Genomic DNA, 72,089 nt, shown 5'->3' with positions numbered 1-72,089 from the left:
TAATGTGGTCTTGAGAAGACTTTTTCTGTCTTTAAATGAAATGATAGTTTGCTATTCATCACTTTGCACTCTCCAGGTTGCAAATAAATTTTGTTGTCATAAATGGTATTATAGTTACTCTTCCAACAAATAGCAAGTTACAGAAGCACAAGTTGTCTGCTCTAGCCCCACTTTATTCTTCTTTACACAAGGAGCTGGCCTGGATGATGGAACCAATGATTTTAAAGGGCTGAGCTGGCACTCTTGCCACCAGTTCCCTCACAAACACCGCCCTGGAGGACTCTCTTGATGGTCCATAATCTTTATTTTCCAAATAGGGAATGCAAAGATAGCCCTTAGATGATAAGAAAAAATTTTCCTTCTGAAGTATTTTTTCTCCTGACATTGTAAATTTACATCTCATTTGATCTTAGACATGAGATGGAAAGTCCTGGATTATGGTGTTAGTGGGAGAGAAACTTCTCACTTCTCAGGTTCTTAAACTTGTGGTTCCTTCCTCTCTTGCCATTCACTTCATTTTCTAGGGAAAGATTTGACCATCCTTTCCTTTTATCTAAACAGTAGTTAGTTCATATTTTGGTTGGGACAAAGTGGTGAAAAATCTTGCTGCATGTCACTTTTCTTCAGTTCCGATTCCTACTGGGCAAATTAGGTAACAGTTACGGTGGACCCAACATTGTTTTTATTATTTCCTGAGCTCCAATGAAGTCTTTCAACACTCTATAAATTTATGAGTGACAGGGACTATCTTATTAATTTTTACTCACTTAGCTCCTAGTTTAATGCAAATCATATTATCTGTATGCCATAAATATCTGTGAAATGAACCTGATTCTATAAAACTTTCCCTACAAGAATTGAGTGCTTAAGATTATTTTACATGGCCAAGGACTTTTATGTATAGTGTTAGATAAGGCTTAAAGGAAATGATTATCACCAAATTCAAGAGATCTGTTACCTGGAGAGGGAGAGCAAAAGTTCCCACTTTTAAAGGACACACAAATTTTTTAAAGTGTTAGTAAGATTTTATTTCTTGATTTGTACAGTAGGTATATAAATTCTCAGTTGCAAATTATTCCTTTACAGAACTTTTTTATATGATTCATAACTCTATTAAGTATATTATAAGTGTATAAAATACATGAAGAGAATAAAATTGTTTTCACAATTTAAGGAAAATTATAAATTTAACACTATGTTACCCCAAAACCTCTTGTATCATTATTAGGCTAAAAAGAATGACTTAAATTAAAAATTCCTAGCTAAAGTAATAACCTGATTTAAATTCCAATGACTATGCTCAAGATATTCTCTTATAAGGGCAGGAATTGAAGGGACTCTGGAAATATTGAGAAAACATATCAATAGGACCAGGAAAATAGTTCTTGGCCCATACATTTGGCAAATAGATGTTCTGTGCATGTGAGAGATGGAGAAACATGTCCTAATTTCTCTTCCTAAGGAAAAAAAGGATTAGTGAAAGTCATATTTGGGGAAACAAGTGTTGGACTGTGTCATGTTGATAAATCTGTTGAGGAATAGAGAAAAAAATACAGATCTCACAGTTTAAGATTACACTGCTGGAATAAGGCTATAGTATTACTTAAGTAAAGGGCCCATGAGGAGCTGAACCTTGGCAAGTGTTATGAAAGAATCCCTGATGTATTGAACATCTCAAAGGCTACTGTATTTATAAATCAAAAATAATATAATTCCATGGGTTGATAGGTTATCAATTGGCATTACAAAATAATATCAATTATCCATGGCAACTTGGCATTTAAACCTTTGTTCTGTTTCTGAAGTCCTGAGCTTTGGAATGAATCAGTGTAAACAACTATTCTGCAACAATAAAATGCCTAACCCTATTTTCCTAATGAATCCCCCATAGCAGCTGACTTTTCCAAATGAATAGTATTCCAATCGGAAAGTGAATAGTTAAGCACTTTCCACCAGCCGATCAAGAGTCATGATTGGGGATATTCTTATCCCTTATAAAGAATGTTTTGTTTTTCAGTTCTTTAAATTCAGAAGACCGATGGAATGGCAACATAGAATTAACCTGATTGCTGCAGAAATCATTCTGGAGTGAAAACCTCTCATTCTCCTGGTCCATCTTAATGGGGAATCAAATGTGATGTGTGTTGTGTGGAGATGATTACTGATGGGTAATTATTCTAAAATATCTCTTTTCAAATCTCATGCATGGCAATCAAGGAAGAATGTGAGAGGTTAGGCATCACATTACTTGGGTTATCAGCAGCATATAATTTCTTAATTATGCATAAAAACGAATAGAAAATACCTAGCAAAGGAGTTCCTGATTTTCTTAGTGAAATAACTCTGAAGTGCACATGGGTTTCTCAGGCTTAATAAAGAATATGTAGTTAAAAAGACATGGACAAAGATTTTTTTTCTTCTTTCTGATAGTTATGTAACTGAATCTTGGTTTTCTTATCTGTGAAATAGGAATAATGATACTCATGGTCTCACAATTGTCATATAGGTTAAACTATTAGGGCTGTCATTAGTGATATTTATATTAATAGCACCACTTTTATGATTACCTGGGGCCACACCTAAATCAGGATAGAAATAAGTTTAATTGAGATGAATGTTACTCAGACTTTTTATTTATGGGTAAACCATTGACACAGAAGTGGAAACTAACTGAGATCATTCATTAACGTAAGAATTTTAAAGACTGCTGAAGGAAAGAGGGTCAGTTCTTTCTAAAAGGATCTTTTCTTTGACCTGTGCTGAATTATTTTTCAGTTCTTTTTTGAATGGCATGCAGCAACCAGCTTAAAATGACATATTTACTTACACATTCCAACCTGCATTCTCTAATTTTGGAGATAAAAAATGTATGAAGGCTTGCCAAGAACAGATGAAGTGCTGTGAATTGTTACCATTCGTGTTAATTTCTTCTCCAAGTAAAAAGATTACTTTAGCATTCTGCATCTTTTAAAAATTGTTACCAAGTAGGGCTGTTTGTTGAAGGAGATTTTAAACTCTCAGCTTCTCGAGTGGCCAGTGGCATGGATCATCAGCTTTGGAGTCATATTTATGAGCAGTGATGAAACAACTGTAGGGCACAGTTAGTTGTAGGGCAATGTTTGGTTGGATACCGATGGCACAGGCTAGGATGCAAATTTTATCCAGAGCTATCAACCCCGTATACTTATGTGGAGCCAGGATGGCCAACTAGGCCTCCATCTGGATTTCTACCTTCTGAGATAAGAGTCGGGGTAAAACAGGCAGAGTTTTATTATTACAATGTTGCTATACAGGTAACACCATGTATGATTTGGAAAAGCACCCAAGCTGCCTCTTCTTCACTGGGAAGATGATTTCCTATTTCAGAATTGCCTGTGGCTATAAGAAAATGTGAAGAGAGTGAGCTGAGATTGGGATTTGGTAGTGTCATTTTTGGCAATTCTGATGATTGATTAAATTTTTCTTATGGAAATGTTGCACCCTAAAAGATTTATCTATATTATAAATTTTAGCAACTAAAATATCGTTATTCTTAAGTAACATAATTTCAGACTCTGTCACTCTGAAAATATATTGAATATTAATTTAATTAACATTAGATAGAAAAGAAATGAGCATTTATCAACATGTAAAAGTAAAAACATACTTAGAAAATTGACCTTCAATTAGTTTAAAAATGTATAGTAGTAAGGATATTTAAATAAATATAAATTAACAAATTATTACTAAGAAATGCTAAACTCAAGTAATGATTATTATGAAAATTAGCTCCCGAGAGATGACGGTATATTAGCACATTCATAGCTTCAGGTTGAAGAAAGAATTTACATTTTACCTTCAGCTCTTCTTCAATTCTGTATTTACGTTGCAATTACAGCCTAAATCAGAAAGTGATGCTTTCATGATTTCAAACCTATCAATGCCAAATAAGAAAACTTTGGAAACAAATGACTATTATATATATACAGCATCCCACATTTCTGCAGCTGTCTTATTTCCAAGAGAAAGAAAACACTTTTGGATTTAGATGCCTCATGCAACTTGGGACAAAGTAAAGGTCTTTGAGAAAGTTCTATAACATTTTTCAGTAGCACTGGGAAAGCCATTTGTGTTCATTTGTTCGAGATACAGGAATCCAATTCATTTTTTCTTTCAATTTTCTCCTGTTTCAATATTGTCTTGTGCGGGTCAAGGTCAAAATAAAGGGCAAAGTAATCCTCTGTATCTATTGCAACTCTTCAAATTGCAGGTACTGGGAAATACATTGTTTCTGATTGTTACAAGGACCTGTGTCATGGGTACCCACTCTCATATCCAAGAAGTGAGAAAGGTGCATATGTGAATCCTTGGTGCAAAATGAGTAGACACAATGACCTTGATACACACAGTTTAACATCTCTCTTTCACATCTAGGAGGAATCAAAAGGGGTTGCAAAATTCCATTTTATCTTTGGGCTAGGTCTTCAGTGCTGTGAGTAAACAAGAAGCCCAGCCACTTTCAAAGGCAGCTTGTTAAATTAGATTTGTCCAATAGGTTTTTCAGGAAGAAGTTCTTCCTGTGTGTTGCCATTCACCAGGCAGTCCTTAGCATAGACTGATTCACAATGACAGGCGCTGGCCTACAGGTTGATGTTCCACACACAACAGTACACACATATGGCCAGGATTCTTTAAAGTTTTGAAATAGTGTTTACAACTTTACATAGGACCTTGCAGTGGGTGTTTGTGGAATGGTACATTATGTGCCTCCTTTTGTTGGCAGACAGTCCCTGCTTTGCCATTAGGGCAGTACAGTGATTGCCTTTCATGTTTTCTGACATGGAAAACATATAGACTTGCCCAGGTGATTGACCATAGAAAGTCCTTTTCCACTTCTGGCCTACCACTATGTTTTCCATGTCCTTCTCCTTCCTTTCACTTTTTATTTCCTTTATTTAAGTACAATAGGTCCTATTAACTTGATTCAAGTTTCTCTCCATTAAGTGGGCCTATTATGAATTCAGGCTAGCAGCCTTGATGAGGGCAGTGAAGGAGAGGAGGAGGAAAGGAGGTTATGATGAGAAGCATAAGAGATTTTGGGGCACACAGATATGTGTCAAAATAGTCTCCATGTGTACTGCCTGAGTGACTGTGGGCAACTGGCTTGACCATCATGTGTCTTCATTCCCTTCCATAGGAATTGGAGAGTAATGATACCTTCCTCAACAAAGGAGGTAAGGACTAGGAAAACTCAAATCATTCAGTGTTTTATTTAGTAAGTTTACATAATAAATCTCCTCTCTGTTTTTTTCTTTCTTTCTTTCTTTCTTTCTTTCTCTTTCTCTCTTTCTCTTTCTCTCTCTTTCTTTCTCTCTCTCTCTCTTTCTTTCTTTCTTTCTTTCCTTTCTTTCTTTCTTTTTTCTCATTCCATGCTATTACTGCTGTCCTCAACTCCAGGACTGGATTCAAGAAACAGCACCATATTTCCTGCTTCAGCTCAGAAATATTGGCATCTGATGATTAATTACTCTCTTATATCTCCATGATAGTCCTTTTACTCACTGGGCCTTCAGGGAGAAATCAAAAAAGCAGAGGAGAGATCCATCATTCCTGTTTGTTTTACCACTGGGAAGAGGGAATGCTGTAACACATTGGAGATTGCCATTTGTTTCAATTACCACACAAGCAACTATGGCCATTGATAATACTATTATGACTGCCTACGACGCCATTACTATTTTTAGAATTTTATGAAGAATTTGTGCCAAACACTTTTCCCAGCACTTCATTTAGAAGCCAAGCTTAAATAACTCCTGGAACTGCCCAATGAGACAAATTGTTACAAACCTTCATCTCTAGCAGACCTTATTCCTTTTGAACATTATCATCTCCATCTTGGATACAAAGAAATTGAGGCTGAGCTCAGGAAGATAGGAAAACAGAAGAAACCCTTTGACACTTCTATTGACTCTTGAGATTATAGGAAGAGTGATAGCTCTGGTCACAGCAACAATAGTGGATACAGCTTGAGAGGTAGGTGAATTCAGGGGAGGAGAATCAGCAACCAGAAACCAGTCAGCTTGAGCAAAGTTCTAGGCAATGCTTGTTGGGAGCAGTTCTACATAATTTGGGGGAAAATCATTTCACAATTAAAATTATGATTAGGCCTAGTTTTCCTGCCTACAGGCCAGCTATAGCATGTCAAGACATAACTCCATTTTCGATCACAGCTAAAACTTCAATGGTTCTGTGATGCCATGATGCTGTGATGCTCCAGGGCAAGATTACACCAGCTGAAGACATCCTGGGGAGGAACACATAGTTCCCCATTGTCCTAGGATTATTGCAGCTGCTGCACTCTGAGTAACCTGTTCTATTTGTACTTCCAATGTACAGAACGTCCTGTCCTCTGAGTCACCTGTTTCCTTTGTTGTTCCCAATATACCAAATAAAAGTGCGGCAAGCTTGATATCTTTCATCTTTGCTGCCCAGAGCAGCATTGATCAGGCCCAAAGCTCAGCTCCTTCTCTAAGTCTCATTTTTCTATTTTTCCTATCTAATTAATTAATTTGCCTTGTGTTGTTGTGACTCGAAGGAGACTAAGACTTACTGCACAGATTTTAGCAAAGTTCCATTTCCTGTTCCCTACAAATGCTCAAGCCCTGAGGTTTCTCACCTGCTTTTAGATGCTCCTGCAACACTGTTCAGGACTTTTGGGACATCATCTGGCCATGTTTGGGGGATCCCTGGTCCTGGCATGTGGCTGAGGAACTCAGGATGAAACCTTGAATGATTTGGTCACAGAGAATGGGGGAGAGGGGAGTGTGTAGTTCAGCTCACAGAGGTGGCTAATAACCCCAGAGATATGATGTGTTAGCTAAAACTCTAGGGTTTAGGGAGTATTGTCAATATGAGGAAAATATGTGCAAATTTGCAAATAGTACCTACCAGTACTGTTTTGAATTATGACATTTCAGAACTGCTTGTGTGTTTTCTATGTGTTTATGTTTTGGAGATGCAAAATGTTTCTATTTTTAACTTGTATAATTTGACTCTGTGAAAGAGAAGTGAACATTGAAATCTCTAAGTCTTGCAACTTGAGGTTTTCACAAAGATGACTCACTGGGGAATCCAAGAGGTCAGCTTTGCTTGACTTACACTTCTGCCTTCTGCTGTTATATTGATATATTATTCTTATCTCTTATTTGCACCAACGTAGAGGCTACATGGTAGGAGGGATGATGCCTTTTCAGTGTTAGCCATAGACACTAGCAGTATATTTACAGTTTGATTAGTTACTGTTACATTGGATCAAGATTCTCAGCTTTAACACACATGGGAATGATCCAATGAGTGAGATAAAACAGATTTCTGGGTCCCACTCTAGTAATTGAATTGTGCTAGGTCTGGCAGGATAGAGCCTGCTAGACTCCAACTTTTAAGTGCCCTGTCCCCAGGGATGCTGTTGTTGATGATTTTTGAACTCCACTTTGAGAAACATTCTCTTAGAGTGCTTCTGCATTCCAGAATTTTCATGTACACTTTGTTCTAGAAGATTCTATTCTCAGTTATAGCCTATTATTGGGTCAGAGATATTGTTCTTCATACTTTTCACCCAATCACTTCAGGCCTCTTTAAGACTTTCTTATGGCCCTTAGGTGTCTGTCTTTCTTAGAGCCCTACACCAGCAGGACCTGGGATGTTTGCAACTCTGGACCTCCGGACAGGCTTCCTCTATAGCCTTGAGAGCAGGAGGGGAAAGAGGCATAGATTACCAAATCACAGAAATGGCTGGTTACAGTTTGTATAGGGTACAAAGGAATTCATTTCAGAGACTTGTTCTCATCTGCATAATTTCATCCTGGCTTATGAAGTTAGTCATGCACATCTTTAGAAGGAACATGAGACAAGGTCAAATTAAAGCTACATATAATCTGGAAATATCTCAGAACTGGCTTGAAATTCAGTACTACCCTTTTCTATTCACTCTCATTCTGAGCTTATCTCTGGTAGGTTGTGAAACACAGGAGCATTTATGGAACAAGGTTAGAACAGGGTGAAGTGGCTTGGGGGTTGAATCAGAGAAGTTTTGTAGACATGCTTTAGCTTCTCTGAGCCCCTGTTTCTTCATGGAGAAAATAGTAATGTCAATAGACAACTCACAGAATTCTTGTAAGGATCATGCAAACATGTATAGCAGTATTAGGATAAACTCAAGAATGTAATGATGCTGAATTAATGTTGCTTTTATATTATTCTTCTTAATGGGTCCTACCAATAATGGAAATATATATATATAAATTTATATATTATATATATAAATTGATATATTATATATTTATATATATATATAAATTGTCCAGTAGATGATCTCCTAATTGAATTAGATTTATTTTATTTTATTTTTTAATGGTTAGTTAGGACTGGCCTAGAAACCTAATGGCCACTGGTCAAAAAAACCTCTATGAAATGACTGTGTTTGCAAAATAAAAGAGACACATCTTGGATTCTAAAGAGAACAATGATGATATGGGAATGATATGGGTGGTAAATACTCACATAAAGTCTGTAGTGTTTGACAAGGAGCCGTTGTAGCTCCTAGAAGTCCATATTAAGTTGCAAAATATATATTTAATTTAATAGCTAGGGGTCTGACAGGATGAAAAATATCAAAAGAGAATGGGACTGCGGGATAGGATTTATTTCTATTTCTACCTCTAACCAGATTTGAGATCTTCTCTAAGTCACTAAATCTCCCCAATATTGTTATTATCTGTCTCTCTCTGTCTCTTTCCTTCTCTCTATCTCTCTCTCTGTCACATACACACACACACACACACACACACACACACACACATAAACACACACAAGGAGGACCAGCTAAAATGATTTTCAGCTCAGAAATAGACTTTGTTATGCTTCTTTTAAAGTCATCAATGCCATACTTTGAATACTAAATATCTACATTCAGAAATGCTCCTCAAAGAAAAAATTTAGGTAGAAATAAAGCTTTGTTATTAGGGTGCTGATCTTTAAAACCGTAGGCAGCAACATGAAAAGCAGAATTCTGTTGGAAATGTCCCTTTCTGTACTGATGCTCAGGTTACTCTGCTCACACAGGGCATTAGAAAGAGCGTGGACCATTTATTCTCCAAGAAGGTCAGATCCCCACTAAATTGGTGTCTTGAAACTGGGACCATATCTGTGTGCTCAGTGCCATATCTCACTTTTAGCACAGAACCTACAATGTAGTAAGAACTCAATAAATTTGTAGACTGAATGAGGAAGTAGATGAATGGTACACAATTCAGGTAATCCGGCCCCAGGAAGGTTATCGCAGAGAGTCCATACAAATCAAATTGTGAAAATTTCTATCTTGCCTGATTCTTCATAGACACAGCCTCAATATCTGCAAGGATCTGAAGGATAATTACAATAATCATTCATTTCTCCATGTGGAAATAAGGTGTAACATTCATACTTTCCCCAGGTGTATTATCACACAGACTTCATTTTGGAAAGATTGATATGGAAAATTAGCACCTCCACTACAATTCTAATGAGGCTAACGGGAAATTACAAGTAAAGTTGAAGAAATGGAAAGTAAGACATTTTGCAACAGGATTCAGCAAAACATCTATGGTAAAGACCACATACAGAAACATGCTCTTTGCTAAGCTATCATATCATGCTTGAATCAAAAGAATTTATCCCCTTCCTTCCCTTATTAATCTAGTTACTTTGCCTTTTAAAAATAGACTTAGAATATAAACTATGTGCATGACATTATGATAGGTGGTATGGATGACAGATATAACACATAAGGCAGTTTCTACCTATCTTTTGAGGACAGACATGCGCACACAGATCTGTATCCGGAGTGTGTGGTGTCCATACTAAGCAGGGAGAAGCCTAATAACTGAGGACTGTGATGTGTTCAGGTGCGGAGTGGAGATCCAGGACAGTGGGTGGGAGGAGAGTGGAGAGAAGCACCACATGTTATACACATAGTTCAAGTGGAGGTAGAACCTACAGGGGTATCTATGGAGTCATAGGAATCTCGAGGCAGGCAAAGTCATAGATTGTGTATAGATGTGTGGCATTTGGAACCACTTGCAGCAATGATGTCTGTCCAGCAGAATACAAAGAACACTGGTTTTGGAGCCTGATAATGTGCACTGGAACACTAGCAGCTCCACCATTTCCCACACACCTAAATTTGAGCCAGGTCTGGTTCTTGATCCTTAGTTTATCATTCTTTAAATCATTTTTAGGTAACTATCTTAGAAGGATCTCAGAGGAACCATCATGGTAACATATAAAACAAAAAAACATGTTATAGTATATAAGGCATAGAATAGGTTTTATCATGCTCTAATGAATCAATAAAGCTTTAAAAATGAAACCACCATCTGAATCATGAAGAGTCTGACCTGTTGATGCACCAGTTTCAACAAGGCTGAGTCAATGAGGTCATCCCTCTCTGAGACTGCTGTTTGAAAGATAACCAGAAATCCAAATAATCCTCACACCTAGTATTGCACCATTCCAGCTGTATTATCAACACAATATGTTTGGCTGACATTTGAATGGTTAACTTGCCCACTGTGGAAAACTAAATCAGATAATTCAACCCTTGCTATCTTTATTTTTGAATCAATTCAACTTGGCTGGAGACATTGAAAAAAGTAAGCAAACAACTGCCAAATTTCCACTTATCTTGCTGGAAATATATACCCAAAAATTAACTGTGAATGAGAGTACAGCTGGGAGGAAGGGTATTGTTAAAGGATGATAGGGTTTCTGGGGGACAAGACACGGAGTCTCTCAAGTTGTCCTATTCTTGGAGACTTTTCATCACACACAATCAGAAAAAATGTATGGATTGGTCTAAGCTTCTTATTTAAGTCTATTACTATTATCTCCAACTCCCTGGATTCAGTTCTGCTTCTGCCTCCCAATTGACTTCTGAACTTGGCTCACACCCTTCCTTACTATCTAGTAATAATGATCACACATCTACCAACACGGGCATTTTATTTTGCAATTTACAAAATATTTTCAGTTAATTATTCATTTCAGTACCCTAAGAATCATAAGAGGTTGGTATTGCTGTATTCACTTTGCAAATGAGAACAGAAATTTAGAAGGGATGGGAAAAATTAAATAAATCAAGGGTGGGAAGAGGCATACAGGCTCCTAGGAGTGAAGAAGACTGTGGGAGGTGAGATTGTCCAGCAGAGGGTGGTATCTCAATGACTACCAATTGTTGATAGGTTCTAAGATTAGGGTTTCCTTCTTCTTCCTTGTAATCCCACAATACAGCTCAGAATCTTCCTACAAGCTTAACTTGGTTAGTAAGTGGCCAAGTCTTAGGTTTTACAGGATAAATTTTTCCCTGCCCCACCATGCCTGGGACATTAACCCTGTTCCCTTAAAGCGAGATACATCTTTGCCAAATCATGTCTTTGGATATGTGAGCAACAAGGATACATGGTGGTGCATGACAGAAAAAATCCTAATTGTGGAATAAAATGCGTGACGAAGAACAAAAACAAGGTCTAGGAATAGTGCCATGATTAGAAAGAATAACATACCAGATACTGGGAAGATGATAATCTATTTCTGCCTCAATGTATATCCCATGAACAAATACACACATTGTGATACATAATCCAGCTTGACAACTTCATATTCAGCCATGTGTACTCTTTTCTTGCTTTCTTTTCTTCTGACATCTTCAAAATGTTTAAGAAAGTAATTATCCTTCTATAAACACTAAGGACAGATGGGTTCCAGGAAAGTGCTGACTGAGCAGGAGAGTGAGATAAATATGTGAAAGTAACCTGAAGCTGCCACTCTTTCTTTTTCTTTGTATTAGCATTCCAGGCATGTACTTATCTTTTAGCCTGTGTTTTTCTCACAGAATATTAAACACAGATGAATATCTTATCCCTTTGAAGCCTCACTTCATCTTTGCCCCTTCCCACCCCTAGTTACGAGACGCAGCTTGGAACAAAGAAGTCTGTCCTGCAGATCTTTATGGCTGGGTTGTTTGTGTCATCATGTGCAAAGACCAAAGCCCGACCCATGGTCACACTTTCCTGATTATTCCATCTCAAAGCACTGAACACTGAAGCTTACTGCATTTCTCCCCTTTCCCTTTCCATCTTCAGCTTTTTGCTGGATTCTGTTTCCTTTTCCAAGGTCTCTGCCACATCTTTTCAATCTCGAGTAGCTCAGAGATGATTGTTAGCTTATGGCAACCTAGGGATCCACCCTGATGTGAGGTGGGGAAGACTTGGTCACCAGAAGAGGAAGCACATGAGCTCCAAACTCTGTGAGCTTGGATGCTAATTTTCATTTTTATTCATTGAAGGCATGATGAGGTCATTGTATGTACGCAGAGATTTTGTAGAAAATGGATTTAGATCCTATGAGAAGGGAAAGAATGAAAGTGCTAGATGATAATGGGGTGTTGAGTGATGAAGAACATTTTCTTCTTGGCCTGAAGTCTGGAAGCTAGACTGTCACTAGGTGCTCGATATACCATGTGATTCCCTTAATGAATCTTTATGAAAGCCAGATGAACAAAAATATTTGCACCATAGGAAAGAAGAGGAGTTGCAGAATGCCAAGGGCAGCCAGCAGTTCAATCAAGAGAACTGTACAACATGTAAACAGCAAGTATTGGCCATTGCTATTGTTTTCTTTTATTAACACTTCCTTTGTTTTGAGTTCAGATAGGGTCTTTAAAGATCAGCAGTTTCTGATGGGTGGTCCTCTGATTTCTAGCTCCTAGTACCATTAGACAAGTGAAAGTGAAAAAATTACATGGTAGAAATTGGAGGTTCTCCTATGGCAATAAGAATTACTGACCTCAGAATCTCCCTCTCTCTATCTAACTGTTGCAATAAAGGAAAATGTTGCCTTTAGAAAACAAATGGAGAGAATTGGGAGATGAGAACTCCAGAAGCATCTGCTTTTTATATACTCATGTATTCTTCTTCCAGTTCTGTTACACTAAATGATCAGAATGCTTTGGCTTTTTTTTTTTTTTGGCATCCTTCTTAAAATATCTGTGTTTATTATTTAACATCTTTTCTAAAATGCATGACTCTATTTTGGGCAAATAATTAAATCCTTGATTATTTATGTACTCATGGAGGCCCAGAAGCAATCCTTTTAAATGCCAATTCTGGTATATTACTGTGACAATAAATAAGAGAAATGTAGGATTTAGGCTGGAAGTATATGCCTAGCCAGGCATAGAGTTTTCTTTTGTTTTTCCTTTTTGTACAAAATCCTCTTCCTGAGTCATATTTAGCATTCATTTTCCTAAAATAGAGAAAAACAAATTTTAGTGGTGAGTTCTGAATTGCTGAATTTTAACTAAGGAGTTGTTGATTACATCACATCTATTTGTTATACCTTCATAAAAATTATTTATAATTATTATTTTAATTGTACCAACTTATGGCACATGGCATAATAACTCATTATATGTATAGAGTGTGTGATAATCATGTGTCACTCATGTTCCCATCCTTGGGAAAAAACACCTGCAATTTAAAGGAGGAGAGGTTTATTTTGGTTCATAATTTTAGAGGGATTAGTCCATGGTTGACTGGCTCCAAGGCAGAAATGGCACAGTGGAAGGGTGTGATGGAGGACAGCTGTTCACCTTATGGCAGCCAGAAAGCAGAGAGAAAAAGAAGGAACTGAAGGCAAGAATACACCTTTCTAGGTCATGCTTCAGTTGCCTGCCTCCTCTGAAGAGGTCCTGCCTCCAAACATAGGAGACTTACAGGGGACATTTTAGATCTAAACCCTAATAGATCAATCAGGTTACTTAATATTTCCATTTCATTTTAAAAATATACATTCTCTTCTCCACCAAGTCTTCCTGATCACTTCCTGCAGAATCCTTTGTAGATTTTATCCTACCCCTCTGGCTACTTTTTTACTCTGTTACCTCTTCTCATTAAACTAATACAAGGAGTTTTCCAGGACACAGTCCTAGGACAATTTTTCCATTAATAATCCTTATTTGATCTCATTTTTGCTTTTTGATGTCTTACAAATTTACATCCTTGATCCCAAATTCCTGGGAAGGTTATTAAGGTTATTCCTAACTGCTTATGCAGTGTCTCCACTCTGAGAGCTAAAAAGGCATCTCAAACCAAACATCCAAAATGAAGGTTCTATTTTCTTCCCAATGTTTTTCTCCTATACTCTTCCAAATCAGTAAGTGGAAAGTCCATTCTTCCACTTGTTTAGATTCCAGCTCCTACAGTGAACCTTGGGTTTCTTTCATTCCTCATGTTCAAGCCATGACAAAACCCTGCTGCCTTAGCTGCCATTCTCTGCAATGACCCATGTCTGTCTTCAGCTGTTGGCCATGTGAGGAATAGATCTGCAGCTCTCTTTCCTTTCTCTTTGACAATCTGTATGCAAAAGCCAGATTGACTCCTTACAATGAATGTCATATCATATCCTGCTCTTTCCCAACCCCTCTACTTATTTCATGACTCACTTGAAACAAAATCTTATATTCTAGGAAGCTAAGTTTCAGAAAGTAGCTCCTACTTCTCTCTCCAGTCCCTTATTGGAGTTCAGTCAAGCTGGTCTCCTCTGTGCGTCTTTAACGTGCTCCTGCCTCAGGGTCTTTTCATATACTGTGTGCTCCCTGAAATGTCTTCCCACAGGAATAATGACTTATTCATTCAGATCTCAAGAGCCTTTATTAAAAACCCAACTTACCAGAGACTTTGTACTTGACTATGCCCCTGTCTTGTACCTCTCAATTCTTTCTGTACATTATTGTCACCGGCATCCCTATCTATTTACTAGCAATTACACTTCCCCCTCTAGGATGTCAGACCCTGATAGCAGGGATAGATTCCCCACTTCCCAGAGCAGTGCTCATAGTAGTTAATCAAGAAATAAACAAATCAGCTCATTTTACATTTTCATTCATCAGTTAGAAAGCTCTCATTGATACAAAAAAAAAAAAAGAAGTCCATGCAGAGGGGCTCAGAGGGGAACTAGGAACCCAGATGTACGAATCAATTATCTTTGAGCCTTGCTCTTTGAATTGTGGCATCATCTCAGAGCTGAGTTTGTTAGAAATGTCGATGTTTAGGACCCAAATCTACTGCAAATACACTCTTCTATTAAATTAGCTCATTAAGCTAAAAAGTTCATTTTATTGTTTCTAGGCCTCCTTTATTGGGGTGTTGGGATGAATGGTCTGTAGCTATGTAGGCTCCTCTCTAGCTAGGAATAGTTCAGGACCTCAAAACTAAAGTGACTGATACTATTCATATATAGGAATTTTAATAATGTTTTTGGTTAAGTTTGTGTGGCAGTAAGAGGCAGTGCCCCATAGTTCCTAAATATCACCCTCCTTCTCTCATCAAGAAACCTCTTGTTTAAACATGACTGTTGCTTGCTTGGTATCTGACACTGAGTGATCTCGCCATGTTGTCTGCTTCCCAGAACTTATGACTTTATAAATGGTTGATAAATGAGAAAAGTGACTTTTATTCGGGAACTAATAAGACCAGGAGTCCTGCTGTCACTCAATTTTTGAAATGGGAAAGACGCTGTCCAGGAGACTGTGCCAGGGAAAAATCATTGCTCATAAGATCACAGTCCCCTGTCAAGAATTGTACAACCAATCTGAGCTTTGGTAAAAATCCATTGAGAGTCCCCCATGGGCACAGTATTCCTCCTGGGGTGATCTAAGGAAGTAGCTGCTTTGTGCAACAGAACTTGATGTTCAGATATGCAGAAAGGAGAAGGTATGGTTGCATATGCATTGCACTTTGTTCCTCTCTTGAGTGGTCTTGCAAAGAGCATTTCTTGTACTGGTATTTGCTGTAATTGTTGCATTATTATCTTGTCATTGTCCAAATTTGGTTTGCTAAATCATTCTGAACATCCTTGACAGGCTGCTGAGACAAGGTCAGAAAATAATTTCTTACTTATCTTAGGTTGGTTTCTCAAGAAGCAGAAGCTGAAATGTAAATTTGAATGCATGGAATTAATTGGGGTAGGGCTCTTAGGAGAGTGGGAGGGAGGAAAGTAGGAGAGGACAAGGAAGAAGCTGAGCAGCACTGCTGGTTCAGCTAGGTTGACTCAGCCTGCTCCCAACAGGCGCTCTGGAGCATGAAGAGAACCAGAGATGAGCACCCACCTTGAGGCAAAGAGCCTGGTCATGGTTCCCCTTTTATCAAGCAGCTTTAGATTGTCCCCACAAACTGAGTGTAACCACCCAGACAGCATTCAGTGAGGCAACTCCTATAGATCAGGGGCAAACTCCAGGATGAGAAGGGCAACAGCCATCTACAAGCAATCCACACTGGGGGACAGGTGTGCCACAGATGAAAGCTACCTTGCAATACTTACTAGTAATTATCTATTCACAGACTCTTTCTGAGAAGTCATTCCTCTATGTAGACTGGAAATCTGTGTCTGGATATGCAGGCAAAGAAGGAAGCCCTTTCAGTTTTCTGTAATAACATTTTATATTTTGTAATTGCTTGTAGGGATCCAGCTTCACATGAGTATAGCTATCTTGGTTATAGCCTCCATTTTGCCCACCAGGTGACCCTGGTATGTATTCCAAACCCTGTAGAATAAACAGAAACATTAAGATAGCCAAGTGTTTCATGCTGCCACTAATGCCCAAATTAGTTCTTAAGTAACATTTGACATATTAATAAATTTTTGAGAAAGCCCAGGTATGCTGCAGTTGGCCATGAGCCACTTTTGTCTAGCTTAGCCTGTAAACCCCTGCCTTGGGATCTGGAGAGTTTCCTGTCTTCCTGCCATCCAAGACACTCTTCTGACCATAAATCCCAAATAAACTGCAGTCTGTGTGGTCTTGGATTTACAACCTCTTTCTTTGGTCTATTGGCATCTTTTGCCTTTGTTGGCCATTTCTTCTACGCAGGGGGTTTTCAGAAGTTTAATATTCACTGCTTTTAGTCTGAAGTAATATCATTTAATTTATAACTCACCACAAACAAGTCTGTAAGTGATATAGCTATTTTTGTTCTATTGATTAAAAAAAAAAAAAAGGAGATACTAAAAGCCAAGAAAAAAAAAGAAGAAAAAGACAAAACTTGCCCAAGTTACACAACAGAGGTAGATTTGAGTCTACATTGTCTGGCTCTGTATTCCATATACTTAGCCACATGGCATCAATGGAGTGATCACCACTGTGAAGGTAGACATGACGCCATAAACCTCACATAATACTCACACTTTGAAGACATCCATTGTTTGATGCTAAACAAGCCAAAATGATCCAAATGAGCAAAGAAAAACAACACTGGATAAAACATGGATCCCTTAGATCTTGTATAGTGGATAATCAGAATACTCCATATATATATATATATATATCTATATATATACACTGTTTAAATAAAACACTTTATCACAGTAAAAACACTTTTGCATTAATCATTCTCAAAACATTTTAACTTACTTACTTTCAGCACACCTAGGCCATCATTCTTGCCACTAAGTGTCTTTACAAGGTGTGATAAAAATATGGGGGATGCTGCTGCCCAATGCCATCCAACAGAAAGGCAGGCTTCTACAACATTACAGTGTGTCCTATTCACTGTATTTGGCACCATGTAATTTCTGGCTCTTCCTCAAAGTCAAAATGACTGTGACAGGCAGATGTTTTGAATTGATTCAGGACATTGAGGCGGCCATGATAGCAACTCATGAAAGAGGACTCCCAGATCTGCTTCCAAAAGTGGCAAGAATGATGGGGTGTGTTCAAAGTCAGGGGAAGTGTTTTGAAGGTGATTAATGGCAATCTGTTTTGAACTGCAATAAATTTTTAAAATTTAAATGCTGACCACAGTTTCTCATCACCCCTTATATATTATACTTACAGCCTCCATTTTGTCTTCATGCTTAGCACTGTTTTGTGAAGGAATTTCCATATTACCACAAAGGGTTGTACTTAAATTTTAAAAATAGAATAGTAGTTCCTCTGAAGTCTAGGGGTACATTTACTAGTTAATTTATTTAATAATTTTTAAAATTTTTCTTATTCCCTTAGAGTTGATTATTTTTATTTTTTCTAGAATTCTTGTTCCTAGAGAACATGGTGGGGTATAAATTCTTTTGTATATTTCTTTGGATTTATTCATGAGAGAATATCTAGAAACATTCTAGAAGAAGAATTTATATTTCAAACATTACTTTTTAAAAATTTGAAAGATATTGCTGGGCTCAACTGGAGTGTGGGTGCTACAAGCTTTCCAGTTGTAGATGTGTGTAAAAAAATGTATGGGAGGAGGGGTCTTCCACATGTTCAGAGGTAGAATGTATTGTCAAATATCTAAATTTTTATCATTGTTCTGCCACTGCTGCCATCTTAAGAGGTGTGTGGTTATCTGATTATTTAATGTTCTCATTTTAAAAATAAACAAGGTTGAGTAAATTTTCATAAATGTTGGAACATTTTTCTTTAATTCCATGAAATCCCTGATCATATTCTTAATTTTTATTTCAATATTTCCTTGTTAATAATTCAAAAAAAGTGCAGGTCTTTATTATCATAAAGAAAATTAATGTTTTTGTTGGACAAATAATACCACTGTTTTTTCATCTACTTTAATGAGAGATATAATATGCATGTATGAAAACGCACAGATGTGAAGTATACAGATCAATCAATTTTGCCAAATACATGCGTCCTTGTAACCATCATCCAAAGAACGATGTAAAATATTTCTAGCAGTGCAGAAATTCCCTTGAATTTTCCAGTAAAGCATTCTCATAAAGCCATCACTACTAGGACTTCTAGGACTATGTATTCTTGTGTTGTGGCCTCTTTATTTTACACACACTCAATTTTCTTTTGTTTTAATTTTTATTTTTATTAATACATGTTTGTAGTACATAATGGTTATATTACAAGTGGAGAGTTGGTGCATGCACATAACATATCCTAACTCTTTTTTCGTCCTTTTCCTGCCTTCCCTTTCCCTTCCCTCTTTTTCTTGGTCCCCCTTCCCTTCGCAAAAGATTTATCTCCTTAATTTCTATTATTTATCTCTTATTTTGCTCTTTATTTATATTTTGGCTCTCTCATACAGGAGAAACCATAGGACAGTTAAGCTTATATGTCTGATTTATTTCCTTTAATATTATGGTCTATAGGCATATCCATTTTTCTACAAATGACTTAAATTGTGTATCAATACAGTAGCACTTCTTCTCCTCTTCATCCATCAACAGTGGTGTTTCATTTGTCAGTAATTTCTTCCTTCTTGTTTTGGAGTAGTATTTTATTGCAATGAACTAATTACTGTTTATCTGCTCACATTCTGATAGACAAGGAGTATGTTTTATATTTTATACAATTATAAATTAAGCTGCTATGAACATTCTTCTATAAGCCATTTTGTGAACATATTTCTTTCTTCTAGATATGTATCTCAGAGTCAAATAAGAAAGTCTCACTATATGTACACGTTTAACTTTATTAGAAGTCATCTATCTAAATTCTAAAGTAATTATACTTCTTTGTAGTCCCATTAGCAATGTGTGAGACTTTTCAGGTGCTCTGATTGCCAGTGCTGACTACTTTTAGACATTTGGGGAGTTTTTTTGGTGGTGCCAGGGATTGAACTCAGGACCTTGTGCTTGCAAGGCAGGTGTGGCACCACTGAGCTAAATCCCTGGTCCTAGACATTATAATTTTTAATGTGGGCATGTGGTGTATCTCCTTAATGATGTTGTTTTACACTTTTTGACCATTAATTACATTGATTATTTTTCTATGTGTTTTGGCCTTTCACCTATCTTTTATGAAGTGTGTGTTCAGTGTTTTGCCCTTTTGAAGTAGGTTCAGTTTATTTCAGTATTGATTTGCAGAAATTCTTCATTAAGATATCTTTTGTTATATTAAGCATTACACATATTTTCTCCTACTCTATGATTTTTTATTTTCATATTTGTTTTCTTGTTTGATTAGCAGATAGTTTTAATTTTGATCTTATTTGTAAATATGTTTTTGTTATAGTTAGTGCTTTTTATTTCTTTCTAATAAATCTCGGTTTATTTTAGTCTATGATCTATTATAAATGCATGTCTGTATGTAGTGTAAAATAATGGTTATACATTGCTATAAAATAGCTTTGTTTTAAATGATATTATCAGTTGAAGATGTTCTTTTCTATTCTTAATTTACTAAAAGGTTTACTTATGCATAGGTGTAAACATTTATCCAATGATTTTTTTAATATTGGAATATCTAGTAACAAAACAATCATAAACTTTACTGAAAAAGATATCAAGTTAATATAAAAATAAAACTAAGTTTAATATTTAGGAATAAGAAGGCAGATGATGGGAAAAGAAGGGTAATATGGACTGAATCCATTGCATTTTAAATTAAATTCAAATAATGACCATTATATTAGTCATAAATCTTTTAAGCAAAATAAGCATAATAAACAAACTCAAATCTATGTATATATCCATTTGTATACATATTAAAATTATTTAAATAAAAAATTCTAACATCTTAAGGTATCTCTAATTTATTAACTGCTCATTATTTTCCTTTTCATTAATATCAGGTGATGAAGAAATGTTTATCTAAATTTCAATATTCCTTAATTTCAATATTCCTTAATTTCACCAGAGTTTTGGCCCCTTTGGTCAAAATAATTAAATTTTAATTAGAAATAAATGTTACTAATTTTTAGATAAAATATTTGAAAATTCTTTTCTCATAATTTCTTTTCTTCCTATTTCAAATGATCAATTATTCATTTTAATCAGTATTTACACTTTCAGTTTCTCACACTAGAGAAACTATTCGATACACGTGTGTCCTATTTATTTCACTTAAGAGTATGGCCTCGATATGCATCCATTTAGCTATAAATGCCTCTAGTTTGTCATTCTTTATGGCTGAGCAGTACTCCTTTTTATAAAAAAAAAATACCACATCTTTATCCAGTTTCCAGTTGATGGACACTTGGGCTGTTTCCAAGCTTTAGCTATTACAAACTTTGCCACTATAAACATGGATGCACATATATCACTGTGGCATGATTCTTTTAATTCTTCTGAGAAGATACCCAGCAGGGGAATAGCTGGGTCAAATAGTCCTAGAGTCTATGTAAGTAGGGAAGCGTGGAGGGCATGAAGGGCGCATAGGTAATGGGGAAAAAATAAGAGCCAAGATACATCATGTACAGGTACAAGCACCCAATGATAAATGTAAATGTATTATATACCTAAAATATACCAATAAAAGAATTTAAGAAAAAAATATTTGAAAATTCTAGATTTTTATAATAAGGAAATAAATGGTAATATATTCATGTGAATTTTCATCCACTAGAATTTTCAAATTATATTTAATGGCTTGAAAATGCTTAAATATGTAATTATGTGGGAAAAGGATATAGAATGTTTATGACAGATCTCAATTCTATAAATATGCAGAATATATATATATATAAACCTATAGATATGAAACTGCAGGAGAAGATGAATGAAATGTCAGTATTAAGTCTGTGTATGATGCTTTCTTCTTTGTATCTCTCCTTAAAATTCTTTAATATGTACACCTATTATCATTATAAATGTGAAATACTTTTTCAAAAGATGATGTTATGATGATATGCTAGGAAATTCTGAAACAAGACCCACAGCCACAGGAGAAAAAAATCTTATTTTACAGTACAGGTGCTATTGCAATGCAGAGAAAAGACAACTGCTTGGTAATGGTTTGCTGACAGTTAAATGTTCATGTGAAAAACAATCTTGAGTCTTAACTCACACCATACACAAAATAATTAATTCCTGGTAAATTGCAGGCCTAGATAAAAAAGTTAAACTGATAAAAAGAACACTTTTCTCAATAAAAATATCACAACCCACATTTTAACAGCTTTATTTATATATAATTCATCTACCATATAATCCACCCAGTTAGAACACACAACTCAGTGGTTTTTATTATATGCACACAATTGTGAAGCTCTCACCACACCCAACTTTCAAACATTTTACTACTGACTCTGTCAAAAATCTGACATCATTAACAACCTTTTCGCATTGTCCCCAAATCTTTCACCTCTATCCAACTACTAGTATTTAAGCTCAGTACTTCTATTTTCTGTCTCTATAGATTCACCTATTATGGGCATCTCATATAAGTGAAATTATTGAAATGTGAAATTTTGTGACTTTGTCTTGTCTTAGTACGTTTCCAAGCTTCTTCCCTGTTGTAGCATAATCAATGCACCAATTCTCTTTAGGGGTAAATAATATTTCATTTTACAGCTATATCATATCATATTTTGTTTATTCCTTCATCTGTTAATGGACATTTGCATTGATTCTATGGAAATCATACCACTGTGAACATTCAAGCACTTGTTTTTGTGTGGACATATATTTGCATTTCTTCTTCTAGGTATACACTTAGTAATGGAAATGCTGGGTCATATGGAAACAGCTATATTTTATATTTAAGAAACCACCAAACTGTTTTCCAGTACAGATGGACCATTTCACTTTCCTATCAACTAGATATGAAGGTTCTGATTTCACTATATCCTAGCCAGCACATGTTATTTTCTGTCTTTTTTATTCTGGCCATCCTGGTATGTGCCAAGTTGAGTCAAATTGTGGTTTTGATTGCTTTTCCCTGATGGATAATGTTGATCATCTTTTCATGTGCTTATGGGGCACAGTAGGATGAATCATCATATAATGATATATCCACTGATGGAAAATTAAACAATGATGGAAAAGAGCTGACAGCAAATCCACATAGAAGCATGAATAGCATTCATATTCAGAAAAGCAAACTGGATATAAAAGTGTACTTATTGCATTATTCTACTCATATGAATTACAAGAAAGAAATGAATTTATGGTAATAGTGCTCAGGACAATGAGTGTTTTGTGGGCTGTAGAGTGGGGGGAGACATGCAGAAATAGTGCAAGCTGCTGTCAATATCCTACATTTTGATCTGTATGAAGATTCCACAAGGTAGGAATGAGTATAGTTTTATCAAAGATTTGTGCATCCTCCTGCATACACATTACACCTTCAATACAATTTTTGAAAATTTTAAAAGTATTAGGTGAGGCAGTGGAAGACTCCCTTAGGTCAAACAGCACAGGAATGATAGGAATAAAAATATAATGATGTAGGAGATAAGTCTTTTTAAGGAAATAAAGATTGCCTGGATTGGAGCATGAAACACTTTTCTATGCTGTTTTATCCATCATTTTTAGTCAATTTGGTTTGAATTTAAATTATCTTTATATTATGGCAGTTTTGATAGCTAAATTGCTCTCATGATTTGAAATCTCCAGATATACTTAAGGGCAGGAAGAAAATAATTGCTATAATGAGGAAGGGAGAACTTTTTCTGCCTCAAGCTTTCAAAGATAAGAGGGTATTTAATGGAGCTTTTCCTGTAACTTTAAAAGCACCCTGCATGGGGGAACCTTCTTTCCATATAGTTTAATGATCCAGCAATAATTTTCATGAATGGCAAAGTAGTGAGATGCATATATGTTCACGAAGAAAGCAGATAATGTAAGCAAGATGGCTTAAATTCTAAAACCAAGAGTATTTATCCTATGAGAGCTGGGCTAGAAAAAGACAAGGTAAAAGGCAAGAAATAAAGTTTAGATATGGCCCAAAAAGGGCAGTTAGCACTTAATATTGTGAACAATAGCTCTTTAAAGGCTCCACTGGATTTTATATATGACCAGATAGAGAAAGAAAACAATGAAGGAGGTCAGATTATTTACAGGATTTAGAAATGTATGTAGTCAGTTCTATGTTCGAGGAGCAATTATTTACCCCCTTGTAATTAGAACAGATTTCCTAGAAACATGGTTTGAAGCAGGGATTCCTTTGCACATAGTTTCCTAAAGAAATATACTCGGGGGAAATTGGTAAGGGCATGAGGAAATAGGCAAGGGCAGAGTGAAAAGTCAGGCACAAAGCAGGGAAGGCACAGCCTTAGCCCTTATACTAGCCTAAGCCAGCTTCCCCCAGACTGGTCCTACCTAAGAACAAGAGGAACCACGTTTTGAATTCTTATGTCAGTAAATCTTGTAAGCCTAGCAGAGGGCAGGGTGACAAGATTCTCTTTCAACCAAAAACTAGCCAGCATTCTCTGAACTTCTTTTCAAGTAGTCCCTGATTTGTGGAGTTGTGTTTGTCTGTTTGTGTGTTGACCAGTGTCAGCAAGAATGCTGCCATGCTAGCTTATTTGGAAGTCTCCCATGTTTGATATAAGATTACCCTCAATATTAGCCAGCTTTTCATCCTCCACCATCTGCTAGTTGATACCTAATCCTTCAACACTAATTCTGCTAAGGTAGTTCAGCCAGATTCTTTCCTTCACCCTGGTTTTCCCCTAAGTAATGTTCCATCCACAGATCCCAAGTTACTCCATTTCTGTTTCTCCTTACTATATTCAGAGTTGAGTCCCATTTCTTTCCCATGCCATGGACCCCTTTAAAGTGACTTCTACACCTTGGGTAATGTCTGTCTTCCTGCTCCTTAGTAGTGTCATGAATAATTTTTACTTTAGGGAGTCAAAGATATAAACACCAAGAAAGGACAGCAGCTAGCTGTTCAGTCTAAGCACTCAGAGGTTGGAAAATATAGAAACAAGGCAGATAAAGGGAATGCAGGAGAGGTACCAGTGGCATCTTGACAACTTCCAGAAGAATGGAGGTCAAATTCAATCTTATTCTTCCTTGTTACCCACAACAGGTATTTATGTGGCTTATGTGAAGGATTGTATTACTCAAATTTCAGCCATTTGCAAATTACATTCATATCATCTTGATATATACATCATTATTATAAAGTCATCCAATCAACATTTTTCTTTAAATTGATGTGTTTTTAAACTTATATATTTGATAAGCAATAACATCTGTAATATTTTTGTTTCAATTTTTGCATGCTTAAAATATAGTCAAAACTTGTATAACTACTTTTATTTAAATAGAATATATAGATAGGTTCTAAAAACCTCTCTCTGATGACCACTAGTACAGGTACATTCATTTGAGAAACATAAAGAGCATCAAAATGGCACACCTAATCTCAACATGTGGCCCTTATTCTAGAAAACTTATAATGGTGATTCAAGTTACTATCGTGAAAACTAAATTTTTGCATTAAGATATTTTCTTTAAAAGTTTGTACATATATAATTATGTACATATTGATACATAGCAAATAAACTGACAGGGAAAACCATTATCAGGTATTACTCCAGTTAAATTGAATGGAGAAGTAAATTTTAGCATTCAAGGTAAGCAGATCATGAATTCTATCAAGATTATATGCTGGTGTAGGATGTAAAAGAGAAGAGGATGTGCATGTTAGAATCAATACAGATAAGATAGTTTGGGAAGTGACCATTCAAAGTAAGTTTCAAAATGCAGTCTGGCTACATTAGAAATTTCAGTCATATGGCAAATTGTTATTAATGAAAACATAGGTATGTGGATCAATGAAACAGAATAGGGAGCACACTTACATAGTCAGTTGTTTTATGACAAATGAGGGGAATTGAATGGTCAAAGGAAAGCCTTTGTAACAAATGATGCTGAATCAATTGGATATTCATATGAAATGGAGAAATAAACATTGACCATTACTTGTTACTATACACAAAACATGAGTCAAAATAAATCATTAGCATAACTTTAAAACATAAAATTATAAAATTTCTAGAATAAAATAGAAAAAAATCTTTGTGACCTTTAGATAAGCAAAACTACTTAATTACTTACAACATAAAAGGATGAACCACAAAAGAAAAATCAAATAAATTGGACTGCACTAAAACAAAAAGTCTTTAAAAGACATTATTAAGGAAAATAAAAGAGAAAGTCACAGAGAAATTATTTGCAACACACACATATTAGATAAAAGACTTGTAACTGAAATGTAAAAAACAACTCTTACAAATCAGTAAGAAGGCACACAATCTAATAAAATATGGGAAGCATCTGAATATAAGCTTCACTAAAGAAGGTATGAAAATGAACAATAAGGTCATGAAAAGATGCTCAGTATCATTAGTCATCAGGGAAATGCAAACTAACATGACAAAGAGATACCAGTACACACTGCTGGACAAAGAGAAGTTCCTTTATCCTATTTAACATTTGGAAGGGTTTTTTTCCCACTATTTCAATAGCAAGCCTTTTCAATTTTCAAGGGCAAATGTAAGCAGACATCATTAACAACTCTACCCAAAGGGGAAGGGGGGGCATACATAATTTCATTAAGCCAATTTAAAAAAATGATAATTCTGAAGATGTTATTTTTCCTCTTTCATAATGAACTTGGAAGGCTCAGAATGCTCAGTTTTGAGTGTCATTTCAGACTGGGATAATAGGCTCCCCCGGGCCCTGCCTCAGTGATGCTGTCTTATTCCCAGGCAGGGAAACAAATGACACCAATTCACATTCTTGGCTGTCATACTCATGCCTGACGATGTCTTTATGCAGGTGATTCTGGAGAAGGGAGGATTGAAGTTCAGCTGATCAAATAATTGTCTCCAAGAAGTAGAATATTTAGATGTTGGACTGGGAGGCTAAGAGGAGAAAGAGGATGGAGAATATTACTAAATAACTGTTCAGCTTCTGCTGTTTGTATAGATACATCATCATCCCAGGTGTCACCAGTCACACTAAATGAGAGTGCGTTTGTCATGCTTCATTTAGCAGGCTTTCGGGACTGGCTGGTCTCGAGTCTGGCCAGGATTATAGACTGTTTAAAGTCTCTAAACCTGAGTTCATCATAAATCCCTCCACAAAGCCAGGGCCAGGAGTGAAGGGAGCCAGGTTATTGAGGGCTTTGTGAACAGGATAAAGGCAGAATCAATACTGCTGGAAGGAGCTGGGGAAAAGAAAGAAGAAAGGCAGACATTTTTTTGGAGATTAATCTGCATGGATTTTTCTGTTTCTGTGTGAGCCTCACTAGCTCCAGGCAAATCACTATCATCAGCCCTGTAATCATCATCAAATAAAACCACAAAACCTGGTGGAAACAGTGTAAGGGAGCTTTCACCAGGTGAGCTAGGTCAGGGAGGACAAGAGTCAATAATGAGTCTCCACATTGTGACAGCCCTTCTAGTCTTTAACTATAAGGCAGTCTCTAAATATAAGCAATTAAACTATGAGCCTTTAAAAATTTTGATAGTATAAAATCTATGTATTCAGTAGAAATTGTTCTTAAAATTTAGAATTCCCATCTTTTCTTAGGCTAACAATGTGCACACTATAGTTTTAGTTTAATAAGCAATCATGGGAGGAAACATCTCATACCTTCAGAGTACTGTAGTCTGTGTCATGAGATAGTTAACACTTTATTAGAAAATAGACTTTGTATTGCATGATTTTGCCCAACTGTAGGCAAATATAAATGTGCTGAGAATATTTAAGATAGGCAAGGCTAAGCTATGATTTTTGGAAGGTTAGTCATATTAAATGCATTTCTAATTTTCAATTCATGTTGTCACTTTCCTTATTGCTGAGACAAAATATCAGAAACCTACAATTTAAAAGAAGAGAGCGATATTTTGGCTCGAATTTTCAGTCCATGGTCTCAGACTTTAAGGCAGAAATGACATGGTAGAAGGACAAGGATAAAGGACAGCAGCTCATATTATGGTAGGCAAGAAGCAGAGAGAGAAGGGAGCACCAGAAAAGGAGATATATGATTTTCCAAGTCATGCCCCCAATGGCCACTTCCAACCAGGTGCTACCTCCTAAAAGGGAATCAGATATATTGTCCATATTATCCAATCACCTTCCAAAAGGCCATCTCTGAATGCATGAAGCTTTGGGGGGATGTTTTCAATCTAATCCATAACATGTTGCATGATTTTTGCCTAACTGAAGGCTAATGCAAGTGTTCTGAGAATTCTTGAGATAAGCAAGGCTAAGTTACAATGTTCACAAGTTTAGATTATATTAAATGTCTTTTTAACTTATATTGTTTTTAGTTCATGATGGACTTATCAGAACATAACCTCATTATAAGTGGAGGAGGAAGGTTATCTGTAGTCAACAGAAAGAAGCTGTGGCATTCAGGAAGTATAAGCCTTTCCTTAGACTCATAAGTATTTTTCACTTGAATGTGTAGGGAGGTACCTGATACAAAAGGAGCAAAACTATTTTTTTACCAAGCAGTCTCTCTCATCTTTAATGAATTTCTTAGCAATCTGAGTTAGGAGAAACTCTATCTCAACTTGTCATATCTCGTATGCCTTGTGATATTGATAACAAAACAGATAAAAATGGGCTGTCATAAATGGAGGGAGAAGGCTACCGGGTCAATGTGCCCCAGCTCCCAGTGCAGAGTCAGAGGCTTCCAGGACAACCTACCACTGCTCCCAGCACAGAGGAGGTGAGCAGAATGGGTGGCAGCAGCACCTCCCCCCCATCAAAATGAGAAGACATTTAAACAACCCTCAGAATCAGACTTCCAGATCACCTACAGCAAACCCAAAGGGAAACAAGATGGACCACTCTGATACTCAACCACCTGGACTCCCTGAACTAGCAACAAAAGAGGATCTGGAAGAAATGAAATCAGAAATAATTTCTCACATAACAGCAGAGATTTTGCCCGTAGGGCAAGACATGATTAATAAATCTAGAGAAGGCACAGATAAGAAAATAGAGGAGCTGAGGAACATGACAGAAGTCCAACATAGGAAACAAATGGAGTCCATAAAACAGATGCAAAGAGATTTTCAGGAGATTAAAAACTCCATTGAAAGTCTACACAGCAGAATGAGCCAATGTGAGGACAGAATTTCAGATATGGAACATAAGATTGTAATTAGTGACAAGGAAAAGAAAAATTTATTTAAAATAGTAAGAGACCATGAGAAATCAATCCAGCAGCTGCTACATGATGCAAAGAAAAATAACATAAGACTGATTGGACTCAATGAAGTAACAGGAGAGAGTGCAGATGACATAAAATAAAACTGTTCAGCAAAGTAATGGCAGGAAACTTCCCAAGCAGGGGAAAAGAACTTGACATAGAGATAAGTGAGGCATATAGGACTCCAACTAGCCTTGATCAAAAAAAATCCACACATAGGCATATAATTGTTAAGATTCCAGAAACCCAACAGAAGAACAAGTTCTACAAGCAGTTAGAGAAAAGAAACAACACAAAAGGAAAACCCTTCAGAATTATACAAGACTTCTCAATACAAACCCTCAGAACAAAAGGAGGTTGGAGTGAAGTATTGCCAGCACTAAAGTAAAACAGCCTCCAACCCAGATTGATGTAAGCTCCAAAACTATCTTCAAAATTGATGGAGAAATAAGATATTTTCATGACAAAGAGCACCTTAGGAACTTGATGAATACCAAACCAGCGTTTCCAAAAATTTTTTTTAAATTCTTGGAAGAGACAAGAAGCCCAGCAGAATGAATCCACTGGTCACGACAAGAAATTAAAAGCAAAGGTGGAAAATCCAACAAAAACAAAAAGTCATGACAATGATAAGTTAATACATATCAGTTATAACCATCAATGTTAATGTTCTCAACTTACCAATAAGAAATAGACTGGCAGAATGGGTGAAGAAACAAGACCCAACAATATGCTGCATACAAGAAACACACTTAATTCAAAAATAAACTCATAGACTGAAAGTTAAAGGGTGGAAAACAATACTCCATGCAACAGCAACCCGAAAAAAAGCAGTACTAGCTATCCTCTTTGCAGATCAAGTAGATTTCAATCCAACACTGATTAACAGAGTCAAAGAAAGACACTACATACCTGTAAAGGGAACAATCTAAGAGGAAGAGATGACAATCATAAATATCTATGCACCAAACACTAGTGTACCCAACTATATAAAACAAATCTAAATAGACATGAAAAATCATATAACCACTAATACAATAGTCGTGGGGTACCTCAATACTCCACTGTCAGAAATAGATTGATCAACTAGACAAAAAACAAGCAATGAAATACCAGAATGCAATCAACTTCTTGAACAAATGGACTTAACAGATGTTTACAGAGTGTTCCACCCCACAAAATCAGAATACACATTCTTTTCAGTTGCACATGACTCATTCTCCAAAATATACCACATTCTCACTCATAGAACATATTTAGGTAAGTGCAAAGGAACTGAAGATATCCCCTGTATATTATCAGACCATAGTGTGATGAAATTGGAGATCAATAGCAAAAGAAATCACAAAAATTTCATTAAAACATGGAAATTGAACAACACACTTCTGAATAACCAATGGGTCACAGAGGAAATTAAAGAAGTAATCAGACAGTTCCTTCAATTAAATGACAATAACAATACAACATATTGGAACTTATGGGATACAATGAAAGCAGTTTTATGAGGGAAATTCATAGCAGTGACAATCATATAAGGAAAGCAGAGGGAGCCCGATTAAACAACCTGATGCTGAACCTCAAGCTTCTGCAAAAAGAAGAGCAGAAAAAACCCAAATCTCATACAAGGGAGGAAATTTTAAAGATCAGAGCAGAAATCAATTCAATGGAGACTAAAAAAATGATACAAAAAATCAATGAAGCCAAGAGTTGATTCTTCAAAAGAATAAACAACCTTATCAGAAAAGAGAAAGAAACGGCTCAAATACATGCAATTAGAAATGAAAAGGATTAAATTTCAACAGAACCAGCAGAAATCCAGAGGATCATCAATAGCTACTTCAAGAACCTATACACCAATAAGATGGAAAACACAGAACAAATGGACAGATTCCTAGATAAGTGCGAATTACCAAAGTTGAACAAAGACCTAAAAATTCTAAACAACCCAATATCAATCAATGAAATTGAAAACATAATTAAAATCTTACCAACCAAGAAAAGCCCAGGTTCTGATGGCTTCACTGCTGAATTCTACAAAACATATTGAGAGGAACTACTGGCACTACTGTTTAAACTCTTCAATTAAATGGAAAGGGAAGCAATACTCCTGAATTCTTTCCTGGAAGCAAGCATCACCTTGATCCCCAAAGCAGAAAGAGATCCAACAGAAAAATGGAACTATTCCAATCTCACTAATGAACATAGATGCAAAAATCCTTAATAAAATACTGGCAAATAGAATGCAGAAGATCATCCAGAAGATCATACACCCTGATCAAGTGGGATTCATCCCAGGGTGCAGGGATGGATCAACATAAGCAAATCAATCAATGTAATACACTATATTAATAGAACCAAGGACAAGAACCATATGATCATCTCAATAGATGCAGAAAAAGCATTTGACAAAATCCAACATGCATTTATGATAAAAATCCTATAAAAAATTGGAATAGACAGTCTCTACCTCAATCTGATAAAAGCTATGTATGAAAAAACAACAGCCAATATCACACTAAATGGTCCAAAACCGAAATCCTTCACAGTAAAATCAGGAAGAAGACAAGGATGTCCAATATCACCACTCCTCTTCAATATAGTTTTGGAAATATTAGCCATGGCAATTAGACAAGAGAGAAGAATAAAAGGAATTAAAATAGGAAATGTAGAATTCAAATTGTCATTATTTGCAGACGAGATAATACTCTATATAGAAAACCAAAGAACTCCACCAAAACTCTTCTAGACTTAATAACCAAATTCAGTAGAATAGCTGGATACAAGATCAACACAAAAAAATCAATAGCTTTCCTCTACACAAATGACAGACTCACTGAAACAGAAATAGGGCAAATAATTCCTTTCACAATAGCATCCAAAAAACCGAAACACCTAGGAATCATCCTAACAAAAGAAATCAAAGAGCTCTTCTCTGAAAACTATGGCACTCTGAAAAGAGAGACTGAAGATGATATCAGAAAATGGACAGACATCCCCTGCTCCTGTGTAGGAAGGATTAATATAGTGAAAATGGCCATACTTCCAAAACTGCTATATAGATTTAATGCAATTCCAATTGAGATCCCAGCAGCATACTTCATGGACCTTGAGAAAACAATCCAAACATTCATTTGGAACAAGAAGAAACCCAGAATGGCAAAAGCAATTCTAGGTAACAGAGACATGGCAAGGGGTATCACAGTCCCCAATATGCAACTATACTGCAAAGCTACTGTGATAAAAACAGCATGGTACTGGCAAAGAAACAGACCTGAGGACCAGTGGAACAGGTTAGAAGATGCAGAAACAACTCAAGACACACTCAGCCATCTCATCTTCGATAAACACCCTCACTGGAGGAAAGATAGCCTCTTTAATAAATGGTGCTGGAAAAATTGGGCTTCAACTTGCCAAAGATTAAAACTAGACCTGTATCTCTCACCATTCACTAAACTAAAATCTATATGGCTGTACCAAGGTTACAAGTGTTGCAGAACATGCCAAATCAACCCTCTGCAGACAAGCAGGTCTGCAGTCGCCCTGCCAAGGTCACACGTCATGTGGAACATGCTGAATCAGCCCAGGCCCAGGCAGAAATCCACTGGACAGCCCCCCTCCACTCCTCTGGCCTTGTCTCTGTACAGACAATTGGTTCCACACTACAAAGACACAGAGGACACTGGGCCACCAGACCACTGTACTGGGTAAGTTGGAGTCATCTTCACCTCCCATCAGGACCAGGACTATCTTCAGGGGAAAGGCAGCTGGAACCTGCAATACAGTTCTGCTGAGTTCAACCCTACAGGAGAACAGGGAGCTCAACTTGGGACTTGCAGCCAGAAATCTGCCTGAATCTCATGGGTCTGTGACTAGCTTGATGAGACTCATTGACTTATATCTGCACACTGCTACCCATGCTGTCTATTGTGACAGCAGAGACATACCCTGAAAGAGGCCCTTCATCTTCATTGATATTTTTTATTCCCAAAATTAGTATTATTAGTTTGTTTTTTTCTCTTTTCTTTTGTTTTGCTCCTATCTTTAATTTTTTTCCTACTATTTGCAAATATTTGTTTTTCTCTCCTTTTTTCTTTTCTTTTCTTCTTTCTTTTCTCTTTCCTTTCTCTCTCTCTTACGCACACTCTTTTGCTCTCCCACATTGTTCATCTTCTCTTTTTGTCATTGTTTTGGTCCTCATTCAGAGTTTTTCTTTATTTTACTATTATTCTCTTTTTCCTTCTCAACTGTGTCCTCTGGCCACACTGCTAACATTTCCCTATCCTTCTTCCCATCTGTCCCTCCCTCCCCAACCCCTTCTAACTCCCCATCCCAAAGGGTAAAGTTGTTATATTGAAGAGTTTATTCACTATCTGTTGGGTTGGTCCTCGATCTTGATTTAATTCACACAGCTAAAGGTGATAGATTAATAACTACCACAAAATGTCATTTTTGAAGATATACTTGATGCAATGGTGTTGCTGATTGTATCACTTGGGCTAAGGTGTTGTTATTGATCTAGTCAATGAACCTTCCTAGTATAAGGAAAATGAGATAGCCTTAGAGTCATTAGAGACTGAAAACTTAAAGACCAGCTATATCTGGAGGACACCTCTGAGAAGCAATCATTCCATAAGGGTTCTAATTACAAGCAACAAAGATACCTACAATGAACAAATTCAAACTATCAACCCAGAAGTAAAACCAAGGACAGTACCAAAAACAAAAATGAGAAGACATTTAAGCAAGGCACAAACTCAGACTTCCACCCCACCAAGGGTAAATCCTAGGGGAAATGAGATGGAAAAGTCCCACAACTAAACACCTGAACTGATGGCACAAGAAGTATCAAAACAGATGAATGAGGCACTCGAAAAATTCAAAGCAGAAATAATCTCCCAGATATCTACAGAGATGGTGAGCAGAGTGAAAGACATGATTAATGGATCTAGAACAGAAACAGATAAAAAATAGATGAGCTCAGAAACATGCTGGAAGCCATGAATAACTAGCATAAGAAAGAAATGGAAACCATGATTGTCCAACATAAGAAAGAAATGAAATCCATGAAACAGATTCAAACAGATATTCAGGAGATCCAAAACTCAATTGAAAGTATTCACAGCAGATTAAGGGAATCTGAAGATAGAATATCAGCTATAGAAGACAGGATCACAATTAGAGACCATAAAAATAGAGATTTCTTAAAAATAGTAAGGGACCATGAGAAATCAATCCAAAAACTGTGACATGATGCAAAGAAGAATAACATAAGACTGATAGGAGTCCATGAAAAAAAACAGGAGAAAGCTCAGTTGACATAAAAAAAAAACTTTTCACAGAAGTAATAGTGGAAAACTTCCCAGACAGAGGTAGAGAATGGGAAATACAGATAAGTGAGGCATATAGAACTCCAACAAATCATGATAGAAAAAAAAATCTACATCTAGACATAAAATAGTCAAGATCCCAGAAACCCAACAGAAAAACAAAATCCTACGAGCAGTTAGAGAAAAGAAACAAATCACCTCCAAAGATTGCCCATCAGAATCACGGTAGACTTCTCAACAAAAACCCTCAAATCAAGGAGCACCTGGAGTGAAGTATTTCAAGCCCTAAAAGAAAATAACTTCCAACCTAGACTGTTGTATCTTGCAAAATTATCTTTCAAAATCGATGGGGAAATTAGATACTTCCACAACAAAGATCACCTGAGAAATTTCATGAACACCACACCAGCACTACCAACAATTCTAAATATCCTAGAACAAAGCAATGAAGGCCACAACCCCATGAGGCCCAACAGAGGGAAGCCACCAGACAAGGTAAGACACTAAAGGGAAAGTGGGAAAAATAAGAAATAAAAGAGCCAATAAAAGTAAAACATCATGACAAGGATAAATCAATATCTATCAATTATAACCCTCAATGTTTAATGGCCTCAATTCACCAATCAGAAGAAGTAGACTGACAGAATGGATCAAAAAGGAAAATGCAACAATATGCTGTATACAAGAAACACACATAACTCAAAAAGAAACTCATAGACTGAAAGTAAAAGTATGGAAAACAGTTCTCCACACCTCAAGCTCCTAGAAAAAGAAGAGCATAATGAATCCAAAGTTCATACAAGAGAGAAAATTATAAAGATCAGGGCAGAAATCAATGCAATGGAGACTAAGAGAACAATAAAAAAATCAATCAATCCAAGAGTTGGTTTTTGACAGAATAAAAAAAATTGATAAACCTTTAGCCAACCTTATCAAAAAAGGAAAGAAAAGGTACAAATACATGCAATTAAGAATGAAAAAGGTGAAGTCACCAAGATCCAGCAGAAATCCAGAGGATCATCAATACCTACTTTGAGAACCTGTACTCCGATAAAATGGAAAACACAGAAGAAATGGGCAGATTCCTAGATACATACGAATTGCCAAAGTTAAATGAAGAAGATATAGAAATTCTAAACACCCTAATTACAATGAGTGAAATTGAAAATATAATAAAATATTTACCAACAAAGAAAAGCCCAGTTCCGGATGGCTTCACTGCTGAATTTTACAAGACATTTAAAGAACTAATGCCATTACTCTTTAAACTCATCAAGGAAATTAAAAGGGAAGCAATACTTCCAAATTCATTCCTGGAATCAAGTGTTACTTTGATTCCAAAACCAGGGAAAGACCCAACCTAAAAACAGAACTACAGGCCAAACTCCCTAATGAACATAGATTCAAAAATCCTCAACAAGATACTGGCAAACAGAATACAGAGTGTCATCAAGAACATCATACACCCTGACCAAGTCAGATTTATCCCAGGGATGCAAGGATGGTTCAACATTCGTAAATCAATAAATGTAATACACCATATTAATAGAGTCAAGGACAAAAACCATATGATCATCTCAATAGATGCAGAAAAAGCATTCGACAAAATCCAGCACCCATTCATGATAAAAACCCTACAGAAAATCAGAATAGAAGGTCTTTATCTTAACCTGATTAAGGATATCTATGAAAAACCAACAGACAACATCATACTAAATGGTCAAAACCTGAAAACTTTCACACTAAAATCACGAACAAGACAAGGATGTCCACTATCACCACTCTTGTTCAATATAGTTCTGGAAACATTATCCACATCAATCAGAAAAGAGAAAGAAATAAAAGGAATAAAGATAGGAAAAGAAGAAGTTAAACTGTCATTATTTGCTGAGGATATGATACTTTTCATAGAAGACCCAAAAAATTCTGCCAAAAGACTTCTAGACATAATTGACAGATTCAGTAGAGTAGCTGGATACAAGGCAAACACTCAAAAAACAATAGCCTTCTTGTATACAAATAACAGACTCACTGAGAGAGAAATTAGGGAAACAATTTCTTTTACAATAACATCCAAAACAATGAAATACCTAGGAATCAATTTAACAAAGGAAGCAAAAGCCCTCTCCACTGAAAAATACAGCATTCTGAAAAGAGATCAAAGAGGATACAAGAAAATGGAAAGACATCCCTTGCTACTGGGTAGGAAGAACCAATATAGTGAAAATGCCCATACTTCCAATACTACTATATAGATTCAATGCAATGCCAATTGAAATTCCAACAATATACTTCACAGAACTAGAGAAAACAATCCAAAAATTCATTTGGAACCAGAAGAGACCTAGAATAGCTAAAGCAATTCTAAGCAACAGAGACATGGCTGGGGGTATCACAATTCCCAACTTGCATCTATACTACAAAGCTACTGTGATAAAATCAGCATGGTACTGGCAAAGGAACAGAACTGAGGATCAGTGGAATAGATTAGAAGATGCAGAAACAACTCCAGATGTGCTCAGCCACCTCATCTTTGAAAAAGGAGCCAATCACCCTCATTGAAGGAAAGATAGCCTAGCCTATTTAATAAATGGTGTTGGAAAAACTGGATTTCAACCTGCTAAAGATTAAAACTAGACCCATACCTATCACCATGCACTAAATTAAAATCAAAGTGGATTAAAGATCTAAATATTAAGACAGAAACAGTAAACTTGCTGGAAGATAAGTTAGCTAGAACTCTTGAAGACATTGGCAGAGGAAAAGACTTCATGAACAAAACCTCAGCAGCATGGAAACTAGCAGAAAGAATCAACAACTGAGATCTCATCTTATTAAAAAGCTTCTGCACTGCAAAAGAAACCACCAACAGAGCTAACAGACAACCTACAATATGGGAAAAAATTTTTAGCAGCTGTACCTCAAACAAAGGATTACTATCTAGAATATATAAAGAATTAAAAAAAATCGGACCCCCCAAATTCAAAGACTCAATTCAAAAATGGGCATCTGAAATGAACAGACATTTCTCAGACAAAGAAGTAAAAGCAGCAAACAAATATATGAAAAAATGTTCAACGTCACTGGTCATTTGAGAGATGCATACGAGAACAACACTGAGATTCCACCTCACCCCAGAAAGAGTGGCTGCTACCAAGAAATCAACAAATAACAAATGCTCGTGGGGTTGTGGGGAGAAAGGAACCCTTTACCATTGTTGGTGGGAGTGCACACTGGTGCAACCACTGTGGAAGTCAGTATGGAGATACTTCAAAGAACTTGAGGTCCCATTTGACGCAGCTATTCCCCTGCTAGGTATCTTCCCAAAAAGAATTAAAAGAATCATACCACAGAGATATATGTCCACCCATGTTCATAGCGGCACAGTTTGTAATAGCTAAAGCTTGGAAGCAGCCCAGGTGCCCATCAACTGGAAACTGGATAAAAAAATGTGTTTTTTTTAATAAAATGGAGTACTACTCAGCCATAAAGAAGGAAAAACTAGAGTCATTTATAGCTAAATGGGTGCATATCAAGGCCATACTCTTAAGTGAAATAAATAGGACACACGTGTAAATACCAAATAGTTTCTCTAGAGTGAGAAACTGATAGTGTAAACAAGGGTTAAAATGATTACAATGAATAATTGATAATTTGAAATAGGAAAAAATGTCCAAAGATGAAGGAGTGAAGGGAGGGGAATGGGAAAGGAAAAGAAGGAAAGGAAAATCTATGAAAAAAGAAAAAACATGGAAAGGAAATCTATGTAAATAGGGAAGGGCAGAGTGGGTGAAGGGCGCACAGGTAATGGGGAATAAAATAAGAATCAAGTATATCATGTACAGGCACAAACACCCAGTGATAAATGTAAACAAATTGTATACCTAAAATGTACCAATAAAAGAACTAAAAAAAACCCTAAAAAACAAAAAAACCCCTAAAATCTAAATGGATTAAAGATCTAAATATTAAACCAGAAATACTAAACCGGTTTGAAGAGAGTTTAGGAAGAACTCTTGAAGACATTGGTGTAGGAAAAGATTTTATGAATAAAACTTTAGTTGCCCATGAACTAGCACAAACAATCAACAAGTGAGATCTCTTCTTACTAAAAAGCTTCTGCACAGCAAGAGAAACCACCAACAGTGTGAAGAGGCAACCCATAAAGTGGGAAAAAATTTTCACCAGCTGTTCCTCAGACAAAGGTCTATTATCTCAAATCTATAAAGATCTTAAAAAAATTAGACCTCTCAAATTTAAAGACCCAATCCAAAAAAGGGTATCTGAAATGAACAGACATTTCTCAGACAAAGAAGTAGAAATAGCAAATAAGCAAATGAAAAAATATTCAACATCACTGGTCATTCCAGAGATGCAAATGAAAACATTTCACCTCACCCCAGAATGAATGGCTGCTATCCAGAAATCAACCAATAACAAATGCTGGCAGGGCTGTGGGGAAAGATGAACACTGCTCCACTGCTGATGGGAATGTAGACTGGTGCAACCACTGTAGAAATCAGTAAGGAACCGGGGATTTAGCTCAGTGATTTTGCCACCTGCTGCGCAGGCGCAAGGATCTGAGTTCAATCCCTGGTACCAAAAAATAAAATAAAATATCTTCACCAAAGAATTAAAAGAATCATACCACTGTGATATATGCACACCCATGTTCATAGCACCATAGTTTATAATAGCTAAAACTTAGAAACAGCCCAAATGCTCATCAACTGGTGATTGGATAAAGAAAATATGGAGGTTTTTTATAAAATGGCATACTACTCAGCCATAAAAAACGAGAAATTAGAGACATTTATTACTAAATGGATGCACATTGAGGTGATACTCTCAAGTGAAATAAATAGGACACAGATGTGTAAATACCGAATAGTTTCTATACTGTGAGAAACTGAAAGTGTAAACAAGGACTAAAAGGTATAATAGATAATGTGAAATTGAAAAAAAGGGGCAAAGTGAAAGGGGAAGTGGGAGGGCTAGGGGAAAGGAAAGAAGGAAATGGAATTAATATGAGAAAATGAAAATTGGAAACAAAGTCTTTGTAGATAGGGAGGGATGGAGGGGTTGAAGGGAGGGCAGGGGAAGGGGCTAAAAATAAGAACCAAGAGAGATTATGTAAAGGTGCCAATTTCCCATGATGAATGTCATTATATTGTATACCTAAAATGTACCAATAAAATAAAATTTTAAAAAATAAATAAATAAATTACCCCTGATGCAGGGCCTCAGTGGCAATCCAGTCCCCCCTCCCCCCCCCCCCGTCTTTCAGGAGCTCTCTCTCTCAATAAATCTTACACAGGCCGAGGATTTAACTCTGGTTCTGCTGCCTGTCTCTCAAGCACAAGGTCCCAAGTTTGATCCCTGGTAACACCCCCAAATCAATTTAAAAAGAATGGAGGGAAATCCTTAAGGTGCCTCTTATTGAATATGAGTAGACTTCAGATCCTGACCTGTGAAACAAGAAGGAAGATCCATGTAAACTGTGAAACTATGCATTGTACCATGGATGGGGGAAAGTTAGGCACAGGGGATTGTCCAAAACATGCCTGTAGAGAGGGTGAGCAAGAATATGGAGGGATATATGTGAGAAATGGTTAGGGTGCACAACAGCAGAAGAGGTAATCAAGTGTGCCTGGTGAACTGGGCAGATGATGAGTGATGAGAAGTCTTCCCATTCACACTGAGGAGTTTCAACTTCATCCTGGAGATAATGCAAGATATGGGAGGATCTAAAGCTTTTAGAAGACCTTAAGAGTTTTAAGGAAATGATTGAACTTACAATGTGGAGAATGAATTAGAGTGTAGCGAAGATAAAGGCAGGGAGACTGTTGAAGCCCCAGATGAGAAATGGCAAAGAAGTGGCCTACTCAAGAGACAGGTGAGACAATGGAAAAAGTGGATGTATTCAAGGAAGCAGGATTGGGATTGATTTGTGATTAGATGATTGGTTACTGTGTTGCCCTACTTTGCTATTTGAGGGATGACTGACAAAGTATTAGTAATAGTTTAATCCAATAGTTCAATGTAATAATTCAATCAAAATTTTTCAGATTCATGGAAAAATCCAATACTTTTTTTCAATTTCTCTATAGTACTCTGTTTTTGTTACTATAACAAAATACCCATGGCTGAGTAAATTATAAAGAAGAGAAGTTCATTTATCTCAAAATCGTGGATGTTCAAGCTCTGGTACCAGCATCTGCTTGGCTCTAGTGAGGTTTTCATGGTTGATCGAATTGCAATGGTGACAATATGTATGATAGCAAATTGAATGGCAAGTCAAAAAGCCAGAGGGATTCAGGAGTGAGCTTGTTTTTCTTATAACAATTAGTTTTTCTGGGAACTAACCAGAGCCTCTGAAAAAACTATTTTAATATCTTATGAGAATGATGTCCCTAATGAGCCAACTACTCTCAATAAGCTTTGCCTCCTCATGGTTCACTACCTCTCAATCTGGCCTGCTAGATATCAAGATTCAAGTACATGAGTCTTGGAGAGACATACTCAAACTATGTCTGAGCCATAGCTGTCTCCACTTGCTCATAAGTCCATGAGTCCTTTGGGATTGTCCTTATGAATCTATCCTTGAAGCTGGAGGATAGTGTAAACATTACATGTAGCTGGGTCATCTACACTAGGAGGCTCTATGATGCTGTTCCTGCTACCTAGAGGCCAGCAATGACATATGAGACATAGTCAAGAACTTATTCAAGAAAATGTTTTCTATCTCCAAGGCTGCAGATACTCTGAGTTTAGTGTGATCCCCAGTTGTTTCCAGAGCAATGTGAGCTCTCTCTTTGTCCTCACAAATATTGCACATACCTCTGCTGAGTTTTCTTAGTCTTTTCCTAGCCCAAGTGGTAATTGTTTCAGCTCAGGTTGTACCTGACAAAATTGTCCTGGGTTCATAATATTAAATTCACTTAGATCCAATCATATTATCTCTTTCTTGGGCTTTAACAATGTTCCATAAACATGGATGGAAGGATTTCCTCTCTTTGCCATCCCATGAAACTAAATTTAACAATTCTGATTAGCACTTGCATTTTAGTTCATGTTTCTCAAAAGCAGAGCCTGAGATCATGACTTGTGTAGTAGTTGTTTATGAAGAAATGGTGGCTAGGAATAAATTATAAGGAAGGAGGGTTGGGAAGGAGAAGCTCTGTAAGGTATAGTTTCAGGCATAGCCCCAGTCTTGGTCTGATTCTATGAGGAGCTTTGGAATATAATGTACAACTTGGAGTTCACCATGATTCAAGCATGGGAGCTGGACTTTCATACTCTTTGGGCAAGGTACAGTCCAGGGGACATAAGCTCCCAGGTGCTTCCAGATCTTTGCTAATGATATGGGCAGAGAAGCTTCAGAAGCCCAAGGGTCATCCTTCAATAAAGGCATCCTTAGGGCTCAGGCACACAGAGGCTGAGGAATGAGCACAGAGAATGAGACTAGAAGGGATTGGAGGGATACGAGCAGGAGCATCTGCCATGTGCATCGTACTTAGTCTTGCACACAAAGTGGCATACCTTATACTTGAGTATTTGTATAATGCCTTTACCACAGGGGCTTTGCTTGCTTTTGTTTGCACTGGAGATTCCGTTATGTCCAACTTTTATCTATCCAATCACTTTCTAACAGCTTTGAACTTGAAGAGAGAAGATGACGGACTTTTGATGTCCTTCCCCCCAAAGTTCAGAACTCCTTAGGCAAATTGCCTATAACTTTCAATCTCTACATTTCATTAGCGTCTTTTGCATATTCAATGAAACCCAGATACCATTAAATTTGGAAGATGAGGAATAGACTAACATGACATCTCAGATTTTACTTCATCTGCTGCATCTCACAGCACGGACTTCCATTGACTTTACAACAACCAAAGAACAGCTTTGTGAGTCTAAGTTCCTTGTAGGTAATTTCTCTGGTTCTTACAACTTACAGAGAAAGGAACTGACCCATTAGGAAATTCCCTGTACCTCTAAGGAGCAAGAGAAAGCTCTGAATGAATCACAGAGAGGATCTTTGACCCAGGCTTCTTTTCGGAAGCTGAGGATGTAAAAGAAAGTCAGGAATATTTATTAGCCTAAGGTACATACAGTAATTCCTACAATCATATGAGATCACCTGGTCACAACTCTTATGGTACAAAGAAACTACTTTTCATGAAAACCTTGGCTCTTTTAAAATTGATTTCTATTTGCTTCCCAAAATATTGTTCAAATTTGGAGATCTACTCTTGGCTGTTTGTAGTTAGTTGTCAATCAGTCCATAAATATTTTCTGCCCTCATGTGCCTCAAAGAGTTCAAAGAATAAGTCAACAAATGTTAAATCAAAATACAAACACGTATTTGGTTATGTTTTATAACAACAAAACACACCTTTCTGGCTGGGAATATCCCCAAACACCCCCACTCAGGTACAAGACTCGCTACCTCAGTCTTCAGTATTCCCAGTTCCACTAGTTCTCAACTCTTTGGTCTTAGACAAATTGTATAATTCTTCCAACAATTTCCTCATCTGTGAAATTAAGATAATCATCAGATTTTCCTTATAGGTATACAGGTTAAAATTCAAAATGCTTATGCAGTCCTGATCATAATGCCTGATATATAAACATCCTACTAATGATAAGTTTTAATCATTGACTTTATTCCATGTATTTTTCACTATGGAGAAATAATTCATGTACCATAACATTCATCATTTAAAAACTTACCATCAGTGGTTTTAATATTTTCCCAAGATTGTACAACTCTCATCTCTAATTCCAGTACATTTTCATCACTCACAAAGGATTTCCATACTCTTTAGCAGTCACTCCCCATCCTCCAATATTCCAGCCAGTGGCAATAATTAATTTATTTTTACCTGTATATATTTTTATTCTAGATATATATATAAATGGAAACATGTAGCTCAGGGCCTTTCGTATCTTCTTTCACTTGGAATTATATATTTAAAATTTTTATTACAGTTTTTGTTTTTATTACAATTATTAACATAGCTAATATGAATGTTCATGTGCCACTTTTTGTGTGGATATTTATCTTCAGTTTTCTAGGACCAATGCCTAGCAGTAGAAATGCTGGGTCATATGGTAATTTCCCGTTTAACATTATGACGCACTGGGTAACATTTTCCCAAAATGTCTTTTACATTTCAACCAGAAATAGAGGAGCATTCTAATTTTTCCACACTTTTTTAGTACTTCTTAGGATTTGTTTCAATTATGGCCATTCTAGAGATTTGCATTGTCCTCATGATAAACAATGTTGAGCATCCTTTTAGGTTCTTATTGGCCATTTTCATACTTTCTTTGGAAAAAAATGTCTATTTTCAAACTTTGCCCCTTTTAATCCAGTTTATTTATCTTTTTTTGTAAAGTTAAAATATTTTATATATTTTATTGGATGTTTTGTATGGACCAAGTGTCATTCTAGAAGCTGAAGACATAAAGATGTAAATATTGATAAACTTGTGTTTTAACAATCTTATACTCTCATAGAGGTACAGAAAACAAAAATAAACAAGTAAATGAGCAATTAAAATGTATGAGGGCAATAATTGTAGTAAAGAAAAATAAACAGGGGAAATATTATTGACAGGTGCAGTGGGGACCACAAAATAGGTGGCTATCAAAGAATGATGCACTCCGAGTTTAGACCTATTGCAAGAGACAAAAATTTCCCTAGAAAGATAAGTTTTATGCTGGAAAGATGTACCAAAATTTCATTAGCATAGGAGACAAAGAACCCTCTGTTCCAAAATGAGGTGTAACACTAATCAAAGAGGCCCTTTTAACTTAGTGAGGCTACAGACATAATTTTTGGTCAGTTTGGTGCTGAAGTATGTATGTAATTACATGAAAATTTATCACATTTGCCAACAATTCCTTTGACATGTTATTCAATTCTAATTTTTCTTTCTGCATTCTGAAAAAGAATTACCACTTGGATTCAATGCCTGTATGGTGCCTTTTACAGTTTATTCACTATGTATATATTTATCAGTTACATATAAATTAATGCTTGTCCTCACCACTTTTTAGTAATAAGACCAAAGAGCAAAGTATAACTTTATATTATCATCTTTATTAAGAAAATAGATGCCAAAAGGAAAAACAAGCATTCGACAATTTTAGAGTTAAACTCTATATTCCTAATATTGAACTTTCTTTGAAATCATTTTCCAAAGCAAATCCATAAAATATGAGGTGACCATGTTTCCTATTTGCAAACAATGCATAAAACATAAAGTATCAGGCACAATATTCACATTTTTAAAATGCAATTTTGAAAATAGTGCTTCCTTGTTTGTCTTGAAGCCAGCTGCCAGAGGATATGAATAACAAGATCAGAAGAATCCAATAAAGGTTAAATGTGCTTGTGGGTAATTTACTCTTCATTTGGGTGCAGTTCCAGTTAGATGAAGGACAGATAGCTGAAACTACTGAATACATTTCACTGGAAACTAAGCTAAAAAAAATGGCTCTCTGCTCAGAAGTCTAATCTAATGCAATTCAAACTATTTAACTGAGCATTCTGTAACACCTTATTATGAAGGTTCGTGCATTTACTAAATTGATTAAGAGCAAAAATTTAAAACTATCAGCTAACAAAAATGCCTTAGGAATAACTAAATATTAAAGTACCATTCTTAGTAGCTATTAGTCAATAACTTTTTTAAAAGATACTTATTGGATACCAACCATATATTAGATACTATATGTTGGGATACAACATGAACAAAAGAGACAGCTAATGTTCTTAATAAGTTTATATTCTACTTGAAGACACAGCTAATAAGCAGGTACACAAAAGAACTATGAAATGTAATAAGTGTTACAGAGAAAAACATCAGTTGGTACTAAATAATAGGAAGATTTGGGTGGGAGCAGGATTAAATAGGATAGTTGGAAAAGATTTGTATAAGATTATAAAAATCTGACTTAAGATTTGAAAGATATTTTGAATTATACTGATGTTATGGCACATAACTGGTGTTTAGCCCTCTTTGGTGCTATCAAAGAGTAAAGTACAACTTCTGTCATTTTTTTGTTACTTTTCTCCCCCCCATCATTTATGCTATGCCAATTGTGCTAATAAAAGTCTTTGAATCAATTGCTATTATTGGAGAAACATTAGAATGTTAAAACAATATCTACTTATGATTATTCCTAATATTTTACAAGCTATATGTTAGCAGGTGTTATCTTATTCCAATGCTTAAAGAATTCGCTAACAAGGCTGGGGATTTAGCTCACTGGCGCCGTGTCTGTGTCACAAGTACAAGGTCCTGAGTTCAATTCCCAGTACCACAAAAAAAAAAAAAAAAAAAGAATTTGCTAACTTAATTTCTATGTCAGTCAGCTAATTCCCCGACCCCAAAATTTAGTGCCCAAAGTAATCCTTTTGTTTTGGGATAACAAAAATGATCTGAATTTGATTGTGGTCATAATAGTACAACTCTGTCAATATGCTAAAATTAAATGAATCCTGCACATTAAGTTTGTAAATTGTAGAAAATACAAATTTTAGTTCAATAAAGCTGTTATTTTAAAAAATAAAATAACATTTTAATCTAGTTCATGTAAGGCAGTCAAAGATTGGTTCAAACATGCTTGACTCAAGCTGCATAGTGGATCCAGATCTAACCCTTGTGCAATTTGATCTCTTAAAACCAGTGGCTATTTGGCTATGTTTTTTCATATAAAAACATAAAATCACAAGAAACTAACCAAAAACATGTAAGCCTCAGGTTGCATCACATAAACTAATATCTTATTGCTTAAAGCAAATCACATGACAAACCCCTAAGTCCATTCAGTAGGACTACACCTGCTCATTGTGTGGCCTGAAGGTGTGTCACAGGGCACTACAGTAACACCTCCCTGGCAACTACAGGATTGAAGTCAGTATTTGCCAAATGATAAGGTAACTGAAAACACCTTTCATTCATCAATTAAATGCTAAACATTTAGTCCATTTAAAACATACTATGCTTTGTTAGGTGCTACCTGGGAGCACACATTTAGTTATGCTTACTGGGGTCTGTAACACAGTGCATTTTCAAGAAGCAGATAAAAATATTTCACTTTCAAGCAAGAAAGATCTGACATTTGTCATCTTACATTATCTTTCTAATACAGATCCTAAGGTTAGAAACTAATACATGTTCTCAGTAGCCTATCTACAAACACCCCCCTCCACACAAATTCATGCACATATGATGCATTCTACTGAATGTTAAGTTGAGTATATATCATAATTTTCTGTGTCTGTAGAAGATATTATCAGTGCCCATCCATATCCCCTTGGCACTCATCATCCTTAAATTCTCACTGGAAGAACTTGAGGTCCTCTGTCTGAAGGCTTTGTCTGCCTCAAGTTCTATGCATGACTTGTGCACAGAACTGGTTGAAGGCCTATGGTGTTAAATCCTAGGGAGCTTCTCTCAAGCAGATGGCTGGAGTTGATGAGAACCACCTCAGTATCTTGTCCTTTGGTCATGCAGAGTTCCTTAGCAAGACAGAGCCCTGGTAACTTGCAGTGCTGTTCTGTTTATGAACGTGACCTCTATTAGTTCTCTCCCTTCCTGTCCCACTTCCCCAGTCTCCTACCAAAGTGCTTTCTGGGACCTCCTCCCACTTAAATTAATGGTTATTTATACTAGAATCCTTGGCTCAGGCTCTGCTTCCATGCACCCCAACAAAGATTATGAAATAAACTGAAAGAACTCAAAATCAAGTTAGGATTTAACAGAGGCATAAACACCAGACCAAAATCAGAAGCCTTCAGGCAACCAATGTTTGACTTGGTATCTGGCTTTGTACTTTTCATCTGTGCTTAGTTTTATATAAAACGAAGTTTCCATCTCTGTACGCATATCAAACAATGCACTTCAAGTTACATTTGTGTCACCCAAGAAAGCTTGCACACAGCCAGCTGAATTGATTAGAGATAGATGCTTATGTAAACAACCCATTATTCATGAGGAACTAATAAACCAGAGCCACGCATGGAGAATCAGCTAATTTTCTTCCAACACTATTAATTCTGCAAACATTTAGTGAAATTTTATCATGTGAAAGATACTATCCAACATTTTTTAGATTAAACATTAGATTTACGCCTGGTTCCTGTCCTTTATGGATTACAATTGATCTAAGATTTGGACATGGAAGAAGGTGATGAAGCCCCAGCTGCAATACAAACTATGACAACTACCTAATTGGAGGAATAACCAACTGTTCTCAGTATATGTCCCACCCCACCCCAAGTCAGGAGCTGCTAGCAACATTCTCTCAGATAAATAACCAAATTTAAATTGGAGTGGAACTTTGAAAGGAGAGGGACTATACAAACTACAGTTAAAATTAAAGGAATATATAACTAAATATTCTTCTTCTACTTTTTGCAAGAGGAAGATTTTTTTAAAGACAAAGTGTGTCTCATTGGCTCTGAATGTTCGAAATGGCGATCAGGCAGAATTAAACCATGAAAATAGAATAAGAGATATTTCATTCAGTCAGGGAATTGGTTGTGCAGGGAAGAACAGAGGAGCAAAGCAAGAAGACAGAGCTCTCCCTGGAAACAAGAGGCCAGCAGCTCCCTGGGTTGCAGAGACGGTGTGTGTGTGTGTGTGTGTGTGTGTGTATGTGTGTGTGTTGTCACAGAGCATTTTGACAGGGAGAGGAGCAAAAGAAGACAGGAGACCCCTCTGCTACCTCTCTCTTGCCCTCCAACCTCTTCCACTGAAACCAGAGAGAAGCAGTTACCCTGGAAGCCTGGGAAATGGAGCACCAGTAGCAGATGGTGAGAGGCAGCCCTGGACATGGTGGCTGAGCAAGGGAAAGGCTAAGGAAGGAATGGAGAGCAACCAGCGGGGACTGCCTGGCACATTTGAGGTTTTATAGATTTTTCTCTGCAAGTAGGAAATAGTGATCAGTGCCGCCTGGAAATAATAAATAAATAAATAAATAAATAAATAAATAAATAACTACTAGTCCAACCCTGAGATGAGAGCTATAATGTTAACACATAACAACTTACTATCTGAAAATCACCTTATAGCTAATTAGCAAGCAAGTGATGATGAATCTTCCTCAAAACACATTTCAAACATCCATGTCATGCTTTCAAATCTATATAGCCTGGTGTTTTAATTTACTTGATATTTTGATTAAAGCTGTGCTACTTTCCCTGGATGCTGCCTGGTTCCCATCATCATTGCTTCTCTTCTGCTTTTCTTTCACTAATTATATGTCAAACCTATGCAAAATGTGGATTTATTTTCAATTCCCCTGCACACATCAAAATAACTGTTTTTCTCAAACTAGAGTAACAGTACAAGGGAGCAGGGGAAGGTGATTGAAGTAAAATGATATTGTTAAATAAATGGATCTAGCAACAGAAAGTCAGCAGCTAGCAATTGCTGAGTGCATTTATATGCCCAGGACTAACATGGGCTAAGATATTTCACAGCATCTCAGTTGTTATAAGCTCACCACTTCCTTCTTTCTTCTGTTCCTTCATTTCTTCTTTCTTTTCTCTTTTGTTCGTTCAGTATTCTGCAGCTATCTATAAAATATTTGAGATCATGAATTTACAATCTAATTGGAGAAACGGGTCTTATAGTCTCTTGATTGTTAGATACCAATAATACATAAAGTAGTAATTATGCAACATGGATAACCAGGATTCATGCCCACTCTGGGGTGCGATCTAGACCTGCAGGATGAGAGAATGTGTGCAGAAAAGAAGAAAAACGGGAGCAAGGCAGGAAAAAGACAAGTGGGTGACATTAAGGGAGTAAGAAAGAAGAGGTGCAGGTAGGGGAAGGAGGAGGGTATCTGAGGACCCTGTTCCTTTATGCCCTTTAGACCAACCTTCCTTGGATTTTCCTTTCAAGCTTCACGATCTCCAGGCCACCTAGTGTGATGGAAAGACTGTTCTTGCCTATCTTTTTACAGTTCCATTCCTAATCTTCTTGAAAACACCTGCACACAGGATCTGGAAAAACACACAATTCCATGGTTGACACAAAAGCTCTCAGTAAATGTGCACAGGATCAGATTTTTCACCACCTCCACCCCAAAAAAAGCAAGGAAGTTTATTAACAAAGCACCAACTCAACCAAACACAATTATCTGAACAGAAAGATATGACTCTTCCCTTTTTAAAATATATTTTACAATATGGTGGCTCATGTCTGTGATTCCAGCACTCTGGGAGGCTAGGGGAGAAAAATTGCATGTTCAAGCCTAGCCTGGGCAATTTAGTGACTTAGTGAGACTTTGTCTCAAAATAAAAACACAATTTAAAAAGGGGCTGGTCATGTAGCTCATTGGGAAGGTTCTAGCTTCAACCTGTAGTACTAAAAAAATTTTTTCTTACAATTTTAATAATGTGCAGCAAGTAAAGAGAAGGGGAAATATATTTTATTAATGTAATAAATGTGTCCCTGAACTTCATTAAATTATAAGGTCAATTTGGTCTTGGAATGAGCTGTTTTAACAAATTCTTTTTTATCTTCTCAGCTTTTTTTTCCTTTTTTTTGAGAATCATTTCTAAACAAAGCTTTTCTGTATCATTCCTGAGTGTACCTGCCTCTCTTTGTTACCATTTCACAAAGCTGTGTAAGGTATACTCAGACTCTTATTGTTGGAGACTCTACTTGCACAGTGGAATCAACAATTGTCAGTGACCTCTCAAATTAAATGGGGTTTCCATTTCAGTTTCTTTCTTGACAGTTTAACAACAAGCACTATAGGCCTTACCTGATGCATTGTTCTTAGCATTGTCATGTGTTTTGACTTCTTTGGAATAGAATTCTTTCAAAGATTTTTCAGATTAATGCTTTTTACTTTCTGTCTCAGGTAGCTGTCCCTACCTGACATCTTCTGAATGTGACCTCTTAAACTGCAGGCCCACCAGGTCACCCACTCCACATCCAGAGCTAGGATCTTGAAGAGCCTGCCTTCTTTTCCCCCTGCTGGATAGTATTTGGGAATATGCAACATATAGACTCAATTGAATAATGTTTACTCTCACTGATAAATGGCAGGCACAGTTCTATTTTTTCATAAAACATGTAATTTAGTGATTATATGGCCAGCATATCAATTTGAGACTCTCGCAATAAACAAATATTTATTGAGCTTGAGCCATGAGACATGAATGTCCCTGGTGAGGCCAAGCTGAAAAATAAAGTCAAGTTTCTATTACAAAAAGCCGATACTATAATGTCAGGGAGAGAAATGTTTAAATACGTATCAATAAAGGTATGTGGAAACTGTCATGGTAAAATGTCAAAATAAGCTCAGAAGTTAAACTGTAATATGCAGAAAAAGAAACTTCAAGAAGTTATTTAAGAAGTCAGGGCATGGTGGCACATGCTCCTAACCTCAGTATTCTGGGAGGCTGAAGCAGGAAGATTGCAAGTTTGAGGCCAACTTGGGCAATTTAGCAACTTAATGAGACCTTGACTCAAAATAAAAAATAAAATAATATAAAAAGGGAGGGCTGGAGTTGTAGCTTGATGCAAAAGCTCTGAGTTTAATCCCTTGTACTGTGCCAAAAAAATTTTTAAGAGTGCTAGAAGGCCATAATATTTTCATAATTTTATCTACTTTTTTAATTTAGACATTTGTTTGTGTGTTTATCTATTGATGGTAGTGGGGAATGAGTCAATACTGAACTACATTCCCAGGCCATTCTATTTATTTTATTTTGACATAGGGACTCACTAATTTTCCCAAGCTGGCCTCAAACTTGTGACCCTCCATTCTCAGCCTCCAAGAAATTTATTTTTAATTGAAGAATAAAAATTGTATTTACTCATCATGAACAACATGACATTTGAAGCATGTATGCATGATATAATGTCCAAACTAAGCTAATCAACATATGTATCACATACAACATTTGGAGGGTGATACCCTTAAAATCTACTTTCTTAGTAATTTGCAAGAATACAATACCTAATCATTCACTGTAGCTACATCATGCAATACATCTCTTGAACTTGTTAGAAAATAACTGAGTTTTATATACTTTTACCAACATATCCCTAACCTATCCCACTCCAAAGCCCAACCCTGATAACTCCATTTTATTCCGTTTCCATGAATTCAATATTTTTAGATTCCATTTAAGTGATGACATGTAGTATTTGTCATTCTGTGTCTGGCTTATGTCACTTAATACACTGTTCTCCAGATTGATCCTTGCTGATGCAAATGACAGGATTTCAATCTTTTAAAAAGGCTGAAGAGTAGTCCATTGTGCAGATATAGCACATTTTCTTTACCTTTCCATCCACTGATGAACACTCAGGTCGATTCTCTACCTTAGCTGTTGTGAATGGTAATGTAATGAACATGAGACTAGAGATAACTCTTCACCATACTGGTTTTATTTCTTTTGCATATATGCCCCACAGTGGGTTGTTAGATCTTATGGGAGTTCTATTTTTAATCAATTGAGGAACCTCCATACGTCTTTTCCATCATGGCTGTATAAATTTACATCCCCACCAATAATGCATAAGGGCTTGATTTCTCTATATCTTCTCTATCATTATTGTCTTTCATCCTTTTTATTATAGTCATTCTGACAGATATAAAGTAATACCTTACTGTGGGCTGTAGGGCTGGGCTTGAGGCCCAGGACTGATGTTTACAGACCCTGGCCCTGGACTTTGGGTCTGATGGAGCAGGTCTGAGTCCACTAAACCCAAGACCATGGAAATTGGTCTGGAGCATAGTGCCAGCCTGCTGCTGGGGCAGCACTGAGCCTGAGTCCATGGTGGCTGGTCTAGGACCAAGGCCTATTAAGATGTTCTGGCCTCTGGTTTAGCTAGTCTGTAGGGCTCCAGACACTGTTCTGGAGAACTGAGTCACAGGGACCAACTCTAAGACCAGTACCATGTTTTATTTTCCAGGTCACTTTTTAAAAACACACCATCCATTTTAATTGCTTTCCAAGGACTGACTCACCTGTAACATGAGTGGCAATTGGTGGTAATAGGAGAGAGGAAGGTGTTTGCTCACTGATTGGATGAAATCCCTCCTACCTGCAAGCTTGGTAATGGCTATTGTTCAAAATTTTGTTCCAGAAAAATTCCAAATTATGACTTAGAAGAGACCTTCAGGGAACTACTGAATGAGCAACATTAAATATTAAATCTATAAGTAGCACCTAAGAGTGCAACTGATTTAATCTAACACCTTTCTTGATGGCTAATAATGTGGGCTGTGGAATCAGAATGCCTAAATGTGAATCTAGGCTATACCAATTACCAAATATAGGCCCTTGAGCAATTTCTCTAACTTCTTTTTGCTCTGTTTTCTTTACAAAGAGAACTGATAATTATAATACTTAACATCGTATCTGGCTCAAATATAATTCATGTAAAGGACACACAAGTGTTCTTGGCTTACAATAAGCACTTAATAAATGCGGGTTTATTATTTCTACCCTTTAATTACCCCCATTCTATCTCACCCTTGGGTTAAACAACATTTACATGATTTTTCTAATGACTATTTCCAAAGCATGTTATCATGCAAAACAGATAAAATGAGTTCTATTTTATTCTGTAATTAATTAATCATTAGGGCTTTGTTTAATTTAAGTCCTAGACATTTTCATTTAAGATACATTAATTTATTTGACTATTTCCAATGCTCTCATGAACAAAGGATGCTTGGATGAAACCTGCTGTTTATCCTTGTCCCAAATTATTTTGAATGAAGGCTCTATGAAAAGGCATTGCTGTCAGCGTTTTGAAAACAAACAAGCAAAACCCCAGCTAAGCCAGCTGGATTCTACATGACAATTAAAGGGAGCTTGTGGGTGACCTTATATTTAGTCATCGTCTCTTCTTGGATTTAGTTTTTTTGACATCTTTAATGTCCATCTCAAATTTTAGCTGCTCTTATTTAATTTGGTCTGCAGTTTTCAAACACTGAGGAATCTAATAAAAATGAGGAAAAACAGAAAAGAAGAGATTTTCATGCTTTTTGGATTGTGGATATATATGGTTTTCTTTTACTTTCCATTCTTTTTTTCTTTGTGGTAGTGAATTCAAAACATTTATGGTTTGCCAAGATTATGTTCTTTGAATCTGGAAAGGTAACACAATGTAACAGAAATTATGTTCATAATCCTCTGACTATCTTCCATGATGGTGTTTTGGAAATGATTTATTTAAATTTTTCTTACTTTTAAGGAGACAAAGGGAAATATTTATCACTAATTTTCTAGACTTTGCCTTTGACTTTCATCATCTTAATACATGTAACAATTTCAATTTAATAAGGCTTGTTTGAAAGCATTTTTTCTTCATAAAGATTTATCTTGAGGGAGACATTGAGAAAGCTAATTTCCATTCCTTTGGTTTTGGAATGAGGTTTTAGTTCTTATATCTGATATAGTCATCCCACTGAAAATACTCAGGATATTTTCTGTACTTCAAAACCATTCTCCTTTGATGAAATATTAAAGGTGGCTCCAAATAGTTCTATAAAACAGGAAGAGATTTTAACGTATGTGTGGGAAGGATGTTGAAAGAAAAGGGCACAAAGAAACAAAAGAGAATTATTTTTTTTCCCTTTAGAAGTACAGGAAGTGGGTGGTAGATAAGAAGCCTCCATTCTGGAATGTTCAAATAGTGTTGTAAGTTTTCCTCTTCTAATGCACGCAGTTCTTAACTTATCCCAAAATGGTACTATAGGAAAGCCAGTGATATAGGCAACCATACATAATTTACTACGTCTCAAATTTCTCTAGTTGCTGTCCTTGCCTTGTTTAGTCAGAGGAAAACAAAATTTCTGAGTCACATGGCTTTTGCCTATTTGAAAATGTTTTTGATCAAAAATTTAATGTCAGGTCCTTAGATTTCCTGAAGGTTCCCATCACCGTTCCCTCTCGTCTGAGGTCAGTATAGACCAGGCCAAACCAGACAATGTCTATGATGCCCACAGTGATAAACTCATTCTTGGGGGACTCCAAGGAATCTTTGGTATCATGAAGGCAAAGCATGACTATACAGACCTCATAGATGAGGAGACTGAGATCCACAGAAATTACATTTATACAAGATCCCTTCTCTTATTAGAAATGATGTCATGAACTATAAGTAAAAAGACATTTACGAAGTTGGTTTCTACACTTTTCTCCAACACACAGTTACTCAAATAACACTTTATATTTTCTTTTTTTTTTTACAATGTATTAGAGCTACCCAAAACATCTAGTTCTGTCTTTATTATTTTTTTTGCAATTATTCTCATTTTGTCCTATGGAGCTTCTTATTGAGCTAGTATTTTTTCTTGTGTCACACATTTTCACAAGTATATGTTTGTTTCTTCACTTTTCACTAATATTTTGAAGATACTAATAGAAAAATAATATGTTCTTGTGTTTCTGAGTGTACTTAACATTAAGCCCTATGTACACTTGTTTCTATAACAGGCAAATTTTATTTATTATTTGCTGGATTTATGCCATTAGGGTGTTTCAGAATTGGGTTGTATGTGTCTTAGGGTAGGTGCAACATCTAAGACAGGTCACTTATGTAGATAAGCTGCAGGTTCCTTATACCCTACAGAGGAACTGGGTAGATCAAATTGGATAATAGGTGTGGAAATGCTTCAGAAACTGCTATTCACTTTCTCCACTCTCTGCCCACTTTATCTGGCATTAGTTCTCACTGATATTAACTTAAATCAATTCCAGGTGTTAAATACTGTGTAGATGGGGAAATTTAAAAGGTATGGTGTTATCCTGGGCTACTGATTGAAATGACAACATGGTGCTCAGGGAATTTAAGTCATTACAAATAGAGGCACCAGTTGATTCTATTTACACAACCTACAGGGTCAGCATAACAGTCTGGATGTAGAAAAAATGTAAATGACACCATTCTGCTCCTTCTCCTCATAAGAAATTATCTTCTTTGGGTTAAATGGTTAATTGCTGCTTTTTACTTCCAATGAAGAACACATGGGAAATTAGGCAAGAAGGCACGCAAGCTCTTCAGGAATTTCTAGAGGAGCTGATCATCAAGGTTCCACTTGGTTATTACGTAACTCATCTCATGAAGAGCTGAATAATGTCACCCTGATTTATGGAGCTGATTGGGAGGATTGATTCATTACTATTTTGAGTATATGTTGACTATCTTTTTTAAGATTCCTCATCTTGATTTGGAATGTCATACCTCAAATAAAAAGTGTTATATTTCCATTGAAATACTCCTTTCTAAGGTACAAACCCTATTCACAATGTGTTTAATATGGCATAACAAATAGATAAATCATTCCCAGCCAGAGAGTGAATGCTAGGTTACACTAATTTTGCCCTGAGTGCTAAAATCTGGCATTTTCAGGGTTGTTACCCTGTAATGTTATTTCAGCAAAGAAATAACAGCACTTCCTCTATCTCTTAGAAAAATCTTCTAGCATTTTCTAGGGCATTAATCATGAAATCTGTGTTTAATAAAAGGAGAAATGGAAAATATGAAAAAATGAATTAGATTTCAAACAACACTAAAGGGAACAATGTGAATGAATGGTATGCTTAGAGTGAACATTTTGAATTTTTGACAATGTTAAATGTAAGTACTTTAATAGTGTAATATTTCTCTGTCCCTTCAGGACAGAAAATGCTGAATAGAGGTGAATAGCATATTTTCCATTTTCTTCCTAACTTTAGTGATTTTTTTCAGCCATTTTCCCTAAGTTATGCATTTAAAAATCAACACAAGAATGTGTCTTCCCTTAAGCAGTTAAAATGAAACTCTGATGGCTAGAAAAAAGTCATTGAAAGGCAGTATACAAGATTTAATTCACATTCAATGGAGGAAAATTAGTCAATTAGCAATGTCTTTTCACAGCCCAGTTTCTATATACAGAATGAAAAGGCAGATTACCAATAGTGAGGCTAAAACAAAATAATTATGAGGGCACATATTATAAAAAACTTTGATATTTTAGGTCTCTACTTTTTCATATTTAAGAAAAATATAAAGATCATAAAAGACAATTTTAAAAGTAGTTCAAGTGAAAGTGTACAATGCAATAGCATAAAGCATATCAGATAGGCTTTCAAATGATTTGTGTCTTATTTTTGGTTCACCATTTAGTAGTGCTAGGGTGACATAGGGTAAACTGTTTAACCTCTGTTATTGTCAGTATTCTCATTTCAAAAATGGTGATGGTGTTAGATACTTTACTTTTTTGGGTGATGGTAAGCATGGAGCAAAATAATGGATGCAATTTCACTTTGCAAAATGGGGAAGTCCCATAAAAGATAAAGAAATCTCCTCTGTTCTCTTTCAGTTCTACTTCTTAATGCAGCAACTCTTGCCAATACATTTCAAGGGTTCTTGAAATTTGAAAACGTATCATATATCATATGAATATATCATAATGGTCTTATAATCCTCTCCTCTTTCTCAGAGGGAGGATTCATTGAAGACTAATAAAAAACATCCCAGGTGTCTCACTGCACATAACGGCACATAAGTTCAGTAGATTGCTTAGATGAAATGAGTTTTTAATTAAATGGAATATTTCTCCTGGGAAATTCCTTGAGAACAGCACGATGCTTTGTCCATAGTAGGTCCTTAATATATATGTGTGTGAGTTTTTCTATAAAGAGCAAGTGATCTGAAAGTGATCCATTGTGTGATAACACAGTAACTGATGAGGCTTTGTATATATTGTGGTAATGATCCCTCCACTGAAACTCTCCTATGAGGACAGTGCATGCACTGAAACTCCCTGGTTTGCCCATATTCTAGGGAAAGCTTGGTTCTTATATATCCTACTAAAATAATCAATAAAAAGTAATTCTCATATTTATTGAGTAGCTGCTCTGTACAAAATATTGCTTCACTAACCCACATACAAAAAATGTTGACTTGGTGAAATGAATGAAGTAGATTCCTACCTGGCCATTAATACAAAGAAATGTATAAAATACAATGAAGAAAATACTCAAACCCAAAGCTAGCTTAAATTTTTTTTAAATAAATAAGAATTTAAAAGAAAAAGATAGGACTAATTTCCAGAAATTTATAGGTAAGTGCATAACTTGATTCTGTGGCTGTTGACTATAAACTTAGGTTCTCATTCTAGACTTGGGAATTGAAATTTCAGAACCATCTGGGATGTGATACAAGGACAGCAAACCTGTCGGGCAGAAATCTGGAATCAGGACTGCTGCATAAAGACAGATCCTGGAAGCTATCCTGCTCAGCCTCCAGCCCAAAGAAAGAGCAAGAAAGATTGTGTAAGGTTTGAGAATCTGAGTGAAAATTTAACCAATACATAGAGTTGTTAACTATGTCTGGGATTGGGGAATATTAGAGTTTCATACCCTCTGCACTCTCAAAAGAAATACCTGTAGGGGCCAGGGATTTAGCTCAGTGGTTCTGCTGCCTGCCTGGCAAGTGCAAGATCCCAAGTTCAATCCCCGATACCAAAAAACAAAACAAAACAAAACAAAACAAAAAGAAAGAAAGAAATAGCTGTGGTACTTTTTTTAGACAACTTTCCCATCCCCAATTCTATCCCTGGGTGAGCACTAATCTCTTCATCCTTCTAAAATATCATATAGATAGATTCACTCAGTCTAACTTTCTGAGATTGGTTTCTTTTACTATTCCTAATGCCTTTGAGATTTATCCTACTTAAGTACATTAAGAATTCCTTCTTATATATTTTGGAATGATATTCCACTGCTTGCAACTTATTTATTCTTTGATCCATTGGAAGATATTATGTTATTTCCAATGTTTATTGAGTACAAGTGGAGTTTATATAAACATTGGTATACCTTTCTCTAGACCACATATCTGTAAGTGGGATTGTTTGGTCAGATGGGAAGTATTGGGTTTTATAAGATACTGCCATCTCTTTTCTAAAGTTGAACCATTTTGCATCTGTATCAACAATATATGAGAGTTCCAATTGCTCTGCTGTTATAAGATATTTAAGTTCTAAGTTTTAAAAATATGAATGTGTGCAGACTTTGTCACATGCATCTTATACTTTCATTAACATGACCGGTTTTCACTGGTTAGTCTTTTAAAATTGTGGGCTACATGTGGTCATGGTGCTTTATGCCACCTTACATGTAATTAGATTTGGTCTGCTAATAATATTTGACAAATTTTGCATCTAATTCATGAGGTATATTAGTCTTTGATCTTTAATTTTATTATCTTTACCTTGTTGTGGAACTGGGCTTATGCAGGCCTAATAAAATGAATTGAGAATTGTTTCCTCGTGTTTTTTTTTTATCCAGAAGATACTGTGTGATTTATTTTTAAGTGTCTTTATTTATAAATCCATCTGTAAGAATGAGAATCTTTTTTGAGCATTTTTTACCTAGAAAGGTTTTAAATTATCTGTCTTCTCTTGGATGACAATTGGTGACTTGTTTTTGGAGACTCACTGTGCTTATCTCAGATGCTGAGTTGGTGTGTGTACAAATTTCTGTGATGTTCCTTTATTATCTTTCAAAACCTTCAAAGTTATAAATATTTGAAACTGATCTATTTGAAACTATTCTATTTTTTAATTAATTTCATTGGTGTAATTTAAATATACATAATAATCACATTCATCAAAGGAAATTTGTACCTGTACATGGTATATCTTGATTCCTCTTTTTCTCCCAATTCCCTTCCCTCCCTTTAATCTCCCCCCTCCTCCTTATATACGAAAGTTTGCTTCCATTTTTTTCCCTCCTTTTCTCAATGTTTTTCTTCTCCCTTCCTTTTCCCTCCCTCCTCCTTTCAGTTTCCCTTTCCTTTTGAACAGTGTCTTCCCTCTTCATATCATCTATAATACAATTTGGGTAAAAGCAATCCTGCTCCACTGTTGGTGGGAGTGCAGGTTGGTGCAACCATTGTGTAAATCAGTATGAAGATTCCTCAAAAAAATAGAATTAGAAGTCCCATTTGTGCCAGTTATTCCCCTGTTGGATATCTTCCCGAAAGAATTAATACCACCATACCACAATGATATATGAGCACCCATGTTTATAGTAACACAGTTTGTAATAGAAACTATTCTATTTGAAATTGAAACTATGCTATATTTATATTATAAATATTTGAAATTAAGGTACTATTTTACAGGAAATTGAGGAAATGGACATATTAATAGACACCTAAGTGGTGTTGTGCAAATAAGCCTGAATTGTGGGAAAATTTAAAAATCCAAAGCACTGATTTCTTCAATAAAACATTTACAAAGAAAACTGGAGAAATAGAAAAGAAAACTGAGAAAAAGGAACTCAAGAAATGAGTTAAAGTATATATACATATTACTTGAATTGAGATTTTAATGAACAGATATTTAAAAAGTAGATATGAGACAAAAATTTAATCATGACCAGATATTTTGTAATATAAAGAAAATATATTAAATGATAATATAATGAAATTATTTTAAAGATTAAAATCTTCATCTTGTATTAAATTAGAATAATTGATATAATTAAATTTCTTTTATGAACAGAAACTCTATAAAACTAATGTAATGTTATTCAAAATTATCAGTATTTTCCCTCATGAGATTTGAGAAAACTTGTGAGTGTTTTGATTTTAGTTTGTCCCCTCCAAACTCAGGTTGAAATTTAACTGTGAGTGCAATTCTACTGACAGATGGGACCTTATGGGGTGATTAGGCCATAAAGGCTCTGACTTTGTGGTTAGATTAAAGCCTTTATCATGGCATTAGTTATTGTGATTAGTTATTGAAGGAGTAGGTTCCAGATGAAAGGTTAAATTAAACCCCAATCTCTCTCCCTGGGTACTATTTACCCTCTTACTTTTAGCCAAAGAATGATGCAGTCCATAGGCTCTGGCTAGAAGCCAGCACCATTAGACATCCCAGATTCCAGAACCATGTTCCAAATAAATTTCTGTTCACTACAAACTACACAGTTTCATATATCCTGTTATAACAGCAGTAAACAGACTAAGTATGGAGATACATTGAAAGATTTTTAGATTGTAATGACTCACATTTATTACCAAAAGAAAACCAGTGGTGAAGAATGAAACTTAGTAAATATATTGTTGAAATAAAATTGATGATGACTTCATAAATCATTAAACTGTGTCCACATTATTCAGAATAATTTTTTCATAATAAAATATTTCCATAAATATTGACTCATATAATATAAACATTTAAAATATAATTTGCAAAAATTTCTGTAAATGAGTTAAGAAATATAAGGAAGTAATGAAAAATTGATTGAGAAGATATTAGATAACATTTATGGGATAAAATTAAGCTAGTGTTTATGGGAAATAGTTATACTTAAAATGCACTTTCACTGAAAAAGTCATACCCTGAAGATGCATTTTCAATAAATGAACTGGGCATTATTGTTAAGAAATTATTGAATGAGGAGCAATTGACTACCATCAAAATAGTTGAAAGTAAATAGTGAAGAAGTTGATAGAAGAACATCCCTGCCAAAACCTGTCTCTGCAGTCAGCAGCTGGAAACACAGCCAACCTCCCCAGGTCTGGCCGGCTCCAGCCTTTGGAAAAACCCAAATGTCCAGCCTTCCCTGGTGTCTGGACCCCCACCAAGTATAATCCCCTCCACCGTGCCTTCCGGACCAGCACTCCCAGGCCTGTACTGGACCTCCTACTCCTCCTACTCGACAGCCTCCAGGACCTTACCCTTCCCTCACTCTGGATCCTCAGGCTCCCAGTCTGCAGGTCCTTATCCAGCCCCAGTGGATACACAACAAAAACGGAGCTCCCCAGGCCCACAGACCCAGCCACCTTGGGTCCCTTAGGTCTGTGGGGCTCTGTGTCTTCTGAATCTTAGGCCCCAGGCATGGAACCGCAGTACCAGACACCTAAAATGCCCTATCTTTCTCCGGGCCGTACCCCACTCCTCCTCCCCAGGCCCCAGGCATAGCACCTCCAGTTCCATGGGGCACTGTGCCACCGGGAGCCTGGGGGCCTCCAGCACCATGGCCCTGAGGGCTAGTACCCCACACCAGGGCTCTACCCTACTCCCAGTAATCCTGACCAAGTGCCTTCAGGACCTTTGGCCCATGCTTGATGGCCCCCATTCTTTAAATTAACAATGGATAAAGATATGACGCTTTGCTTTTTAAAGTACATTTGTGTGCACACGGATGCTTATATAAAAACTACCCATCTCACTATTCTTAGAGGGCATTCATGAAGGAACAACTCTTGTGCCAATCAGATCATTTCTGCCTTTTGTACTTCGTTATGTAGTGCATTGAATGGATACAATCAGATTAAGTGTAGAAGTATATCAAGCAGATGTGATTTTTACTTGGTTTTCATGGAAAGTTAAAGTGATCATATTGAATAACTTCCTTTGAAAATTTGTTTAAATTATGAAACTACACACTTAAAAACGTGGTAAGATAGGGATTATTGTTGAAATTATTTGCCAATGAAGTTGTAGATTCTAGGTATTTTTCTATAACCTCTTTTCCCCCAAAATCACTATGAAAACAATCACATTTTATTTTAAACAAATGATGCCCCTCAGCATTTTGAGCTGCTCTATAGGGTAAATAACTCTAGTCCTTTTAGGATTATATTTTGGATATACATTTTAAAACTATGTCAGATGTCAAGTTCATTAGCAAGCCACTGTTTATTTTTATTCTTGAGCTATTAGTAAAAACTTCTCTTTTATTTATGCCATATGTATCACTAAAATGAGCCATTTATGCAAATTTCTCTTCTTTCTTTCTTTCTTTCTTTATTCTTTTCTTTCTTTCTTTCTCAGTGCTGGTGATCAAATTCAGGGCCTTGCACATGCTAGGCAATCTCTCTACCACTGAGCTCCATCTCCAGTCCTAATTTTGTTTCTTTTTAATCCAGGCCAACATATGTATAAATTGCATTCTTAGAGAACTGGAAATGTGCTTTACAATGGATTGTGAGGTATGTGTATTACTAAGAACTCAAAGAAAGAATTCTCTCCTTTGTTTTAAACCTTTAAACAAGTAAGCCCTAGGATTTGCTTCATGATAACAAGTAATTTTCATTCTCACAAAACCTGAGGCAGATCTTGTGTCAGGCCCTTCCCTGCAGCCCCTCTCCCCAATTCTGTAGAAGGAGCACACAGCGATTGCTCCCTAGTAAGGAAACTAGCACACACTAGAGCTTTGTTAGAATGTAGACCAGTTATCCTTAGAGAACCTCAAGTCAAACAAACATGGCATCCTCTTTGGACAAGTAGAATCAAAAATGTATCTGTGTTTTAGAGTCTGGTTAAGCGATATCATTATTCTTGCCATTTTCTGAATCTGTTTGTAAAATGTTTATAGTTGACAGTTCAGTACTTTATTTGTTGACAGGCAGATAAATAGAATTGAGTATCATCTTTGAAAACATTATCCTTTGGTTCTAACCCTGAAAATAATAAACTGAAGATTTTCACAAATAATGGTAGCTATGAAAAGCTCTTCTGAGAGATATTTAAAAAAGAAAGAGATTGGAAAAACACAAATAGATAAAACAGATTTTAAAAACACATTTTAAATGAAGACAATATTATAAAGTACATTATATTATATATATATAAAGTATTTTATGCAAAAATATCCAAAAATATCCTAGAAAAACATAACTTAGCCCTACTACCTCATTAAAAATTTTAAAAGAAGAGTGTCAACATGTATACTTCCTCCAGTCCAGACTTTATTAGACCTGAGTTATACTGAACTTTCCAGGGAAAAAAATCAATGATATATAAAATCACAAAAGTTCAAACAGAGAAATATTTCTGACTTCATTTATGAAACTAGAAATAACATACAAAGATTATAATAGAAATAAAGTTGTATACTAACCTCACTTTTGAAAAAGGATAAAAACAATAAAGCACACGCGAGCAAAAAAATCCAGCAATAAATGTTTAACATTTATTTTTCAAAAAATGAGTTTATCTGCCAGGGATTTAGCTCAGTGGTTCCAAGCTCAAGGACAATCCCCAGTGCCCTACCCCCAAAAAAGAGTTTATCCAAAGAATGCAACTGTTTAACATTAGAAAAACAAATTATGTACTAAAGTAACCCATTCATGGTAACAACAGAAGTTCTAAACTGATTGAGATAGAAAATAAACAATAATCTAAAAATATATAAATGGTCAATTGAATTGATATGTTTTTCATTATCAATTGAAATATATAATGTAATAAAAATGTGTCTGTATACTCAGTTATAATTATGGTCTTTTTGGCACTGTAAAGCAGTCCTAAAATTAATATAGTGATGTATAGAGAATAGCCAAACTAGTTTATAAGAAAACCAAATTAGTAAAACTTAATTTTCCTGATATCAAGACTCATTATAAAATTAGAATAATTAAAATATTCCAAATAAATAGCATTTAAATAATGGATTATTACAAAATCTTAAAATTGAAATTTTATAAATTTGAATACATTTAAATTCATAACTAGATTACATTAAATTTAGATGAGATAGAAGTCCAAATTTTAAAAATCTTTATATACTAACAAATGATGGTGAATAGAGTGGACAAAAAAATATTATTGATAATATACAAAGAACATCTACAATTGAGTGAGAAAAAGCCAGCACAATTGAAGAATTAATGAAGATGCAAATTAAAAAATTAAAAATTTGAAAGTCAAATATCTAATAAACATAGGAAAAAATACTCAAGCTAACTAAAGACTAGGGAAAGAAAAATCTAAATAGAAATTAGTTAGTATTTCCCACTCACCAAATTTTGGAAAAAATAATTTAAAGTGTGTTTATGTGTGATAATCACTGATTGATAAGATATAAAACAATTGGTATTTGTCTCCTGCTAATATAATTTGTGTTATGCTAGTAGTTAAAAACTGGCCCTCCAGGAAAATCAAAAGCCTCAGATTTGTAGGATTCACTGATTTCTATGATGCAACTACTCTTAACTTGCAGATTTTTAAGCCAGCAATGGGATGTCATGCTACTGCACAGAGCAGAGATATGCACAACTAGAATTATAAGCCTAAAGTTTATCACTCTAATATTTAAGTACATATCATTGAAAAACTTTAGTTTAGAGAAACTGAGGACATTAATCTTTAAACAAAAAATTAGAAATCATCTAAATCTAAATGAATGAGTCAAAAACAGATAACCTAAATAAAAACACAGATGACTAAATTTTATTGCATTTCCATAATGAACAATACAAGAGTTGAGATAAATAAGCTAATCTACATATGATAATACAAATAAATCTCAAAAACAGATAAAACTGCAATGTGGCAGCACATATATAAATTTTTAAAGTTTATAAATTTTTGGATATATATGCAGTAAAATATGAAAACCTGGATGAAAAAGACAAACCTATTTCTATTTTATAAAACCTCTGAAATGGGAAGGTGGAAAACAGGGGATATATATAAGGATTCAACTATTTGGTTAATAATTTATTTATTTATAAAAATAAAGGTTTGCAGTGAGCCTAGAAAAACTTTTAGATTGGGATGGATGGCACAGGTTTGTTGGATGTATTTTTTCTCTTACCTTTGTAGAGCAGAGTGTTTATAGAGTGGAGAGTAAATAGAAATTTCTATCTCTACCCAGAAGATCTCACAGCCTACTTTGATGGTTAGGATATTTTGTAGACATGCATGGCTTGTGTAGCTACAAGGTCATGTTCAGTAGAAAACAGCAGTAATTTGTGTGAAGGGTCTTAAAGTCATTGTCCTAATCTGAGGGATACAGAAGGATTTCAAATACTGTGAACTCTGCATCCAATTGCTGGAGCTGGAATATTCCCTATAAAATGCAGGAATTGGTGCCACAGGGGTGAAGCTCCTAAGGGATTGCAGTGTATATGCTTCAGTGAGATGTCTGCTTTCATCATATGAAACAGCAAGAGATACCAAAGTGAGTATCTAAGAATACTATGGGGTGTCAACCTGCTTTCATCATACAAAACAGCAAGAAATACCAAAGTGAGTATCTAAGAATACTATGGGGTGTCAACCTTCAGCTAGAAAAGGTGACAAAAAATCAAGGCACAATTGCTCGGTGAATTTATTTTCTATCTTTATGCAGAGTGGCATCACTGAACTAATTTTATCTATAACTTAGTTATCTGCTGGTCATATAGAGGGAGTCCCCACCTAAGGAAGATGGAATAAAAATGGCTATTTAAAGTTGAAAGTTTCCCATACATAGATAGACATTTAGATATGAGAAATTTCATAGAATCCCAGGTTGCTAGTGTGAGGACTGAGATCAGCTAACTCACACCTTTCTTCATTCAGGTGAGAAAATTGAGGCATCAGGGTGATTTTGTGATTTGTCAGGCATCAGAACAAGGTCTAAACCCAAGGCATTTAATTACCAACTGAGTAACCCATACACTACTGCATACATACACACATACATACATGTTCCACTATGAATTCAGGAAACATACTTGGGATTCTCACTCTCTTTCCAAGCTCAAAATAAATAAGTAAATGAATAAATACATAAATCTGCTGAAAGTCCTACCACAGCTGGAATTGCTGAAGACAACTAGCTGTTTAACTATGATTTTCACTGAGGTGCTTTTATTCTTCACTTATCTCTGAAGTTGAATTGCCCAGTACCTCTGAATGCTCCCTGACAGGTCCCTGTGATTTGTATCAGCTCACAGAATTTAAAAAATGCAGAATTGCAGCTCTCATTTGCCAGAATCCTTAAGATCTCTTTTATCAGGCCCTGCTGCCTGGATGGAAAGCAGCATTCTCTTTAGCAGCAATCTGCTCTAATCATTTTTTATTCAGGTGGCAGGCAGGGTTCAGGCGAAACATGAAAGACAGTGATTGGAGCATAGCATCTTTAGATGGCTTAAACCACATCACTCAGAGAATTTTGATCCTTTTTTTATTTAGCCACATTTAAACAGGCTTCTTTTACAGCTCAGGAAACCACATCACTGCACTGGGTATAAATAAGGTGCATAGAAAAGAGCTTGGCATTTGGAGTCTAACATTATTCTCTTCTGGATGAGCATGACCTTGGGGTCTAAATCTCTTTGATTTAGAGATTAATCTCATTTCCTCATGTAAAAAGTCAGAAATGAAACAAAACCTCATCACTGGATTATGGTGAAGGGGAAACGAACTTTGAGAATTGTATGTAGAAGTGCTTTGTATATTTTAAATTGTTACACAAATGCTGCTAGCACCATAGATCCATTTTGTACGTGGATTTTTAAAACTTGACAATTTGATTAGGAATCAGTTGAAAATAAGATACACTGAAAATTCCCAAGCAAATATATAACTGGAATATCCACGATGTAACAGTTATTATTTTTAAATAAGACTCTTGTTTTAATGTTTGTAGTAGTAATATTCTGTTGTACAATTTGAAAGGTAGATGGTAAAGAAAAGCTGTATAATAAGCAGTGGCTTAATTTACTAGGAATTTCTGAAAATGAGAGAGCTTTTTCCTTACTATAAAACAACACCAATGTAGTTTACTTTTTGGGAAAAAAAATCAGTGAGAAAAGATGAGAGGGAGTAACAGCTTCTGGGGTCCCAGAAGATGAACTTGACACTGGTAGTCAGTTTGGGAGACTGTTGGGTTAGGGAAAAGGCTCCAGCCTTCTGGTGATGCAGCCTCTTCCTATGGGGCTGGGAGACTCAGACAGGCTTCACATTCTTTTGTGGCTTGTCTTTTCTTCTTGCTTGGTTTGATTTGCAAATATTGGGTGGCTATTGGGAATGAGACATCTGTAGTGGGACTATCATCTATAGGTGTCCCCTCAAGTGGATTTCAACACAGCCACCTGGTCTTGCCTCCTGGAAAGGTTCAATGTATTTCTTTCCTCTGTAATATTTTTGTGTATTCTTTACTAGGGGCAAAATCCTCATGATGAAAATCCCAAAGGAGGATTGAGAAAGTAGGATCCCATGTTAGAGAATGTTGTTCAAACTACAGCTGGGCCAATAATGCTCTTCTAGCTGGGGCTTGAGAAACAACCATAAGGCCATTTTCCTCCCAATATCTAAATTCCTTTGGGTTCATTGAGAAATTACCTGTAAGTGCAAACTTTGTGCTAAACAGAGTGCTAATATGAAGTGCAGAGAATTAATGCTTATTCCTATAAAATGTTAGTTGTTTTCTTAAAAGTCTTCTTCAAGATAAACATATCTCTTAAAGTTTGGAAGCTTTAGACCCTACAGATATCACATCATTTTAGTCACAAGCTCTTAGCAGAAGAAAAGAGACACTTTACTGAATATAGAGAAAATCAAGGATGAAGCCACATAGTTTTTATCCTACCACATAGCTACTCCTCTTCCACTGATAGGCCTGAGGCAAGATACTACTAAGAGCTTAGACATGTTTCTCCTCTGGTAAAGTAGGACCTCTACTGGGGGTGACAATCATGTGATCTGCTGTATGATGACTTGGGTTTTCAAACAAGCTTTCTGTTTGGGGAACATTGGAAGAGCAGGCTCTAATCTCAGGGCATTTTCAAGTTATATCTGTCACCTTTCCATTTCTATAAATCATAGTCTACCATTATCAGGTTTGTTTCCTCCAAAGTTTTCACATTGAGCATAAGGGTTATGTGTCATTGAGTGGAGTCATCACCCAGTGGTAATTAGTATCTAAGTTTGGCTAAATATCAAGAAGAAAAAATACACATCTAATTATAATGATCAAAGTGCTTTATATTGCTTAAAGATACACAATATAAAATACACAATATATTTGAACCACATATTATAATTAGGTTTTGCATATTAGCAGTTGGTTATTTGTATTTCCAATACTTGAAAAAATATGTGTGATATGTATTTCTCCTTGGTCAAAGGAAGGAAAATCCTAACAAGATTTCATAGGAAATTTTTCATAAACCCTTATATGTGTTAACATAAAGTCGACTATAGTTGAGGTGATTTGGAATTATAAGATATCATCCTTCAGAATTCCAAAACAAACATAATCCTATTGAATTTATGGAAATAAATATGATGCATGTATTGCATTGAAAAATAGGTCAATTTCGTATGGTTCAACCTAATAGCAATACAGTTAATATTTTTAGATTTAGGCATTATAGCTCATTTAATAAACATTTTAAAGGAATCAGCCCACTGCAGACAGGCAAGTCTGCGCATGCCCTACCAAGGTCCCGAGTCACGCAGAACACGCGCCCATGCCACGGCAACAATCCACTGGACCACCCCGGCTCCTCTGTACAGCCACCTTGTTCCACACTACAAAGACACAGAGGACACCGGACCATCAGACCACGGTACTGAGTCCCGCTGCTCCCAGCCCAGAGGTAGGGGCTTCTGAGCCGCCGTCCCACTGCTCCTGGTCCAGAGGAAGGGGCTTCCCAGCCACCATCACTCCTGCTGCTCCCAGCCCAGAGGAAAGGGCTTTTGGGCCACCTTCTGTAGCGCTGCTCCTGGCGCAGAGGAAGGGGCTTCGAGCCACCATCCCACTGCTCCTGGTCCAGAGGAAGGGGCTTCCTGGCCACGATCTCTCCCGCTGCTCCCAGCCCACATGAAAGGGCTTTTGGGTCACCATCCCTACCACTGCTCCTGGCCCCTGTCCCACCTTCCCCGGCTCAGAGGATGTAATCCGTGCAAGTGCTAACAGCCCCCCACCCCAGCTGAAATAAGAAAACACATAAATAAGTCTCAAAACCAGACTTCCAGATCACCTACAACAACTCCAAAGGGAAATGAAATGGAACACTCTGATACTCAACTACCTGGACCCACTGAACTGGCAACAAAAGAGGATCTGGAAAAAATGAAATCAGAAATAATTTCTCAGATAACAGGAGAAATTGTAACCCTTGTGCAAGACATGATTAATAAATATAGAGAAGAGCTGAGGATCATGATGGAATCCCAACATAGGAAAAAAATGGAATCCATAAAACAGATGCAAATAGATTTCCAGGACATGAAAAACTCCACTGAAAGTCTACACAGCAGAATGAGCCAATGTGAGGACAGAATTTCAGATATAGAAGATAAGATTGCAATTAGTGACCAGGAAAAGAAAAATTGCTTCTAAATTGTGAGGGAACATAACAAATCAATCCAGCAGCTACTAGATGATGCAAAGAAGAATAACATAAGACTAATTGGAGTCAAAGAAGAAACAGGAGAGAGTGGAGATGATATAAAAAGTCTCTTCACAGAAATAATGGCAGAAAACTTCCCAAGCAGGGGAAAAGAGCTTGACATACAGATAAGTGAAGCATATAGGACTCCAAAGAGCCTTGATCAAAAAAAATCTACACATAGGCATATAATTGGTAACATTCCAGAAATTCAACAGAAAAAAAGTTCTACAAGCAGTTAGAGAAAAAAACCAAATCACATACAAAGGAAAGCCCATCATAATCACAGCAGACTTCCCAACACAAACTATCAAGGCAAGAAGAGCTTGGAGTGACATATTCCAAGCCCTAAAAGAAAACATCCTCCAACCCAGATTGATGTACCCTGCAAAACTATCTTTCAAAATGGATGGAGAAATAAGATACTTTCATGACAAAGAGCACCTTAGGAACTTTGTGAATACCAAATCAGCACTCCAAAGAATTTTACACAATATCCTAGGAACAGACATTGAGGATCACAACCCCAGGAAGCAAAGCAGAATGAACCCATCTGGCATGACAAGAAATTCAATGTAAAGGGAGAGAACCCAACAAAAAGGAAAAGTCATGGCAATGACAAGTCAATATTTTTCAGTTATAACATCAATGTTAATGGTCTCAATTCACCAATCAAAAGAAATAGACTGGCAGAATGGGTCAAGAAGCAAAATCCAACAATATGCTGGATACAAGAAACACACTTAATTCAAAAGGAAACACACAGACTGAAAGTTAAAGGGTGGAAAACAATACTCCATGCAACAGGAACCTGAAAAAAAGCAGGAGTAGCTATCCTCTTTGCAGATCAAGTAGATTTCAAACCAATACTGATTAATAGAGACAAAGAAGGACACTACATCCTTGTAAAGGGAAGAATCCAAGAGGAAGAGATGACAATCATAGATATCTATCCACCAAACACTAGTGCACCGAACTATATAAAACAAATACTAATGGACATGAAAAGTCATACATGCACTAATACAATTGTAGTGGGGGACCTCAACACCACACTGAAACAAATAGATAGATCAACTAGACAAAAAATAAGTAATGAAATACTAGAACTCAATCAAACTCGAACAAATGAACTTAACAGATGTTTATAGAGTGTTCCACCCCATAAAATCAGAATACACATTCTTCTCAGCTGCACATGGGTCATTCTCAAAAATAGACCACATACTCACACATAGAACATGTTTAAGTAAGTTCAAAAAATTGAAGTTATGCCCTGTATATTATCAGACCATAGTGCTATGAAGTTGGAGATCCATAGCAAAAGAAACAAAAAATTTCATAAACACATGGAAATTGAACAACACACTTCTGAATAACCAATGGATCACAGAGGAAATTAAAGAAGAAATCAGACAGTTCCTTCAATTAAATGACAATGCACTACAACATATCGGAATCTATGGGACACAATGAAAGCAGTCTTACGAGGGAAATTCATAGCAGTGAGTATGCATAATAGGAAAACAGAACAAGCCCAATTAAACAACCTGATGGTGCACCTCAAGCTTCTAGAAAAAGAAGAACAGGACAACCACAGAGCTCATACAAGGTTGGAAATTATAAAGATCAGAGGAGAAATCAATGCAAGGGAGACTAAGAGAATGATACAATCAATGAAGCCAAGAGTTGGTTCTTTGAAGTAATCAACAAAATTGACAAACCTTTAGCCAACCTTATCAGAATAAGGAAAGAAAAGGCCCAAATCCATGCAATTAGTAATGAAAAGGGTGAAGTTACAACAGACCCAGCAGAAATCCAGAGGATCATCAATACCTACTTCCAGAACCTATATGCCAATAAGATGGAAAAAACAGAAGAAATAGACAGATTCCTATATACATATGAATTACCAAAGTTGAACAAAGAAGACCTAAAAATTCTGAACAACCCAATATCAATCAATGAAATTGAAAATGTAATTAGAAACTTATAAACTAAGAAAAGCCCAGGCCCTGATGGCTTCACTGCTGAATACTACAAGACATTTAGAGAGGAACTGGTGCCACTACTGTTTAAACTCTTCAATGAAATTGAAAGGGAAGCAATACTCCTGAATTCATTCCTGGAAGCAAGCATCACCTTGATCCCCAAAGCAGAGAAAGACCCAACCGAAAAGGAGAACTATAGGCCAATCTCATTAACAAACATAGATGCAAAAATTTTTAATAAGATAATGGCAAACAGAATGCAGAAGATCATCTGGAAGATCATACACCCTGATCAAGTGGGATTCATCCCAGGGATGCAGGGATGGTTCAACATACACAAATCAATCAATGTAATACACTATATCAATAGAGCCAAGGACAAAAACCATATGATCATCTCAACAGATGCATAAAAAGCATTTGACAAAATCCAACATGCATTTATGATAAAAACCCTACAAAAAATTGGAATAGATGGTCTCTACCTCAAGTAGATAGAAGCCATCTATGAAAAACCAACAGCCAATATCATACTAAATGGTCAAAAACTGAAATCCTTCACACTAAAATCAGGAACAAGACAAGGATGTCCACTATCACCACTCTTGTTCAATATAGATCTGGAAACATTAGCCATGGAAATTAGACAAGAGAAAGAAATAAAAGGAAT

General features: G+C 36.1%; 1 pseudogene; it reads left to right on the top strand.

The window, feature by feature from the left end:
* Positions 1–48,976: 48,976 nt before the first annotated feature.
* On the top strand, positions 48,977–61,383 carry LOC110348306 (uncharacterized; annotated as a pseudogene).
* Positions 61,384–72,089: the final 10,706 nt, after the last annotated feature.

Source organism: Heterocephalus glaber, unplaced genomic scaffold, assembly GCF_053883595.1.
Source record: "Heterocephalus glaber isolate CG9 unplaced genomic scaffold, H.glaber_assembly_v1.0 deba00001532, whole genome shotgun sequence".
In the NCBI taxonomy this organism is placed as follows: Eukaryota; Metazoa; Chordata; class Mammalia; order Rodentia; family Bathyergidae; genus Heterocephalus; species Heterocephalus glaber.
This window is presented reverse-complemented; position numbering and strand designations above follow the sequence as displayed.